Source organism: Haliotis asinina, chromosome 13 (assembly GCF_037392515.1).
Source record: "Haliotis asinina isolate JCU_RB_2024 chromosome 13, JCU_Hal_asi_v2, whole genome shotgun sequence".
Taxonomy (NCBI): Eukaryota; Metazoa; Mollusca; class Gastropoda; order Lepetellida; family Haliotidae; genus Haliotis; species Haliotis asinina.
In genome coordinates this window covers 43,387,870-43,459,958 of record NC_090292.1, presented here as the reverse complement: position 1 = coordinate 43,459,958, position 72,089 = coordinate 43,387,870, and the positions used below count along the sequence as shown (strand labels likewise).

The following is a 72,089-nucleotide window of genomic DNA, read 5'->3' as shown; positions in this document are numbered from 1 at the left end:
TTAAACAACTGAACCTCATGTCCACGAACAGGACCGTCACACGTGCTTATCGTGTTTTAGTGCACAAATGTACATGAATTAAATGGGAACTAAAAAACTAAAACTAACTAAAAAAGTATCACGAGCAAGTGTTGTCATACGACATATACGAAACTCGTGCAAATGTTTGCATTGTGCTCGCCGTCGATCGGGAAATACAAATTTTCGTGCAAGTCGTAAGACACTTTTGATCGTGTCATAATCTATATATTTATTACCCACACAGGGAAGACACTGCATTGTGATATTTTTGTGGCAATATTATACTAGTGCAATGCCTCCCGTAATGACGTCATAATGCTTACAGTTATGACGTCACAGTGCTACTACCTCTGTCACAGTTGTATTCGACCTTGCTTGACTGGCTGAAAGCTGAGAGTAGGTAATTTCTATCAGTTTATGTTGGAGTGTAATGCACAGAATAACAAACTCTCTTGCGTGAAATACTATTTTATCGAACTCGCTTTCGCTCGACTGATACCAGGCCCCAATATCTCGAAACAAACTTAAGTCTGAGTTTTGACTTAAGTTCGAGTTTTTACCTCAAATTTGAGAAAATACATTTCCCTGAATTTACTGAAATTGATATAAACCTCAAAAATAGTAGACAGCTTGTTTGGTGAATATATTGCTTAAGGTGTTTGGGCATTATGTATTTTAAAAAATGCATTTGAGTTACAAATAAAGGAATTTCAAATTGTCAAACCCAATTTGAGTAAAAACTTGAGTTTGTTTCGAGAAATCGGGGCCTGATCACTAGCTCGTTTAATAGAAATGATATTACACGGATTGTTGTTTAGTATCCCCTATGTACAACAATTGTAATCAAGCTCATAATTTTGATAACGGAAACAATGAACTAAGCTTAAGGATTTAATGGTTTTGTCCATAACGCCATTACACATAGTAAACAACGTCTATTACGAACTGAATGGGAGCACTGAGCTTTGTTCGTAATACCTGGAGTTAGGTAAACGCATTTCGACTTAATGAAATTACCCAGGTAGTGTTAGGGACTAAGAATCAATTCGTTATTTCGCTCAGTTCGTTATAAACGGTGTTTATTGAATGTTGTCCCTCCGGTCATTGTCTAGAAAACATTATCACATCAGTCTAGGGACACAAAGCATTATTTGTCTTTTCTCTGAGTGAGTTTATTTTTGCGCTGCATTAGGTGTTCCAGCACTGGAATAAATATCCTTATCAAATTTTGATTAATCAATCAAAATATAGTTTTTTTTCTAAAATGTGTTTACATTACAAAATTCGATTATGATTCAGTATACTTTTGCAAGCATGCCATGAGTAGAAATTATCGAACTCTGGTGAGTATGTGTAACGGTAAAACATAATTTAAAGCTTTTTGAAGTAAAATACATGTACAATGACTTTTATTCATTTGTCTCTTATTGCATGTTTCCATATGCAGAAAACAATCTGCAGAATAAATTCTTCATATTTGCTAAAATTTTTGTTAATAAGTTCAAATTTCAAATCGAAGCCCTCATTATTTCAAATTGTTACAAGTGTGCTTGTACCTGGAAATACTTTATTCTGTCAGACATCACAAACTTCGGAGTGAGTGAGTGAGTGAGTTTAGTTTTACGCCACACTCAGCAATATTCCAGCTATATGGCGGCGGTCTGTAAAATAATCGAGTCTGGACCAGACAATCCAGTGATCAACAACATGAGCATCGATCTACGCCATTGGGAACCGATGACATATGCCAACCAAGTCAGCAAGCCTTACCACCCGATCCCGTTAGTCCCCTCTTACGACAAGCATAGTCGCCTTTTATGGCAAGCATGGGTTGCTGAAGGCCTATTCCACCCCGGGACCTTCACTGGTAACACAGACTTCGGAATCCAATTAATGACCTTTTTCAACATTTAAATAGATCAGAACAACTAAAGATATATTTCAATTCATATATTCACTAAATAACGCCTTTCGGTTGAGTTTCAAAGACAGACTGTTTCGTGGCAAATGGCTAATATATGGGGTTCAGCCCATGCTAACGGGCGTCTCTTTGTTTGTCAGTTGCTTAACGCTACACTGAGCAATATTCACGTCGTGTGTAAATAATCGCGTCTGGGATAGACCATCCAGTGATGAACAGGATGAGCATTGATCTACATAACTGGGTTGTCATGTCATGTGTCATGTATTTTTTTTTTTAATGAATAGTTTATCATATTCGTCAAATAATGAAAATTTCATTTAACGGTATACAAAGTCGCTTGTGGGATTGTGTCCCGTTTCTGTCCCATTTTCTAATTCGAAATTATTTGCTGGCTGAAAACAAACGGCAACCCCTCAATAAATCAGGAATACCATTTCAAATAAAAAACCCTCTCGTTAGCAAGTGAAAACGTTGTCAGTCGAGTAGGTCAAGTGTTCGTTTATTATACCAAAAAACGAGATGGTACCACGTGCAAAGCCTTATTGCTGGAATACTGTTATAAGTGGCATAAAACCAAACTCCCTCAATTGTCTGTAGGTTCGTTTCTGCTCCTGCCAGCCATGAACATATCTTAGGCTCGTCAAGTGGTTTTCTGGGCGTTCGCTCGTCACACCGAAGACGCGATTGGTTTGATTCTCAAATGTGATTCTCACCATGTGTGAAGTCAATTTCCCGCGCAATGATATTGCTGTAATATTGCTAAAAGAGGTGTAAAACTAAACTCATTCGTGTCCATAAAGGTGTAGGCATGCTCTTGAATCTCAATCTCATTAACCAATTCAGATAATGACCTACTTTTCAGCCGACTCGAGTTTTCTCGTGTGAAAGCGAAAAGAGACTACATATGGTTACACTGAAATCCAATTCTTTGTTTCCTAAGAAAATGGTATTTACAAATTAATATTAAATTAAAAGTTTAAATTCATCGTATTGGTATATTTTATTAAATTTAGGCAGCAACTAAGACGTCACAGACTGCCCCTGTTTAAAGAGGTTTTCCAGTGATTCACAATTCTTCTGGCTCACTGGTTACACTGGTTACACCTGTTGTGTATTCCTTGCGCTTATTTAGTGTATTGTAGTAACGAACAGTGTGATTGACATGACAGGTACTCCGTACCAGACCGCCAAATCATTTTAGCGACCGCGCCTCGTTTTGAGATTTTCACGATTTCCTCATTTTCGTTTGTCAACGCAGGATGTGCGATAGAGCCCGCTGTGCGATCGAGCACACTGGACGACAGACCCCGCTGCACGATAGAGCACGCTGTACGATAGAGCCCGCTGCACGATAGAGCCCGCTGCACGATAGAGCACGTTGTACGATAGAGCCCGCCGCACGACGTGTTTGAAGGGAATAGAAGGAGCGTAGTTGCAACATACACGTCATTAGATGTATCAAACAATACTGATTAATATCTATACAACCAGTTGAATGCGTTGGTCTAAAAATTCTGGACTGCTTATTGTAATAAGTCACGCAACAGGAGGGAACCCTGTCAGCAGGAAACGAAACTGCCGTGTAATTAATGTTTTGACTTGCTGGCTACAATTGGAGGATGCATTACACCAAAATCTCACAATCATCAAAGCATAACATACCGTTTCGTGAAAAATATATTCTAACTGAACTCGACAAGTAATTACATTGCGTTTGGAGCATCACTTCATAAAGGAACGGCCGTTACCAAAATCAAATTTTATCAAATTTTGTTGCGAATACGCATTTTCTGGATGTCATCGAAATTTGATTTATTTTTGTAGGAATCTTGTTTGAAGTTATGTATTCCTATTAAATCGGTAATCGGTATCTTACAAAACAGAAAGATATCCCCTGCACTGTAATAAGATATGACGGATAAATTAAGCTACTTCTCACAAGGGACAAATTGGTTTTGTTCAAATCCCCCCAAAAAAATCATTTTTAAGAGGACTAGTAAAATTACATTTTGTATTTTTTGCGGACCGGAGTGTTAGTTCGAGCGCTGTTTCACTATTCGTTATGTGAACTGGAACATTCTTGATAAAACTTTGAGGAATTGAGTTTGAGCTCCTAGGATATACAGTCGTGCTCTCTCTTGTGACGACTGTGTTGTTTTGCCGGTTAGCCCAGAAATAATGAACCCTGTTAGAATCCCCGTTTGTTTTTTAGAACAAAAAAACCCTAACACTTAAACAGCTCGGCTACAAAAAGGAATCACTCTCCCACTCGGGCCCCGAGATGGACACATTAGCGTAGCGTCCTTGAACAAGATCCACAGATCCACTTTGTCTCAGTTCATCCAGCTGTAAAATGGGTACCCGTAAAGATGTACTTGCATTTTGAGTGTTTAATTTTTTTTTTTTTGCGCCAAACAGGCAGCATGGCTGTATGGTGCCCAGGGATTTGAAAACGTATCGGAGAGTACTCTAGTGTCCTATGACCGGGTATAGTAATGCACGTACTGCTAGACACATATTAGATGATCCTGCGCACTAAACGCATTTGTGACAAGAGAGGCGGTACAACGAATTGGGCGAGTACACTTGGCTGCCACAGGTAGCTTGACGATTATGCACGTGCAATACATGCTAACCGTGACATGAAATCAACACCGCATATTCCTTTGATAAGACTGCAATTCCAGGCATAAGATACTGATATTCCACGCTAACCTTTAGTTAAGACGAAGACAAATAGATGATTGGGGCATTGACAAGCATTTTAGATATTCAACAATTTTGTTTTAAAAAAGACAGGAAAATGTCATTTGCTTCGTGAAATGGATCGGTGGTCCTAAACAAATTTGCTCCGTATATTGTGTTGATTCAATTCGTTGGGATTGTACCTGTTCCCAAATCGAGTGTGCTCTAACAATTCATGCGTGAAACACACGGGGAAAATGAACTTCTCGATATTTATCAGACAACCTGTCTCCCTCTTGTTTCAAGTGGATCGTTCTGTGGGGCGTTCCGAAGTATGCAAATTGGGGTCATTTGTCAGGTCGTGGATCATCTTATATGTGTATACCAGTAGCTCCGTGAGCAGGCAAGATGCTGGATATGAGTGCTGTATATGCGAACTTTCACTACTGTTTATTCCGTGCCTGTCTCCATTGTCTATTGCTATTTCTTTTACCTCTATGTCTTCTTCACTGTGCCCCCGTCCTTCATCCATCACACATCCCTCACCCCCTGTGCTTTCCTTCCCTTTTAAATTAAAAAGGAGCACCAGTGAGATTCAAAACCCGGGGAAGAAGGGCTGCAGCGAATGGAACATAGCGCGGTTCAAGAACTGCCATAATGACTCTCTGTCTCTGTCTGTCTGTCTCTCTCTCTCTCACACACATACACACAGACACACACACACACAAACACACACACACACTCCGTTTCTCATTGTCTCTCTCGGTATCTCACTCTCTCTTACTGTCTCGCTCTCTCATTCTCTGACTTTCTCCTTTTTCACTGTCTCCCTCTTATTGTCTTACTCTCTCTCACTTTCCTCCTCTCTCTCACTGTCTCTCTCCTTCTTTGTTAACCTACTCCAACCTCCCGCTGTTTAACTTTGACACATTTGCTTGTTTTCATAATGGCAACAGCGCGTCGCTGCCCCTTGAGAATTCAGTACATGAAATCATTTAAACCAAAAGCACACAACGTTTTCAAAAAACATCCCGAGTGTCAAATACTGTTGGTTTAGACCACTTAATGGGACCACCACTAACACCATGGCGCGAATGTTCAGATCCAAATGTTAACTAGAAATTCACGCAAACATTCAAATAAAATCCACATGGATAGAAAAGCACGGTAGAGGTAGATTCGTTGCATCGATTGGCAGTTAGGAATTAAATGAGATATATAAAAAGCCATGAGGCTTGCACTCTGACACGAGAAGTGAATGCACATGTATCTCGGCTACCCAAAATATCCCAACCTCGTTAGTACAGTCGTACAAACACGACCAACCTATCCTGTTATTTAACCAAGTGGATAAGTACGTCTTAAGGTGACTCAAGTTAGTCAAGAAGTATTGAAAGATTCTTGCTCATGGATCACATTAAATCAATACACGGTTTCCCTTGGACGGCGTTCGGAACGCCTAACAACTTCACAGTGAATGCTGAATTACCAGAGGCGGTGGGGTAACCTGAAGGTTAAACCATTCATACGTCACGCTGAGGACCCGGGTTCGATTCTCCACATTGGTTTTACGTGTGAAACCCATTTGTGGTATCTCGCGACGGGGTATTACAGGGACATAACTATAACGGTAAATCCATACTCACTCACTCACTCACTCACTCACTTACTCTACATTTACTGTTACACATGACATGTGGGGCGATGGTGCTGTCTAGTCGTTACAGCGTTTGCTCATCAAGCCGAAGATCCGGATTTGTCTCCCGTCATAAGTACAATGTGTGAAGTCTGTTACTCTATTCGGTGATATTGCTGGAATATTGCTAATACCGGCATAAAACCATACTCACTCACTCACTCATTCACATGTTTACAGTTACTTATCAAATTTGGGTAGAGGGGTGGCGTAGTGGTTAAGGCGTTCGTTCAATTGCCCTTATGAGTACAATGTATGAAGTCCATTTCTGTTGTCCTAAGCATTGATAATGCTCGAATGTTTCCAAAATCGGCGTAAAAGAACATTCAATCACTCCCATATTTAACGTTACATCAAAGGTCACCCTGAACCACACGTTTGTAGAGTTGCTCGGAATTACGGCAGCAAAAGCTGCTACAATAATTATCTGAAGATTAATAATTTACACATTCGTGATGCAGGGACATTTACGGATTAAGGTACTCGCCATATAACCAGGGGAGGCGTGCGTCTGGATTGTATCAACTCTGAGGTACCTGTTATGTTAATAACCTGCAGTCACGCAGAGCATGGAAGAGCTGCTTGCGCATTGTGGGTTCATTATAAAATACGAGTGTTTCTATATCTGTCCACATTTTCAGAGGACCACGCATCATGCTACAATCTGATCATATATCTAGGGAGAATCTCACCCCAGTATCTCCTGATATCAACTATATGAACAAGAGTTGATAAAGTAAGAAATATCTTTTACCTTTATCAACAAGTGTTGATATATCTGATATCATCAGACACGAGGGTGAGATTCTATTTATCATCCAAAATTATTCTTTATTAGTTTTCAATGAAAAATGTGCATCTATGAACACAGCACTGGCATTAAATTTGCAGTGTAACGATGTCATAGCACTGTGACGTCATCAAGTTCATGACGTCATACCATTGTCAGGGTGTCGTGCAAAAGGTACTGTTAAAGCGGTATATCGTCTGATCTCACACAAGCGATATCTCCCGTGGAACACAGTTTTGGATGGTATTTGTTTTTTATTCCATGGTTATTGTCATTATTAGAAATAATAATCACAATATTAATTTACGTAGCGGCAACAGTAGCGTCCAATACTACAACATATGACTGCAACTTTTCGTAGCCGTTTCGGCCATGGTAAGTCCCTAACAACAGCATGAGGCTACACTGTTAGTAGTGGTACGGCCATCGTAAGTCCCCAACAACAACGTAAGCCTACACCTGGTCGTAGCGGTACGGCCATCGTAAGTCCCCAACAACAACGTAAGCCTACACCTGGTCGTAGCGGTACGGCCATCATAAGTCCCCAACAACAACGTAAGCCTACACCTGGTCGTAGCGGTACGGCCATCGTAAGTCCCCAACAACAACGTAAGCCTACACCTGGTCGTAGCGGTACGGCCATCATAAGTCCCCAACAACAACGTAAGCCTACACCTGGTCGTAGCGGTACGGCCATCGTAAGTCCCCAACAACAACGTAAGCCTACATCTGGTCGTACCGGTACGTGATCCGAGTACAACTGGTCGTAACGGAACAACCATCGCAAGGAGAACATACGCCTACAACTGATCGTAGCGGGGCAACCAGCAGAAGCCCCAACAACGAAATACGCCTTCAACAGATCGTAGAGATACGACCATCGTATGTCCCCCAAAAGAACATATGTCTACAATTGATCGGAGCCCTACGGCCATCTTAAGTCCTCTAAAATAACATCGGCCTCACAACTAGTCGTAGCGATATATCCATCGTAAGTCCAAAAACAACAACATACGCTTTCAACTGATCGTACCGGCGTAACCACCCGAAGTCCCCAACAACAATGTACTCCTTCACCTGGTCGCAACGGTCATCGTAAGTTCCCAAGCAACAACATGCGCTTTGAATTAGTCATAGTGGTACGACCATCGTACGTCCGTTACTGCTACATCCGATTTCAACTGGTCGCAGCACACAACCATCGTAAGTCCCTTACAACAACATACGATTTCAAACTGGACCTAGCGGTGCGGTCACCGTAAGTCCTCTAATACAGCATACGCCTACTATAAAATATCGTTTTCGTAGCAGTTAGGCCATCGTAAGTCCCAAACTACAACATTCGCCTTCAACTGGCCGTAACAGTAACAAAATGCGACTCTACCGCCTTCTACTCTCACTCACACCTCTAACGCAGCCGTCTGTAACGCTAAAATCGCTTCAGCATGTAATGTGAGCCCAGGAGAACAAACACTCTCCCCTGACAGTCTGGACTTACTGATATCAAAATAACAACAGACGAACATGGCACTCACAGATACAGAGTCTGGTCAAAACAAACCCGAGGCTGCCACATGCATTATGCTGGTAAAGTTATCAAAACAGTTTGTGATATGACACTGAAACAACCCAGTTTTTTGCTGGTGAAATAACGAAACCAAACATATCGCTTACTGTTGCCGAGCAACATTAAATATGGATTTAAATTGCAATGGTTCGGAATAATAAAATACCAAAAATCAATTAATCCATTTTATTCCGTCCTATGAGAGAAGAGAGCGTGTTGAGGCAAAGTAACGAGAAGAGTAACGAAAGTCTCACACTGAAAGGTTCTCAGAATATATATTTTAGCTTAAAATACCAAATCGTCGTCGTCAACATCATCATCATCATCATCATCATCATCATCATCATCGCCACAAAACACTCTTGCCCGGTCACTTAATACCTTAATCCAGGTAATTGCCTCTTCTGACATAAAACAAAAATACATTTCGTGTTTGCATCCTATGAAAAAGAATGTGGAACAAGTTAACGAGAATGGCATTTTTAATTTAAAAACATGCATCGCGGGACCAACATGAGTATTCGTCTCGTTCAGCAACGTAATGGATGATCTGACAGATTCCCGAGATGACACATAACTCAAGCCAAATGATGACCCGGTTCGTAAGCGCGTCCTTATTATTTTCCGATCATCTAATCATAATCCCGGTCAAGAAATCTCAGACCCTGGGGCAGAGGAAATAAGGTATCAATCTGCAATGCCACGCGTGTCCAACTGTTGAATCAGTCTGAGAAATATCCTAAAGCATCGTGTACGAGGATGAGAGATGTGGCAGATCACATTGTTGCTCTGCCTCTTCAGCCAGTGAACGCTGACATCGTTGTACATTAATGCCATCACGAATCGTCCATGTCATCCACGAATCCGGCATCCAGAAAAAATCTTTAAACCTGTGTTTACATTGGCCTTCAAGCGGAGTTCATGCACAAATCAACCCGGTAATAGATAGTATTAAATAAACCAATTTAAATTAAAAAGGACCCCCAGGGTGACCAGAGATCCTGCCCCTGAGGGATTCTCCTTTAGCTTCATATAGAGCTTTACCATTGCAGGGAGGGTTAGTCATTAGGGAAAATGATGTTGTTCAGAGACTATGAGACAGACTAGCCTGGTACCTCAAAGCGTGTGTAGCGCTACAATAGCAGTTTTACTCTTCACCGTAGACTTACGATTATCTCACAGACCTGTTCTTTGAAAGTGAATTATTAATACCGTGCTTAACATATTGTCCTATGACAACACAGTGAATTTAGTTTCGGCAGCCGTTTGTCACCACTCGATGCGAAGCGTGAACAATATTACATGAGTACATGATCTCGCTCTCTCTCTATCTCTCTCTCACTCTCTTTTTTCACATTTCTCATTGTCTCTTTCGCTCTGTCTCTCATTTTCTAACTCTTCTCCTTTCTCTCTGTCTCGCTCTCATTGCCTCTCTCGCCGCCGTTTCGCCTCCTCTCTGACTCTCGCGCTCTCTCTCATTATATCTCTTTTCCCAGTGTCCTTCTCGCTGTCTCTTTCTCTCTCACACGGTGTCTCGCTCTCTCTCATTTTCTCACTCTTCCCCTTTTCTCACTGTCTCTCTCTCATTGTGTCCCCCTGTTTCTCTCTGTCTTTCTTCCTCTCTGTCACTCTCTATCTCCGACTTGTTAAGTTAAAAGTATTTAATGAAGTATCTGCAAGGTTATGGCCTGATAAAATAGATCATCATATTAGCAGCTTAAAGGCAAAATGTGGAAACTATTTCGCACATTTCACGTGCACGGCCGCTCACTCCCCCAAGCGCTCACACCCCCACTAGCACCCCCGCACACTCACCGGCTACTCTCAGTTGCACTGACTGTTAAGAGGTCGCCTTCAATATGGGCCACCACCGCTGACTTCATTTATTTCAAATCTGATTTTCTGCCACCAGTTGTGCTAGAACTAATTCGCAGATATCATGTTACTACAAGAGATTACTTTGCGACAATCTACGCCCCAAATGATCCTGGGACTTCATAAATGGGCCGTCCATCGATTTCTACCAAGTTGCATGCATATTTAGGTAAATTCTATACAAATGTCCATTCACCAGACTCGCCCGCTTCAAATAGGATGTCCCAAAATGGAAATAACGAAGTAATTTCGAAGAAAACAAGTTTTCGTTTAAATAAATGCTACACATTGGTTACGGTCGGTGATCAAAATTCACGCTGTTTCCAGTTGAGCCTACAACTCGAATAAGTTCTACTCAACACCTTAAACATTTTGAATTTTTACATCAGCGTTCATTTAGTTCAGATGTGTCTTGCTCTGGCAAGAAGTGCAAACATGACACAATCTATTCTCCATGTTCGTTAAACGAGTACAACTCTAAATGTGTACGTACATATCATATCATTCTTGTTAAACTTTCATTAAACACGCTTCAACCAAGAAGCATCGCTTTGCGCTATCAGCAATCATGGTCTGCGACAAGGATTTCAACACCTCGGCTTCTGTCCGCTCAGAAAAGTTTTCAGATAACACACTATGCAAATAGCAAAATCAAGTTGTTAGTTTATCTTTTGTCGGAATAACATGAAGGTTGGTTAAACATTTGACTGGATGTGGGAGGTCAGCTAAATCTGGCTTGTATCATCGAAATTAATCATGATCAAAGTGATAAAGGGACTTTCCATAAGGAATTTGATCAATATTTATATATTACTAATGAAGCACTTAAAAGCTAGCTAAATATTTATATTACGATGTAAAACACGGCAAGGGAACATTGCTGCAAGATAACAACTGCGCCGATATGAGGGCAGAATGTGTGGTGAAGACATATCGACTTTTCGTTGACAGGCGTTGAAGTATTTGTGTAGGAAGAACAAAATGTGTTTACGGGTGTATGGGTGTTTGTGGTTGTTAGACTGTTTATTATCACTCAATGGGGTAGTCTAGTGATTAAAGCATTCGCTCTTCATGCTGAATATCCGGGTGGAACACCCTATATGGGTACAATGCGAGAGTCCAATTTCTGTTGTCCCCCGCCCACATTGCAAAAGGCGGCATAAAACCACACTCAATCATTTTCATTTAATCAAAGGCATCGAACCAGAATACGAACGTCAGATCGCCCGGGTGGTCAGTGGGTGAGCTACTGCAGAGAATCCATTATCAAAATGCATTAGAGTGAGTGAGTAAGTTAAACTTTTATATCTCATCGGCAATATTAATTGCATCCATATCGCCAAAGAATATATTAATTACGATTCCCAACATGGGTAAAATGTGGGAGGGCCATTTTTTTTATTTCTTCTGTCGTGACAATACCTGTAAATCTTGCTAACTGCGCCCTAAAACAATATTCACTAACTGTTTATTCTGTTAAAACACACAATGTCAGAAAGTGGTCGAATGTAAATTTTATGAAGGATTTTCTCAGGTTCATCCGGGATTCGAACCCACATCAAACCGAAACGCCACCACACGAAGTGAGCCGTCTAACCCACTCAGCCGCTACGGCTTCCATTAGTGTTAATTGTGAGATATCTTATATGAGTATTCATCGGGTATCTGGGGAGAACGTTCAGGAAAACAATCCGTCAGTGTTCCTTGAAGGATAGGCATATAACTTATCTTCTCGGATTTTACAGCAAAATATTTAACATCTTCCGAACAAGTTATTTCATCGCGAGTCAAGTTTGATTTAAAAAAACTCATGATAAAGACATGACGTGGCTTCGTGGAGGCCACAGCTCTGGTTTCTGATATTGTCGACAGTCGCAACGTTCCAGTTTCGCTTTAGAGCCGTTCTCAGCAATATTCCAGCTATATGGCGGCAGTTTGTAAAATTAATAATCGAGTCTGGACCAGACAACATGATACCAACATGATAAGCATTGATTTCCATAATTGGGATACGATGGCATCAACCACGTCAGCGAGCCTGACTACGCGATCCCGTTAGTCGCGTGACCCGTGAAGGTCCCGGGGTAGAACAGGTCTTAAGCAACCCATGCTTGCCATAAAAGGCGACTATGCTTGTCGTAAGATGCGACTAACGGGATCGTGTGGTCAGGCTCGCTGACTTGGTTGACACATGTCATCGGTTCCCAATTGCGCAGATCGATGCTCATGTTGTTGATCACTGGATTGTCTGGTGAAGACTCGATTATTTATAGACCGCAGCCATATAGCTGGAATATTGCTGGGTGTGGCGTAAAACTCAACTCACTCACTCACTCCTCTTAGAACAAGCATGGGTTACCGAAGACCAGTTCTAATGCGGATCTTTGTATCTTTTGCAACTAATTTAGATATATGAACGTCGGTAAATACCTACTGTTCCAAAAAGATACAATGACTTTGGAAGCACGTTGTTGTCAATTGTGTGTCCAAACCATGGGTTCGAATCTCATATTCGCCGTGTCTTTGGTTTGTCTTCACCAGATCGTCAAATGGTAAGCGTGATTTTCTGACTGTTTCAGTGAGCGGTCTGACAGGTTCCGGCAATGTGCCATTTATAGACAAGTCTGAACACTTGTGTAGAGCAAAGCATATTCCTTCGTCCGTATTGTCGCGTTCTAGGAAGAAATAACACCATCTCGGCGATATCTCTGCCATTAAGTGATCGTAATGTAGAAATATGATTATGCTATCACCACCACCACTATTACTACTACTACTACTACTACTACTACTACTACTACTACTGGCATTTATATTGCGGAAAATGTCGAGCATTCCCGAATGTACAGACATAATCGCGTCCCGTTCGTGGAATCGAGCGTGATGTAGTTTAGTTATACCTCGCTTTTGGCAACGTTCCAGCAATACAACTGGGAGGCACACCAGAAATGGGTTTCATGAGAGTTGACATTTTAGTGAGTCAGTGAATGAGTTGGGTTTTACGACGCAATAGTCCAGCAATATAATATTGGGGACACCAGAGATGGGCTTCACACATTGTGCCCATGAGCGCAATCGAACTCGGGTCTCCGGCGTGACGACCGAACGCTTTAACCACCAGCCTGCCTAACAGCCCTTCGACGAAATGAACTCAGGAAATGAATGAGGAATGGAAGACAAAACTAAAATCGCTTTAAAGAACGGGATCCTTTGGTTGCCATTATACGATCCAAAAAGAAAAACCAGGACCAAAACAAAAGAAAAAAAAAGTTACAGGCATTAGCCAGAGTGAAACATGGAATTCACAGCAGTCTTCAAACGTCAGCCAAGTAATTATTCTTCAGTGTCAGCCATGTAATTGTTCCTCAGTGTCAGTCGTGTAATTGTTCTGTGTCAGCCGTGTAATTGCTCCTCAGTGTCAGTCATGTAATTGTTCTTCAGTGTCAGCCATGTAATTGTTCCTCAGTGTCAGTCGTGTAATTGTTCCTCAGTGTCAGTCGTGTAATTGTTCTTCAGTGTCAGCCGTGCAAATGTTCTTCAGTGTCAGCCGTGTAATTGTTCCTCAGTCTCAGCCGTGTAATTGATCTTCAGTATCAGCCGTGTAATTGACCTTCAGTGTCAGTCGTGTAATTATTCTCCAGTGTCAGCCGTGTAATTGTTCCTCAGTCTCAGCCGTGTAATTGATCTTCAGTATCAGCCGTGTAATTGACCTTCAGTGTCAGTCGTGTAATTATTCTCCAGTGTCAGTCGTGTAATTGTTCTCCAGTGTCATTCGTGTAATTGTTCTTCAGTGTCAGCCGTGTAATTGTTCTTCAGTGTCAGCCATGTAAATGATCTTCATTGTTAGCCGTGTAATTGTTCTTCAGTGTCAGTCGTGTAATTGTTCTCCAGTGTCAGTCGTGTAATTGTTCTTCAGTGCCAGTCGTGTAATTGTATATCTTTATCATATCATTGATAACAAGTACGACGTCAAACACCAGTCCCATAAACGTACAATTTTTCTGGTTACCGTGCCAAAACGATCAACACGTGGAAACTGCCGTATTTACTGAATAATCTATGACTTTATATATTTATCATGTGCTTTTGATGATTGTTTCTGCAAACTTATCTTGGCATAATTTATTTACACTAATATATAGCGTGCATAATTTGAGTATGATCATATTCACATGGATGTTTTCCTTCATTTACAAACTGAAATCCGATTAGCTTTAAATATATATTTAAAAGTTTTAAACTTCTAAAATAGGATCAGCTAAATAGGTTTATAATGTACATGTCTGACAAACACATACGAAAATATAAGAAAACATCCAGATTAGCGCTGAACGTATCTAACCTGCCGGAGAAAAAGAATACGTATATATCCAGTGTGAGGGTGATTAAAGGTGAAGCGAGCCTTGACCGTTTCTTTTATGCTGAAATCGCTGTTGAGTTTCGGGTCTTGAGTTACATGTGTCCTGGTGACTGCGTTTAGTTTAGTAAGGTTTTCAGAACATGTGTGATTGTTTGGACAGATTTCAAATGTATATTTGATTTGCTTGGCCGTTTATAACGTGGTGTTTCCCCGGTAACATTAGACCGGGTAGGCAGACGAATTGCCTAATATTTCACATCGGTTGTATATTTGTATAAAGGTAGCTCAACGGGTGGCACTTTTTTCCAAACAGACGGTGCGCCTCCCTAGTGTGTGGATTTGACAGGTGCGTCCGATCGAGGGGTACATGTCTTTGCTGTAAGAAAAATAATCATATCATTTGCATTGAATGGTACTCACTCCGCAAATCACCGTAAACGAGTAACCCCAATACAACACCATTCATTCACATTCCCAACGCCACGAGGATAGTTGATATTCTAGTGAGTTACTAGTTTTACGCCGCTTTTAGCAATATTCCAGCAATATCATGGCAGTGGGCACTAGAAAGGGGCTTCACACGTTGTACTCATGTGGGGAATAGAACCCGGTCCTCGGCGTGATGAGCGAACCCTTTATGCACTAGGCTACCACACTGCCCCGTGACGGTTTAGCGGTTTAGCGGGTGTGCACTCATCTTTAAGAGCGTATCGATCCGTTCATTTCAATCAGGATGGCTGTAATGAACGAACTTGCATACGTGAGTGCCATTGTGAAAGGTTGGTGGGGTAGCCTCCTCCGACGAAGACCGGGTTCGATTGCTAACATGGGTACGATGGTGTCATCTACTGGTGATCTACTGGTGTCATCCGTTGTGATAGTGCTGGTATATTGCTAAAGTCGGCATACAACATGCTCAGTTACACTTTTGTAAAACACAATTTATATATTGGTCCATGTTGACGCGTTTCCTTCTATAGTAAGTGGGTGATTTAATATTACCTCGGCGATATTTTAGTCATAAAGTGATCATAACATAAAATTATGATTATACTTCAACTCATAGTTATAGTAATGGCATTGATACTGCGCTGCCTACACACCATGAAGTTATGATAAATGGCATATCAAATGAAGGTGAGTCAGTGAGTTTAGTTTTATGCCGCACTCGGCAATATTCCAGCTATATGGTGGCGGCCTGTAAATAATCGAGTCTAGACTAGAGAATCCAGTGATCAACAACATGAGCATCGATCTGCGCAACTGGGAACCAATGACTTGTGTCAACCAAGTCAGCGAGCCTGACCACCTGATTCCATTAGTCGCCTCTTACGACAAGCATAGTCGCCTTTTACGGCAAGCATGGGTTGCTGAGGGTCTAGTCAGTCCCGGACCTTCACGGGTCTGAAGCGAAGGTAGCAGAGGCACTTGACTTCTTCCCAATGAGTATCAGTTTTGTTGTAAGCATTGATATAGGCCTAGACAGCTGTGTGGTTATTTAAAAAATATTTTAAAATTCAATGACCTGTCCACTGAACAGTAGAAGCTGTCAGTGATTTGTTACTTACATCATCTTGTAGCGGGTGAGTGAGTTTTCGGTGCTGTGTTACGATTTTCGATATTTCCATTCAATCACAGCGTTACAGCCTGATGGATTGACCAGAAAGACCAATATCAGTGTTCCCAGGATCCTGACGCCACAAAGGGACTCAACTCAGTACAACACACTACAGGGCACTGGACCTTCCAATTCAATTGTAATTGCCACACATTGTATCCGATATTGAGATCGTTCATGCGAAGTATTATTTGATTATTGTACATTCCACTCAAAAGAAGTTAAACAATACCCTCTGTTTTGTAAAACTATAGCTAGACGCTCTTGTCTTTTACGCGGAGTCTCAGAAAGGATATGCTTCACAGAGGAGGTTACAAGTGAGTTCGATATCCCATACAAAGAGTATCACTAATGCATATGGAATGTTAGTTGGAAAAATCATTATGCTTATATTGCTTCAGCAACCATCGATGGGAAACAAAGATGTGAGTCTAAAAATTACCTGCAATAGAAATCAGAAATAGCTGCAATTGTACATATATACTGACAGTCATAAATAATGCAACAGAACGGTATATCAGTAAAGCGTTCACTGCGTCCAGTGTACATTCCTTACTGATTCAAAGATATACAGTATGTATTGGGTACACAACGATCAGTTCTAGTCGCACATGATTCCTTTGTTGGAGTGGGTGTCAAGATAGTTTAACTGGTTCGTCCAGCACAACTGGACACCTTGTTCATAATATCACCCACTATCATACTAGATATGTCTCTTCATATAGTGAATAGTAAGTTAAGTAAAAGGATAAACAAACAAACAAACAACCCGAGGCATGGCTTGAAACTGGAACACCACAAGAACTAAGCACAAACCGATCAGGCAAAAATCCCGTCATAGCAGATAGATCTGATGGACAACAACTTCTTCATTTATTTTTCACAACTTAACTGTACTAGGTCTTGTCCCTTTTTCATTATCCACCCGAAGAAGGGACAAGACTTAGCCCAGAAACGTACTGGCTAAATAAATCGACAAGTTATTATCCATATGATTAGCTTAAAATCCGGTTGTAGTGCCACACACATCAAGAAGTCCGTTTTGTCTCTCACTTCGTGTATAAAAACACGTACATCTCATGTCTGTCATTTATCGTTTGGTCTTAAGCTTTTGTCCAAGTTTAATACATGACATTGCATAGTAACGTTTTGTCTTCACCTAACAACACTGTCCAAGCTCTCTAACCTCTGAGATAGTTGTAAGTGCCATACATTAACATTGACTTACGACTATCTTAACACTACAAGCGCTTCGAAAATCTAGGCCCAGATATTTTAGTGTGGTGTTCTGTCATTAAGGTTCGGGTCAAGTATGCCTGAGGGACAAACTTCTCCCAGCATATAATTGCAATGACTTATACGTCTGGCTTACCCATGCCCCATGAAATGATTGACCACAGCACGAAATGCCTCCATCTTTCAGCAGTTTCACGGAAGAGAAATTAACCAGATTGTAGTAAACCTAATTTCCGGATAATAGGAAGACATGTTACACAGAAGCTTTCGCCGAAGTATGGATTTATCGAAGAACAGTGGAAGATCCTGGAAAGATGATAAAAACTCCTGTGTAATTGGACGTTGGTTCAGATCTCCCCGAATCTTAATAACGGAAAAGAGAGGGAAAGGCACACCATGTGTGACACAAACACCAGTTCCATGTGAAGATGTATTACCTCCTTGAGGAAGTAGAACTTAAGAAAATTGGACATTATCCTTATTTTCTTATTATTAAGCTAACATACGATACAAAGAGAAATTGATTGTGGTGCCATGTTACGATTTCGTTTGTGTGGACAACAATGATGGTGTTGTAATGACGTTGATGTGAGCCATTCATCACAGAGTCTGGCAGATAACTCAGACAAACTTTGCTGAAACACATACTATCATGTCTTCCGTCAATCGGGTAGATAAAACTGAGCAAAATCCATAGAAGACATTCGTGTGGGACATAAATCAGTGAGTTGTTATACGTTAAAGGTCCGTGGTCATTGCGCATGTACAGACGTAAGTGGGCGTGATTGTGGCTAGAAGATGAACAATAGGATCAGTTTCTTGGGTGATGCAGTTTGTTTACGTCTTAGCAATTGGATTTTAACAGCTTTGATAAATCGATTCAGTTGTGATTGTAGTCACTGCCACAGTCACGATGGAAATAATGGCTATAAACAGAAACGATTTTACATGGCTGCATTAGGGAGTTTAATAGTAAGGTGTCTACTGCCTCCCAATCACTATCAGAGAATTCAAGTATGAAGATTCTTCCAAACAGTCCTAAAAAAACAGCTGTTAAAATTACCCCTCCCACAGTCTGTCTCCAGCTCCGTTGAACTAATGCGTTTTGGGAAAAGGTGCTTTATTAATTCATTATCATCACATGCTGTTAATATTTGCACACTTGACCACGCAAAACTGCAAAACATTACCTACCTGAAAACACGTTGCCGATCTCATCTTTCAGAAGTGACTCGATGTTGTGGAGTTTGGGGTGGTATATGTGGAAATCATTATCCAGTCGTTTAGCTTTGCTATAAAACACAAACGCCGAAGCAGCCAAAAAACAGAATTTCGGAGCAGTGTCCGAGTGGCCATTTGTTTCGTAAATCACTTTAATCCGCTTCCATTGGTATCCAGCGATCATGGAAAGAGTGGACAGTGCCAGGGAGTTGAAGGTGACTCCTGTCCGAGTAAGCGTCGGGTACTCCGCACTTTTCTCCACCCCGAAGTCATGTGCGAAGCCCCCTGGAGTGATGACAGGTAAATTCCAGAAGGGTGCATACCGAGCCACGGGGGCCAGGCTGTAATCACACACAGGGCCCAGAAACACATTTACCTGAGACTTCATATAAAAGTTGAAGGCCTCAATTGGAGCATCCTTGGCAGTACATTTTGAATCCCCGTAATACATGGATATGTTGACGTTGGCAAGAGCGTCGTTGTTTTGTAAGGTGATTTTGGCTAGTTCCAGTACCGGGGATACTTTGTGACGCGAAAAGGGGCGGTCGCCTTTCTGGGGGATGATTACAGCGACATTGATGGGCAGAGGATCCGAACTCGCAGCCCCAACCAGAATGAGCAGTACAAACAAGGCCATGACTGTTGCATGTAGAACCATCAGAAACCTCTCAGTATCACAGGTGGGTCATCTTCATGCTCTAGAGAACTCGACTTGGCTGTCTACCTTCGTGACCATTAAGCGTGTATATGAGCACACTGCTACCGAACCACCCTGTACGCCCTGTCACATCAACTCGTTGTACCAACATCCACTGAATTTCGAATCAATGAATTCCATAACAGTATTTTTTCCGCCTTCAACCGTAATAATAATTAAAACAACGAACAAGCAACCTGTTGTCTCAATAATCTATTTTGATATCGATTAACACATACCCCGCAGTATGCACTTCTAACACGGTGTCAGTGGTTACTTATAGCATTATCACAGGTAACACACACGTTGTACTAATTTCCCGGAATGTTGACATACAACAAGTAATTCCCTCGAGGGCCAGTAGAGCGAACTCCAATATCGGGTGATTACCCTTCCATGTGGGCCCTTCATCCAGGAAAACGGGACCTCTTCCATGCATTTTAACGATGCTTCCACATCGCATACAAACAGACCGCCTCTCTGATTTAATCCTCTGTTCGTGTAAAACTCGTTGAAGCTGAATCACAACTAGTCAGCAGTTCACCTGTGTAGGTAAGATGTCTTACAGAATCAGTACTCTCAACACTATTTAGTCACGCACAGACACTGTTGCTTCTCTAGGGAGAGACTGCGCGTTGTTACAACCACTGTCTAGTTTCAGAGAAGGGTCTAGTGTTTCAACAGAGTGACTGGTTCGTGTAGTGCGTTCGCGGTTGTATGACCACACATAAAACAAGATTTCCCGTTGAATACACGTAAAAAATCATATTTTGAACGACTAATAATAAATATACGAAAGTCTAGCTTCACTCTGGAGGGTATGTTTTTGTGTCGTTTCTATTAATTAAACACGCGTTCCAGTGCCGTTTGGTCGTCATTTTAGGTGAGAAATATGAGGCGACTTTTCTTTAATCATTAAAATATATTGAATTACTTACATTAAAATTTACTTTAAGATGTGAATTACTCGAGCTGAAAACTATTGAAATAATATTAATACATTTGCTGAATATCTTCTTCACACTCGCAACTTCATGAAAATGCTAATATATCAATTTTGCTTTTTACTTTTTGACATTTGAAAAGAAATACATCTATTACCAAAATACAATCGTCTTCTAATTTTATCAAAAGTTCTTAAGGAACTAATGAATCCTTTAGGTTTTCATACAGATTTCTTTGATGTATTGAGAGATTTACAATTCAGTCTATATGCCGTTACTCCCGAGTGAAAAATATCCGGAAAACTCTCCAATTCTGAATTCAAGCACAAAACACATCAAAGGTCCAAACAAAAGAAGTCATTCTTCATAATCTGATCCTGTTAACTCCGCAAGCATTATCTTCCAACCGGACACAATCTTTCTAAATTGGACAGTACAGTCAATTAACGAGCAAAAGTACCATGGAAAACAACGTTACCATGCTCAAACTCCGTTAGGCACCAACATTGCCCAGAATCCCATGCAATGCCAATCAATTAGAGGACTGACTGCGAGTCCGAAGTACACTGTGAGGAGTGCTGCTACTCTCGGTTCCCCTAACTGGCTGTGCGACCAGAGAACATTCCCGACTCGGAAGCGCTGTACCGTCAGCGGGGACTGGCCTCATTGTAAGTATGGTCTCACGTTTGCCGACTTGCATGAATGAATAACAGCGCCTGCGCATTGAGAGAATCGCGTGTAAGCGATATTGAGGGACATTTGCCGCCTATTTGTGTAATAGGGTAATAGTTGAGCGAATTACTGAGGCTTTGGACCAATCACTAGCAGCAGAAAGCGCATCCTTGCGGGAATTAACACTGTCGAAATAGCCATTGGTGACCTTTGCTCAAGCCAGATCTCATTTCCGATGACCGGATTAGGTCCGGCATGGGGCATATACTAAATATATATTTGATTTCGTATGTTTTGAAACAGAGATAATTTGATTCTCATAAATTGTCACAAAAGCAGTTAAGATCGTAATGGCAACCCGCGGAAAATTTATATTTGATTGTGTTCATTTTGAAACAGAGATAATGTGATAAATTGTCACAGAGGTGAGGTTTTTCGAGGTAGGATATGTAGTAAATATATTTTTCGTATTGAAACAGAAAATTTGATTGTGTTTAGACTGTTAGAACATGAAGAAAATATATCTTTGATTATGTGCGTTCTGAAGCAGAAATACTGTCATTGTCACAGATTGTCGCAAATGCGAGGGCCATCACTATGGTACACTTGGCATAATTATCTTTGATTACGTTCGTTTGGAAACAGAGATAAAATAATTGTCATAAATTGTCACAGAGGTGAGGTTTTTCAGTATAAATATTTTTCGTTTCGAAACAGAAAATTTGACTGTCGTAAAATTGTTTAGATTGTTAGATTTAGAAAGTATTAGAACATGAGGTAAATATATTATAGGTTGTTCACTGGTCCCTCGTCCTGTGGGCTCTAGGAACATAAACAAACCTCGAGGGTACACGAGCCCACGGACTCCAGTGAACAACATATGCATTTATCTTACCGATCACCTGATTTTAATTTTGAACTACTTGGAGCACTTCAGCTGAATGCGAGGCGAATCGCCAGTTTGCAAACGACACAAGGTAAACAAATTTAGAGTTAGCTCCCTTCCATCGATTTTCAATCGCGAAACATCGGTAATTTCCGTGCTTGATGCGCGATTCAATGTTATTCGAGACAAAGAAGTATGAAGCACCAGAGTTCGGAATTCCCAGCGGTGTACATTGAAAATAGTTCATCGCCTGTACGTGTTGTGCTTGGACGTTGTTTGCCTTGAAATGTCTCGCCTGGAGATATCCACCGAAACGTTGACTGAGCATTCAGAAGTATGAGGTGCTCTTTTCGAAGACCCTTATCAGTGAGTGAGTTGAGTTGCGTTTTACGCCGCACTCAGCAATATTCCAGCCATATGGCGGCGGTCTGTAAATATCGAGGCTGGACCAGACAATCCAGTGACCAACACTATGAGCATCGATCTGTGCAGTTGGGAACCAATGCCTCGTCAACAAAGTCAGCTAGCTTGACCACTCGATCCCGTTAGTCGCCTCTTGCGACAAGCATAGTCGCCTTTTATGGCAAGCATGGGTTGCTGAAGGCCTATTCTACCCGGGACCTGCGCGGGCCCTTTATCAGTTAAAGTGAATGCATTTGACTTGTGTGGGTTGCGTGAAGAACTGAACAGTGAGTGGGTTTAGTTTTACGCCGCACTCAGCATCATTCCAGCTACATGACAGTAGTTCGTTAATAACCGAGTCTGGAGCATGATTGAGGGCACATATCGGGTTTAACCTAAGCTATTTAACAGGCGTCTTACTATGTTTGTCTCCTTGTTGTTTAACGCCAGACTCAGCAACATTCAAGGCGTATGTACATGTAAATAGGCGAGTCTGGAGTTGACAACCCAGTGACTGACATCATGAGTATCAATCTCCACAACTGGGATACACGATAACATGTGTCAGTCAAGTCAGCCAGCCTGACCACTTGATCCCGTTAGTCGCACCTTACGCCAAGCATGGGTTACTAGACTAACAGCTAGTCTCTGAACAGATTTCACTGAAAAAAATGTTCATTGTGGAAAAAAATAATATAATGAAATGGAGCCCTGGGACTGTCTTCATTTTCAGAGGCTATGGAAATATAGACTTGTCACATTTTCTAGACTTGAGTGGGCTTTCTTGGCTATATATACTTCAGGGTCTGTACGAAAGACTAATGGGTTACTGAAGACCAGTTGTAACCCGGATGCACACGGCTCTGTATGATGTCGGATCTAGTCTGGGAGTCTAACCCAGCAAAACCAGACCAAACTCTGACAGACTCAGTATCGGATCCGTTTCGCGTGTTCTAAGTAATCGTAGGTTGTATCGATGCTCATGGTGTCAATCACTGTTTGATCCAGACTATTATGTTGCGGCCACAGGTTATGCTTGCGTGGGATTGCCCTCTGGTTAATACGTCCTCCTCGCTGGAGACAGGGGTTCAATACCCCACATGGATACAACGTGTTGAGCCCATTTTGGTGGCCCCCCGCCGTGATATTGATGGGCTATTGCTAAGGGCGGCGTAAAACTTCACTCACTCTTTGACATTTCACATGATATTTGCTTATGTAGAAGCTGATTTTAATCAAAACATTGAACAATATCTGCACTTTGGAACATGAAAACTAATAGGTTAACAAAAGACACTGGAGGTAGTCAAGCAAGGATATTTGATCGTGCTGAAGACGTATAGACAAAGAGGCAACAGACAGAATTTGGACTGACAAAGATTAGTTTTCTGTTTGTTTTGGACTGCAAATGGTAAAAAATGTATTAATATTCTTTGTTATGTTTCCATCAAGTTTCAGATTTAACATTCTTTCTTTTTGAGCTTTCCTTTCGCTGTTGTATATTTTGGAGTGTTTGTTAACTGACGAACAAAAGAAAGTACACGTGTTGTGTTTCTTCAAATAAGATCAAAATACCAAAAAACCACACAAACTTTTGATGAAATTGAAAATGTTCACTGAAGCACACGGAAAAGTTCCTACGATGCTGGGAGGTCAAGGTCATTCAACGCAGTGGGCATGTCAGTGGGCATGAAGACGTCTTATCACTGTAATTATGCTCACGCAATGACCCAATGATGTAGCTGCTGATGACGTCGCCGTCACCGTCAATATCTGGTTACGCTGGCGAATAACCCGACGATAGCTGTACTCTTGGGGCTTTGTGACACTGGGACGTCCAGTTCTAGGTCGGTCAAATGACTGGCATGTCATATTGAAACGGTTGAACAGTCGAATTATAGTTAGTCCTTGCAATATGGCTGTTGGAAGCACCCATTTGTCAGATTCCTGAGGCCCATTCTCGTTGCGCAGACGTCAACTTGGCATTTTGACATGAGATTTTTGTCAAGTGATTGTTCAGTCTTCAAAAAGGTTTGTTACACTCTGTACGAAAATTGTTCGTGCATACGACAATAATCGCAATTTTGGGAACACGTCCAAATGTTTTTGGTTGCATTCAGGCATGGTTACGTACTGAACAGTCTTCTTCAGTAATTCTGTTAGTTCAAAACGCAAATTTGGGTTTGCGGCTACAATTACACCTGTGTACTTTCTTTTTCCCGTCAATTTATTATCTGTTTTAAAATGAATTTTCGCCTTTGCTCGGGGTCGTTTTCAAACCGGAAAGAGAAATTCTACACCGGGTGAAATCATGCAAGGGAAATGCCTTTGGTGACTAGTAGTAGTAGTAGTAGTAGTAATAGAAGTACGAGTAGTAGTAGTACTACTACTAGTCAGCAAAGACTACTAGTACTACTACTACTAGTCACCACAGACTACTACTACTACTACTACTACTACTAGTAATCACCAAAGACTACTAGTGAGTGAGTGAGTGAGTTTAGTTTAGTTTTACGCCGCACTCAGCAATATTACAGCTATATGGCGGCGGTCTGTAAATAATCGAGTCTCGACCAGACAATCCAGTGATCAACAACATGAGCATCGATCTGCGCAATTGGGAACCGATGACACTCGTCAACAAAGTCAGCGAGCCTGACCACCCGATCCCGTTAGTCGCCTCTTACGACAAGCTGAGTCGCCTTTTATGGCAAGCATGGGTTGCTGAAGGCCTATTCTACCCCGGGACCTTCACGGGTCCAAAGACTACTAGTACTACTACTACTAGTCACCAAAGACTACTGGTACTACTACTACTACTAGTCACCAAAGACTACTGGTACTACTACTACTACTAGTCACCAAAGACTACTGGTACTACTACTACTACTACTAGTCACCAAAGACTACTGGTACTACTACTACTACTACTACTACTAGTCACCAAAGACTACTGGTACTACTACTACTACTAGTCACCAAAGACTACTGGTACTACTACTACTACTAGTCACCAAAGACTACTAGTACTACTACTACTAGTCACCAAAGACTAGTAGTAGTAGTAGTAATAGTAGTAATAGTAGACATAACTTGTAGGAGTGTTGTTAGTAGTAAAGCGTATATCCGTGGGGGTATGATGGCAATGCGAGTGCTTAGTTCATTGCGCCTAACAGGCAGCATGGTTCAATGTTCCCCCGGGAATTTATAAAGTATCGGAATGTACGATAGTATCTTATGATCGGGGATAGTAATGTACGTAGAGATGTGAGCAGGCAATGTGCCTGGATAAGGAGCACTGACACTATTACCATTATCCCATCATCCATATTCTACATTCGCATCCTACATTCGCATTCTACATTCGCATTACCCCCTACTGTTGTTTAAATATCTATCTGTCTGTCTTTTGTGTGTGTGTGTGTGTGTGTGTGTGTGTGTGTGTGTGTGTGTGTGTGTGTGTGTGTGTGTGTGTGTGTGTGTGTGTGTGAAATTTGAAAAAAAATATAATAAAGAGATCCGCTAAGGCGGTAAGGAAGCCTTCACGAAACGGAATAGCAATGCTTAACGCTTTACACGACATACGCCGGTTCATGTCATGTCGTCACTCTGCCTCAGACGCCGTCGACCACTCAGTCGATGTAGCGACGGATGAGACGCTCACTTTTGTAACACGTGTGAAAATTACAGGATTCACCGGCTTTGGACAAGAGCGCACGCTTGGATTGCCCGGCCTTGCCGATATTGCAGAAAGACTTAAAGACCCCTCTGAGAATCTGCGTCTTGACTAGAATGTTTGGAATCAGGAAATCGATGTGGTCAATGCTCACTCCATGTGTAGTCCGGGAGGGTGTTTAGTGTTCGAGTAGTGGTCTTGGAATGGGTCAAGGATGGGACACAACGAACCGACAAGCGTGTTGTTACTTACGAGAGCTCAGGCGCGAGTGTTTTTATGCTAATGGTAAGGACAGATTTGTCTCTTTGCAGCATAGACGTGGGGGAATGTGGCCATGAGGCAGTTCTTGCAATATTGGTGCCAGGAGCTTTTTGGGTTGTTTTTTTTCGTTTGTTTTGTTTTTGTTTTTTGTTGTTGTTTTTGTTTTTTGTTTTTGTTTGGGTTTTTTTCCTTTGTAAAATGGTAGTGCATCGAGTGTTTTTTCGAACAGACTCTATGCTTGTAAGAGCAGACTCGACCCTGGAACAGTTTCACCCACGATGCCATTACCAACTTATTTAAAAAACATATCCGCAACTTCAAGCAGATTCTTGCGAGTCTTTTGTCATTACGTGATTCAGACGCAAGTATCTGACTTCTGTTGAACCTGTGAAGATCCGGTTAGAACTGATCTTCAGCATCCCATGTTTGTGGTAAGGTATCGGGTGGTGGCTCGCTGACAAAAAAAACCAAAAAACCACCCACCCAAAAAAACAAATGTCATATCTCAACACGACCACACACACTGATACTGAAAACGGCCTGAGAGAGGAACCCCCTCCAGCTACTGCCACGAACCTCAAGATCTCATCAAGTGAAGATCCGGGTTACAAACTGGTCTTCAGTAACACATGCTTGTCGCAAGAGGCTACTTAAAGGATCGGGAGGTGACTCGCTGACTTGGTTGACACATGCCATCTTATCCTATTTGCGTCATCTTATCCCATTTGCATCATATCCCATGATGCTCACGATGTTGATCACTGGATTGTCTTGTCCAGACTTGATTATTTACGACCCACTACCATATAGAGTGGAATCTAAGTCACTCACACACGGTCTCCAGAGCCTCCAGAGTAGATTAACATTAACTTACGGCGATATCAGAGATAAAAGAGCTACGAAAGTCTACGCTCAGGTGGTCATGCTCGCGTGGTAAGCACGTATCAGCGTAAACCAGTTGCTTTGACTGATGGTTATATTGATCATTGGACTGTTTAGTTTGGTTCAGAGTCGTTAATTCACAGACCGTCGCCATACAGCTTGAATATTGCTGAGTGCGGAATTAAACAACACCGAGTGTTAAAAATAATCCATCTGGTATTTATTCATTTGTTGATTGCTGTTGATCATACTCATCATACTCATCATACTCAGTAATACTAACTATATGTCGAATACTATAAAACTGAGTTTTAATCTAGTGGTTAATAGTGTGAGCAAAGAGGGACACCATCCGGGAATGATGCCGTCTATCCTATCAATCTTTCAGTTTTAATCTAGTGGTTAAGAGTGTGAGCAAAGAGTGACACCATCTGGGAATGATGTCGCCTGCCCTATCAATCTTTCAGTTTTAATCTAGTGGTTAATAATGTGAGCAAAGGGTGACACCATCTGGGAATGATGTCGTGTACCCTATCAATCTTTCAGTTTTAATCTTGTGGTTAATAGTGCGAGCAAAGAGGGACACCATCCGGGAATGATGCCGTCTACCCTATCAATCTTTCAGTTTTAATCTTGTGGTTAATAGTGCGAGCAAAGAGTGACACCATCTGGGAATGATGTCGCCTGCCCTATCAATCTTTCAGTTTTAATCTAGTGGTTAATAATGTGAGCAAAGGGTGACACCATCTGAGAATGATGAGGTCTACACTATCAATCTGATATCCTGATTCATGTTCGCCATTTAGATGCAAAACGACTTTCGGCGTGTCGTTGAATGACAGTTACGTTGATCGATGCTCATGCTGCTGATCACTGGATTGTCTGGTCCAGACTCGATTATTCAAAGACCTCCGCCATATTGCTGGAATATTGCTTAGTACGGCGCGTTAAACAGGGACTGAGTCTGAAACAATCACTCAAAAAAAATATTCGTTGCACTCTGCTACATTCCTTCCTTTCTCCCTTCATTCATTCCGTCATTCATTCATTCATTCATTCTTGGTCGATGGGGTAGACTAATGACTAAAGTGTTCGCTCGTGATAGCAAAGACCCGGGTTCGAGTCTCCACTTGGGAACAGTGCGTGAAGCCCATTTCTAGTGTCCCCCGCCGTGATGTTGCTGGAATATTGCTAAACGTAAAGTAAAGCTTCATTCATTCACCCATTCTTTTCGTTCCTGCTTTCATTCATTCATTGGGACAGGGATAATTGAAGGCCAGGGAGGCTTGTCAGGTTTAATATCTGATAGCTATAAATGATCCATATTTCAAACACATATATTTTTGCAGCAGATGTTGCTAAATAATTAGTGTCACTGCTGAATAGAATACAAAAGTATATATTTGAGATTTATCTGAACACTGCTGTAGAAGGCAGCTGGTAGATCACAGTTCATGATATCCATGAATATTCATAATTTAGGTCTCCCGTCTCAGACCAGCGAGCAACCATAATACAACAGGTGTTCGGTATTCTAATAATGTTCTTATGAAATATTTATGAAAAATTTTCTTTAGTATTTTTGAGTTTTGTCACGTCCGTTGACGGAGTAAATTATCAACATGGACGCACGATACACCGAATGGCAGTGTTTACACAGATGCTGAAAGAGCCGAACATCCGCAGTTACTTTCTGAAGGAGGTACCGCTATGTCAGCATTATTTGACTATTGACACGTGTTTGGTGTAAATTAAAGACCGAAAACTCTTTTCGTAATACCGATGATGAGTGAGTTTAGTTTTACGTCGCACTCAGCAATATTCCAACTATATGGCGGTGGCCTGTAAGTTATCGATTCTGGACAAGACAATCCAGTGATCAACAACACGAGCATCGATCTGGGCAACTGGGAACCGATGACATGTGTCAACCATGTCGGTGAGCCTGACCACCGGATCCCGTTAGTCGCCTCTTACGACAAACATGGTCGCCTTTTATGGCAAGCATGGGTTTCTGAAGGCCTATTCTACCACGGACCTCCAAGGGGTTTCGAATAACTATAGAACGTATAAATAAGCATATACAAGTATAGATATATGAACTGATGGATGCATAGGTGGATGGATGGATGGATGGATGGATGGATGATAATACTGATGATAATGGCCAGCATTGGTTGGTCGGTCGATTGGTTGGTTGGTTGGTCGGTTCGCCGGTTCGCCGCCTACAACAATATTCCAGCTATATGGAGGCGGTTTGTTAATATTCAAGAATCAAGGGATCAATATCATGAACATCGAGCTACGCAATTCAGAATGGCATTATGTCGAGGTATTTTAGAAACGTTCATTGCCAGATGCATTTACCCATTGCTAAGTTGACATTGCGAAAGTTTAGGTACAGCATGAAAACATGACAGTGACCCGTGAACAATCTTGTTAGTATTCAGCATTTCATGCTTGTAGAACAGCTTGGCAAGTTTCGCTGATGTAAAATCACGCTATACATTTTGTGGGGACTGAGGGAGGTTGTATGCCGAGTAAGGTCGTACCCTGGTCTTCACAGTGACGAGAGAAAAGTTAAACGACTAAGCTACCCCACAGCCTCTACATTTTGAATATAACTTCTTTAAATTAAAACATGGGCACAATGTGTAAAGCCCATTCCTCGTGACCCCCGCCGTGATATTACTTAAATGTTGCTAAAAAAAGGAAAAAAAAACCATTCTCACACACTCTTTAAAACAAAAACGCAAACTGACATGCCGTCGCTCAATATCTAAGATATTGCCCCCGCTAACATTCCTTCACTCGGTACCATATTGTCCTTATCGCCCCCTGAGGACCAATTGTACTCACCCCGCTTCCATGAAAAGGGGATTCCAATCAACTTATCAAACTCCACTCACGGTCAAAAGTGACGCCTATTTGTCTCAAAGTCCGCGTTCAATTTGTTTGCACAGTGGCATGGAGTTGTAATATCTGTGTAGTTGAAGCCGGCATAATAGTGCTAATATAGGCACGAGAAGAGAAATGACGAGTGTAATCTGTGATAATGAGCATTAAATGTTGGTTTTATACAGTAATCTATCACTCAGGGCTAGTCCTGTCCACGGCAATCACTGTTTACTAATCCTGCTGGCATAAACCGATGGAGAAGCATGTCTGGCCTTGAGAATTCTATTTTTAGAACTATTTCCCAGCATGCAACGTCAAGGTCTATGCTGTGCCGCAGGCGCGTCATCTTTCGTGAAACTTTTTTTGCCGAAATGACTGGCGTATGTCAGCTTGATTTAGCTTTTAGTTGCTGATGAGAAACACATTGACCCCAATTGTGCATAGTCGGTTTTACGGTTATAGTGGCAAAAGACATGGAACCAAATTGTTGAAAATAAACAGAATAGAACTAAAATGCTATAGGACGCAACAGGCTCGTCCGTGATCTGGGTAAAGTATTTGAATCACATTTCCGGTGTTCTCCGCCGTGTTTTTGATGGAATATTGCTATATTCCACCTAAAAGCATATTCACTTTTTCTCTGATTCAGGGTGTAGACGAAACATGCAACAGCATTCAGAGACATTTGCTATACACCCCAGTCCACCCACTAAAACTTGAAACTTAAGGAAAATAGAGACAGTTGCAGTGTTTTTGGTTTTGTCAGTTTAAATGCAAAGCAAATTGCTTGATCAGCTAATTAGATGGGTCGGAGTCACTTGCAATTTATTTTCCTTTAAGAGACTACTACACTACAGCCAAAGATCCAACACTTCTTTAAGATTTAAGACTCTGATAAACGAAAATATTCTCCTCGTTAAGTGGAAAGACACAACCCTGTACGGGAGCAGCAAGGTGTCCAGGGGCCACCCGTGACATTATTACTATCTTTGAGTGAGTGAATTCGTGGGTGGGGTGGTAAATGTGTGAATGAGTCAACTTCAATTTTATAACGAAATAGTAATATACCAGCAATATCACGGCAGGGGGGAGACCAGAAATGGGCTTCACACTGTGTACACTTTGAACCCGGGTATTCGGCGTGATAAGATAACGTTTTAACCATCGTGGGAAAGAGCACACAAGCATAATTAAGAATTGCAACAATGAATGCAACAAAACAGATTTGATCAAACAGCGACTGACACTGACTGTACTCATCACGGGATTAGAATCGTGGGTTAGTGAGTAAGTGAGATTTGGATGGATGGGTGAGTGAGTTGGATGGGTTGTAAGTGATTGGGATGAGTTGTGAGTGAGTGAGATGGGTTGTGAGTGAGTGACTGATTATATAAGATTGTGTACGTGTGTGTAGGTAGAGTCGTGAGGCAGGCTGAGGTGAGTGAGAGATCGCAAGGTTAATGAAGGAGTGAGACAGCGAGTGAGTCTGTCTGAGATGTGTGAGATGGCCAGGTTAGTGAGTGAGTGAGTGAGTTAGATGGCTAGGTAACTGAGCGAGTGAGACAGCGAGTGATTCTGTCTGAGATGTGTGAGATGGCCAGGTAAGTGAGGAAGTGAGTGAGATGGCAAGGTAACTGAGCGAGTGAGTCTGTCTGAGATGTGTGAGATGGCCAGGTTAGTGAGTGAGTGAGTGAGATGGCAAGGTAACTGAGCGAGTGAGACAGCGAGTGAGTCTGTCTGAGATGTGTGAGATGGCCAGGTTAGTGAGTGAGTGAGTTAGATGGCAAGGTAACTGAGCGAGTGAGACAGCGAGTGAGTCTGAGATGTGTGAGATGGCCAGGTTAGTGAGTAAGTGAGTGAGATGGCAAGGTAACTGAGCGAGTGAGACAGCGAGTGAGGCTGTCTGAGATGTGTGAGATGGCCAGGTTAGTGAGTGAGTGAGTGAGATGGCCAGGTAACTGAGCGAGTAAGACAGCGAATGAGTCTGTCTGAGATGTGTGAGATGGTCAGGTTAGTGAGTGAGTGAGTGAGATGACAAGGTAACTGAGCGAGTGAGACAGCGAGTGATTCTGTCTGAGATGTGTGAGATGGCCAGGTTAGTGAGTGAGTGAGTGAGATGACAAGGTAACTGAGCGAGTGAGGCAGTGAGTGAGTCTGTCTGAGATGTGTGAGATGGCCAGGTTAGTGAGTGGATGAGTGAGATGGCAAGGTAACTGAGCGAGTAAGGCAGCGAGTGAGTCTGTCTGAGATGTGTGAGATGGCCAGGTTAGTGAGTGAGTGAGTTAGATGCAAGGTAACTGAGCGAGTAAGACAGCGAGTGAGTCTGTCTGAGATGTGTGAGATGGCCAGGTTAGTAAGTGAGTGAGTGAGATGGCAAGTTAACTGAGCGAGAGTGTGAGGAAGGAAGGATATGAGCTTTTCTCACAGATTTCAACAGATTTCGGAAACACGATATCATAATTTTGAACCGGTAACACGAAACGTGACCAGTCTCAGGTGATTGCCACTTCTGTCAAGCCCACATACACAAAGTAACAACTCTAGTTCTGAGTTCGAACCTAAGACTGGAAAATACGAACTATAGGTGATTGTCCGTGCCCTTTCTGTACTGTCTAATTTCACAGTCGCACCTCCACAGTCTGTTTCATCGCATAATGTCACAACGCGTTGTCCCATGAGAAGTATTTGAATATTTATAGCCAATTTGACAAGCTCACTTGCTGTCTTTTTGTCTGTTGTGTTGTTCCATTGCTAATGATTCAGGCTGGCAAGGCTATAGATATACTAATTTGCATATTCATGATCTGGGTCTAATTTTGTATGACCACAAGGCCTCGTAGGTTCTAAAACGGCGTAAAATTAAACTCACTCACACACTCTCTTAAGTAGTCACGTTACAGTACGGTCAACTGTACAGACGGAGTTTGTAGTCACGATGTAGAATATGCCTACAAAAGATAAAAGATAAATGAGTATGACTTTACGCCGCTTTTAACTCATTAAAGAAACAGGACAGGGGACTGGAAACACCAGAGACCAACTTCAAACACTCTACCCATGTTGGGAATCGAACCCGTGCCTTCGTTGTGACAAGCGAGCGCTTAAACCATAGGACTGTTCCATCTTACACAATGAAACGGATCGTTGGGTTATTACACGGGCTATGAAACCTAATGTTTGAAACGAAGGAACGCGCGATCGAATGAATGAATAAACAAATGAAAATATAAACGAAGAAACGAATGAATGAATGATTGAATTAAGGCATGTACAATAAGTTACGTCATTGCGATTTTCTTTGCCAGAGATTACCACGTGACTTAGACATCTGGACGTAAGCAGACATTTTGAAAAAAAAACGAAACCTGCTCATAAATAAAGGAAGTAAGTGCAGATCCTACTTCTAGCTTCACACTTCATGTCGATTGATGATGACAACCTATTTAAACGATGCTATTTTCAGAAGCATTTTCGGGTACCCATTTTTAGAACTGGTTGACTCTAATATGAAACCAAAGATGAAACGATCAATAAACACGACTCCATTGCGTTCGCCATTTCTGTGGCCTTTTTCTGAAAAGAAGTTATCACACAGTTCAAACTATGTTCCAAGCTTTGACCTATTATAGCCCTTTGAAGTACAGATAAAAGCTCCTGGCTAATGACACGTTTTCATTTGATCACATGGAAAACATCATATCGCTACATCACTTCTTCCGAGGCAACACTTCAAGGTATTATGCCATAGGTAAACTCACTGAAAGAGTGACATTACACTGTAAATAACTCGAAAAGTGAAAGTGTAATATTTCATTACCAATACTCCCAAAATTAATTTTTTAAATGTTGTCTAGCGAGAAAACGAAATTATTTTGAAACTGCAGCCAGTTAAAGATTGAATGAATTCAAAACACTCGTTATTTCGAAATTAAAAAGTCGAAATAGTTAAGTTCGAATGTAACGATATATCCGTCAGTTCGTTAGGAACGTGCCCGTTGTAGTTGATTATTTTAATTTAAATGCCGTTTATCTCTAAGATTTACAGTCCAGTAATAGTTCCTTGATGGAATTCTACTGTCATCAACGGGCGCCTCAAATATTACATTAACACCTTCTATAACTTCTTTCAGAAGTCCTTTACAGCCTCTCAATCACATTGTCGATTATATTTTCCTGCCTTGACTATATTTCTTCAAACAAGTCGTGCGGTTTGTTTATACGAATTTACACACTAAGAGAATATTCCAATTATATTCATTATATCTGTTTTTTCATAAAACTAAGTTTCGTTAACAACATTTTAACTAAAGCTTTTCTCGGTGACACCAGCCCACCGAAATAAAAATAAAGTAATGCGCATATTAAAACCTTAATTCTGCAAACTGGATGCACAAATTGGATAAACGGACGTGAGTTTTCTTATGCCAGTGCACGCTGTAATTCGAACATTAAAATGTCTAAGCCATTATATACTGAGTCCAAAAAGAAACTTTACATTCTTTCCTCAGGGCACTATAAAAGAAAAAGAGATGGTAAGGTAAGATGGTTACATTGTTATTATTTCATTGCTGAGATCTGAGTGATACACCGACAGTGCTACAATCAGTTCCATTAGGCTACACCGCCGTTCCAAAACATGGGTATACAGAATGTCAAGTCACAGGAATATGAAATCGAAATTTCTCAGTTTAGTATTGTGTATTTTTAAAATTTTTGATACAGAAAATATATAGCGCTATATCATATGTATAATCGAACACCATTACAAAAATATATATGTAATATATATGTTTTCACACTTGACCTATCCAGATCCAGTCGACCACGGAACTGAACAACTGAAGCGCAGTGCAGTTTAATATTGGTTCGTCATACCGATGCAGTCTCATTAACCTATTCAGACAATGACCTACTTTTCAACCCATACGAAATTTTTTTGTGTGTGTGAAAATGAAAATAGACACGACAAACAATTCTGGGTATACTGAATTCCAGTTCCTTGATTCATACGAAAATGGTATTTACTAATTAATTTTAAATTTAAAATGTAATGCCGCCGCATTTCTATATTTTATGTCGAGTTTAAAACATCACAGACTGCCCCTGTTTCACGAAGTCGTAAAATGATTTACACCTGTTTTATGTGGTTTTTTTTGTGTGGGTTTTTGTTTAATGCAGTTCTGTAGCGCCCAGTGAGATTTACGTAATATCAATTCCGCACCAGACCGCAAAGGTTTCTAGCGGCAGAGCCTCGTTTTGAGATTTCCACGATTTCCAGGTTTCCGTTTGTCAAAGCTCTCTGTACGACACAGCCTGCTGTATGGCATGTTTTCTAGAATAAGAAGGAGTGTAGTGTTGCCATGTACAAGTCCTTAGACCTATCAGATCATACTCGTTCATATTTATGTATCCAGTTGAATGAATTAGTCTAAAAGGTCTAGACTGGTTATCACACTAAACTGCGCAATAGGACGGAAGCCAGAAAACAGGAAATGAGACGGATCAACGTTTTGACTAGACTTGCTCATCACCATTCTCATAACAATGTGTTCTTCAGGAGCGCTAAAATCCATACCACAAGTGTATGGTAGATGCCCATACAACAACAACAACAACAAAACAAAAAAAAACAAACAAACCAAAAAACAGTTCCTTATTACCCCGCTTAACCCAACCTGCCTATGAGGATCAGGAAAGTTATAGTCAAATGACCTATGCCACAGTGTACCCATTTTCTGCTGTGTGAAAAGTTTGAAGACGTTCACTTGCCAATGGTATCTCATGTGTTTGGTTATGGTTCAGCACCGAAGTCATGGAAACTCGTAGCAGTCACACTGCCATTGAAGGACTCGCCGCGCCCGACGCTGTTTACGTTCAACTGACCTGTGACCTTGGCACTATGCACAGAGCCACATGCCACCCTACTGCGTCACATTTCAGTCCAGTCATTGAACCGTCTTGTTTTCACAAATACTCGCCCGATCGACAGGTGGCGCCACTCTGATCGATCAGCATCGTCGGCTGCGAGGTCAGTGGTGTCTTGGACTCGACAGCGCTATAGATGTGTTTTCGTTTTAGTGACATCATGTTTTGGGGCTACTTACCTACTAAATAAATGGAGTAGAGAGGCTAGCTAGCTTTGCTCGAAACGTTCATAGTCTTACGAACGTCGTAATTAAGCCCATTCATAACACATCAGCAATGATCCAAGTTAAGAATTCTTAGAGTAATGATCGTGTCGAGAATAAGGAAGCAGTTTTTCTTGGCGAGTGTAATGATGTGGGTTGCCATCACCCACACCGGTAGACCAAGCGTCATGGGCAGTTAAAGCCATAGCTTTATGCGTATTAAATTCTGCGTCTTCACATCCTTCCCTAAAAAATAAAATAAAAATAAAAAAAAAAAGATAAAAAAAACCACAAACATTGCATCGAACTCCCTCTAGCTACTGCCATGGACCTAAAGATCTCCTCTCGCGAAGATCCGGGTTGCAAATGTAGCCCAGTAAGCCACGCTTGTCGCAAGAGGCTCGAACGGGATCGGGCGATCAGGCTCGCCGACATGGTTGAAACATACCATCGTGTCACAACCACGATGAATGATGGTTATAATGATCACTGGATTTGTCTGGTCCAGACTACATTATTTACAGATCGTCCCCATATAGCTGGAATACTGCTGAATGCGGCGTAAAACTAAACTCACTCACTCTTACAAGGTCCTACGATCTCCTCACCGACAACAGATGAGTAGAAGGGTGGGCGAACAATCCAAAGGCCGCATTTCGTAATGTGCTTTACTCTACATGACAACGATGCCAAGCAGTTCTTCACTCTATATATCATACAACATATTGAGAACACACAATCTCCACTTTGACATTCGATTGACTCATGAGAGTTACTGATATGTAGAACCTCGGTAATTGATACTAACATCAGCCAGACTTGAACAATTTCTAATGATCCTTTGAATATTTATATGATACATAAAAACGAGTCCAAATGACACTTTTTGCGTTTCTTCTTTTGAGAGTATATGTCATCGCACTAAACGCAAAATCAAAAGACAATACTCGGAGTTGTGGAAAGATAATGTACCGTTACTTTAATTACCCAACAGACTGTCTACATGACGAAACCTGGGAAAGCGGTCTATTAAACAAACATGAAATTTAGTGTTGGATAAAATGTTTTGTCAGGAAAGAGATTAACCTTTGCTGTAATTGGTATTTGTCTGAACGACTTTTACTACTAGCTGCTCGAGTCTCAATACGGCTAGTAAAAAGAGAATGTAAAAAACGGTGTTAACAGATGCTTGTGGATTGAAAAATTTTCTGAGAATATTACAGTCCATTTTTGTACTTGAGGGTGCTAAATCTACGCCCTAGTTGTCAGGTATACATTTATGATTTATATATCAGTTGTGAACTGAAACGCTCAATTACATTCAGTAATGGCTATTTTAGCCATGGATTGAAACACACGTGAACATGGTCATTAGAAACTGTTTCATATGAATGCCGACGTTAATGAGCATTTTAATCATTTCAACACTGACAATATGATTCATTAATATACAATGCTTAGGTGTAAATAACACAATAACGAAACATCACGTATGCATCGATTGAATCAGCTCAATTGTTCAAAGACTGAAGGAATGTTTTCCGATTCGCTATTACGTGAAATGAAACAAACAAACAAAAAAAAAAAAACACAACTGAAGAGTCAGTGACGCTTAAGACGATGTTAAAAAAATGTCAACTCAAATAATGACTGGAACACTAACAGGATTTACGCTTTGTATTCATGAAAAGAATCAACGTCAGGAGTTCAGTGCCTATAACAATTCCGCATTCGTTAAGATAGCCCACTGACATAATTAACTGCTAAGACAAAGCGGATAAAATCCTTAAAATTCATGAAAATACCCGTCGTACCGTGAACATCGATATCAGCTTGAAAACATGAGCCCGACAATGAGACTTATGTTATGACCCGTGCAGACCAGGGGTAGAATTGGCATTCAGCAACATAAATGCTTGTCCTAAGAGTCGACTAATATCGCCATACTAATATGTCAACTAGGTTGACATGTGTCATCGTATCCCAATGTGTAGATCGATGCTCATGGCTTTGATCACTAGTCTGTTCTGGACTCGAGTATTTACAGACTGCAGACGTACGGCTGGAATATTGAACCAAACCAACAACCACCAAAGCAAAAACGACAGAAACGAGATTAAAATGTCAAGAAGATTCTCTTGATAGATGTGCTTGAAAAAAATATATTTTTCATAGGATATCGAATGAATTCCCGATAGGACCTACAGCTATCATAAATCATAATAAAGCTATTTAATCCTTGTTACATGACAAGATATATTGATCAAATGCAAATTAATGTTGCTACCTTTAGCCTTAACAAAAACTGTGTCACTTTAAAAAAATATCAACGTATGAAATGGATCATTTTCTGTACCATGAATCATCCTTTAATCATAATCCGAGAACATGTTTTCATCGTATGGACGCTATTCTTTTGTAACAAAAAAATGACATCATATAACATTCATCATATTTCAAACATTCATTTTTTCATTGCCTTGAAAACTACAATGTTTAGTCTGACGTAAGATATTAATTCTGATTTTATAGATGCAAACCGATGGAAGCTCGGACAGAACTTGAATGTCAGTAAACGGGTCCGGAATAAAATAGAATGTACATTAACGCCCAGCGATTATTTCCATTTAATAGTCATGAAAAGCATATATATGACCCATAGACGCCCACGGGTATATATTTTATTCCTGCACTTCATTTCATAAGCGCAAAATCCGACTGAATTGAGTTAAATGTCGTTTTATATTGATCTTGCATGGCGTTTTTGATACGACGCCAGTTACAATGAGAATTTGGGGGTCGATAGTTTTCTGGATTATAGAAAATCAAATATGTTCCCATTTACTTCTGTAACAACGAATTTTTAAACGCAAATATGAGTTAACTATCGTAGGTCAGCTGTGGCATGCACATGTGAGCATATATAGGTCTTAAAGCATCAACAAAGTCTCTGTCCATTTAGCATAAATATCATTTTAAAAATATATATATATATATATCACACTAAACCTTAAAAACATGGTCAATCATAATTGCTGGATGATGAGCATTAAACACACAGTCAAATATTTTACAGAATCATCCACAGCAGAAAATGATTCCCTCTGCTTTGAAGACAGTAAAAGGTCAACATACGCCATTATATCCCGAAACGTAGACCGATGATTATTATGTTGATCACCAGATTGTCTGGTCCAGGGTCGATTACATAGAAACCGCGCCTGTATAGCACTAATATCGCTGAGTGAGGTTTTAAGCAACAAAGCTTCTTTCTGAAAGGCCGATTCTGATTTGGCTTGTTCTGACCCTAGGCACGGCAATTAGCTGTGCAGAGTTGTTTCCCTTTAGTCCACCAACAGACGCCAACTTGTAAGCGCGATTACGTTCCAGCCTAATATATCTCTCTGTTTGTCTGCAAACTGCATGGTAAACTCCGAAAATTTGCATTAAAGGTCTCCCTCTAAATTAATGCTTTCATGTGTAAGAGAGCATTATATATATGTTCTTGACCCAGATAAACATGTTTTGTACTACGTACGTGTCCATATTTTGTTACTGGTTGGTATAAGCTGACGTGAATGGATTAAATCCCGGGCTTTATATGTAAGTGTCTGAAACAGATTGACAGTGTACCCCAAAGAAATGTGGTTAAGCATGTTTTCGTTCGCGCGTACCACATCTGTAAAACCGTAACATGCTTTGCAGCTTAAAGGATTCCTCGTGGATTCCAGTTTGACCTTGGTTTCCAAGGTAACATAAGAATTGAAGATTCAGTAGAAAACAACGAGAGCGGAAGTGTCACGTTTGATGACATACCCCCAAAGCATTCTAGTCAACATTTCAACGCGCTTGAGTGAGTGAGTGAGTCAGTCAGTCAGTGAGTCAGTGAGTGGGTTCTAAGCTGCATATGGTCCCGCAAGATCGTGACGGAGACACCAGAAGCGGGCTTCAAACTTGTCCACTCTTCCGGGATCGAACCCGGGTCTTAAGGGTGTGACGAGCAAACGCTTAAACCACTAGGCTAACCCAAGGTCCTTGTTTTGTTTATTGGAAAGATACATCATTTACGAAAACGTTGCATATCTTTAAATTAGTGTTAGGTGAAAATGCAATTATTATTATATAATTAATGATAACTTAGGCGGACAAGGCACTGATTCATACAATGAACAAGTGCCCAGTGCCAGTCATATGCTCTCTATGTCATATGTAATTCATTTGAGAATTGGAATGGAATAAAAAAATCATAATGAAAAGTAAACAAACAAAAACTACCCATGTCGGGATACGTAGTTAAACACACAAAAAAGCAGGAACAATTTGATGGCGAAATAGAAACAACAACAGTAGTGACCGTGTGTATAGAACGGATGCCTTCAAATGAAACCATACAGTCCTACGAGTCACCATAAGCTCACACAACGAAGTTCTTTTCTGACGTTCCTCCAAATTGTTTCCTTCTTACCTGCTAAGGTGTGATCCTTTTTGTCTAAAAAATAACAATAGCTTCACATTAGCTTGCACTGAACAACTGATTCTCGGGGGATTGCCAGAAAGTGGTTTGGGAACTATGCCTCACTGACCTTGTACTGTTAGAAAGTAGCCGGTTTCATTTTTTATTGTGGGAAATGTTGCTAAGATGACATTGTTCCTTTGGATGATCATTTAAAAAAACACCTTTTATTGTCCGTGAATGCATCTGAATGCTGAAGAGGGTATGGTGACATACTGAGTCAAATGTAAAAATAAATACATATTCGAGAAAATGTCAATAAAACACAATCAGTAAAACTGTTATGTAAAGAAGTATCAAATTCCATAACAAGAGAGGAAAGGGCGACTATGCGACTAAGCTAGACAACGAGAGCTCATCCCATGTGTTCCATAATAAAAAAACTTGTGTTTCGAGATTGAGGTTTTCAGTTGAACATTCAGTACTCAGGATATACAGATGTGTTTGGATATCAGCTTAATTTTGGATTGTAGGAAGCAATTCCCCTAGGTATGATTTAACGCAGTCGATGAAATTCTATATACATCAAACATAATGTCTGCAGAATGAGGCATATGTGATTCCAAGTTTTTAATAGGTGATATATGAAACCCGTATCCCGATACAGATATCTTCTTTTTGCATAGCCCGTGAAGATCAGGGGTAGAATAGGCCTTAAACAAGTCATGCTTACCACAACAGTAGACAATGTTTGTCGAAAGAGGCGACTAACGGGATCGGGTGGTCTGGTTCGCATACTTGGTTGATACATGTCATCAGTTCCCAATTGCGCAGATCGATGCTCGTGCTGTTTATCACTTGATTGTCTGGTGAAGACTCGATTATACTGCTACTGCTACTGCTACTACTGCTGCTGCTGCTGCTACTACTACTGCTACTACTAGTACTACTACTGCTACTACTACAACCACGTATGATGGCGAGGACATTGTTTTAGATGGAACTTAGTCATTTGACTGCTGCACTTGTTAAATGATATACATGATATGGGGCTAATCAGTGTCTGTATTGTAGATGCTCTTGACATACGACACGGGTGTAATACAGCACAGTTTAACATGATGCCACAACTAAAGTGAAATGTTCATTTTTATGTGATTTTTCGTTTCTTCTACGACTGTTTGGACGTATTGAGCATCTGATTAAGCAAGGACACATCTGTGAGCAATTTCCGTCGTGATCAAATATTGAGAAACGGTAAATGAAACCATTCCTCAAACAGAAATATAACATTGATCAAATATGGGTCGTGGCATTCTGCGTTTACTTTAGTTCTCTGCTAATCTGTCGTCGTTCTGTTATTCCCATGGCCAGCAAACACAGCCAGTTTAACACTGCCAAATTAACCGTCCCTGCCTGTGTTGTAGACAGTTATCTTCCATACTATATTCTGCGCGACTGTGTACATGTTTGAAGCTAATTACTCGAGATATTGTATTCCATAACACTTTCTATGTACTTTGGCAGCGCTAGCGCGCTTCCTATTCAGGTGGCACTTCCGGGAATTGTGGGTAATGTCAAGTCAATATTGAGAGTATATTACACCGCTGATGGCGACGACTGAAGCCATAATCCCCCGTGCCCGCAGCCAATATCACAACGTCCATAATATAACAGATTAATTTTTTACACCTCGTTCCATCCTACATGTTCAATTTCATCTAACTCAATAATGACACCCGTCAAATGGTTTTGTGCAATTTTGTCCACAAAATCTGTATCTTTTCACCTCCTACCACTATTACTATGGTTTGTAGTTCATAACATTTCAATGATCAGCTTTCGTGGGATTTAAAATATTCAATTTGCGATATTGTTATTGATTGAATATCCAAATCGGACTAAAAATAACGAGAATGCATCATCATGCAGGATAAAAGTATTATGAGTCGGATGCATTTGGGCATTCAAAGATCCAGTAATGAAGGACACGACAAAGAGGAGTGAATGGTAGAGGGAGTCATCCATCATACGTTGTCCTGAAAAGTTATCATTGTGAAGAGCCCAATGCAAATCATTTGAAAGTATCAATGAATACAATATGAACTCATAGGCATCGGTCCCGATTAGATTGGGAGCTTCAGTGTATCTTGTTAGGACCAACAATGCTCACCGCCAGCTTTGACATTTGGTAATCCGTCACCCTTAATGACCCAAGAGGACATCATTCCAGACATCGAATCACACGGTCAGATTCCTCACCAGCTTTGTGTGGTGGACAGGGTGTCTTGAAAATAAACAAGTGATGCGACAAGGGTTGTGCAGGTTAATTTCTGCAATATGCTCTTCGAAACAGGGAGGTATATAGACACACTTGGGTTTCTACTCTTTTAATCCGCCGAACGAACTTATTTCGTTAGTGGCTTTGGAGCTGATAATTTGACGACAGACGTTATCATCAGCATATGGACCCACTGGGCATTACCGAAATTGTATCTGGACAACTCTAGCCCGTGCTAGATGTTAAAAAGCAATCGATAGGAGATGAGAGACTGGCATTGTGTATTCCGGGATTCGTTTTCAGACTCTTCTCCCAGGTATTTATAAAGGGAGATCCAATTAGCATTCTAAGAATACTTTCAGTTGAGGACATCCAGCAGCATTCACATCTAAATGAATATTGGTGACGATCCTAATTCTTCAGTCGGTAAATTAAGTAATATTGTTTGATCGACATTTTTGAAGTTGGCGAGTCAATAATAACTGGTGTACAATACCCAAGAAGTTGTTATTCATAAAGTTGTGTGCTTTATTACCGTACATTAAGCTTATATCCAGAGTTAAACGTTCATGTACAGCTACTTTAAATGAATAATTTGACCAGATGTATTGCAAAATGGCCATTATTGCCTCTTCAGGATCACCTTTAACAACGTGCGAAATTCACGTCAACGGAAGAACTGGCTTGATGAAGTATCTGTTGTCCAAGGATATCTATAAACAACTGAAGCTAGTATGGAAAGCCAAACCTTACAGCACCATTTAAAAAACTGGCCATAGATCGCCCAACAACTGAAGATAGATTACCATACTAGTGACCATGGGGACTTACAGTACCTTTGCTTCCTGCATGGACCCTAGCTGGATATATATCAACTCTTCAGCCGCTGGCGATTGTGGTCGAATTTAGTCCAGATTAAAATGACAAAAACAACTGGTACATGTTAAAGTTCCTGTGAATGTCTCGCGACTTATGAAATTACAATTTGGTGTCCCTGCCTTTGAGCATGAAAGAGTCAGTACTCCTGTATGATCTTATTGACAATTATTGAAAAAGAAAGGTACGCTACGGTTTTATGCTAGATGTCTTGATTTCTGTCTAAATCACTATTCCCTTCAGAATGAACATTTTTTATTTATATTATTTCCCAACTCACTGTTACAGTCACCACAGAACAGTCAGAGTATATCTGTACATAAGGTAACGGAATACAGGACTTTCATCCAAAAAACGTGACTCATAATCGAAATCATGTAACATTGATCAAATATGTGTCGTAGCATTCTGTATTTACTTTAGTTCTCTGCTAATCTGTCAACGTTCCCATCTGCTATCGTTCCGTTCTCCCCATAGCCAGTAAACATTCCGAGTAACAGTGCCAATTTCCCCATTCTTGTCTTATTTATAGACAGGTATTGCATACTATTTTCTACGCGACTGTGTAGATGTACGGAGATAATGGATTCTATATTCCATAACACTTTCTATGTACTCTGGCTCGCCAGGCAGCTTCTTATTCAGGTGGCACTTCCGGGAATAGTGGGTAATGTCAAGTCAATATTGAGAGTATGTTATAGCGCTGATGGCAACAACTGAAGCCGTAATCTCCGGTGCCCTCACTGCACGCATACTGTAACAAATTGAATTTTCATACCTCATTCCAACCTACATGTTCAGTTTCATCTAATTCTGTAATGACATCCGTCAAATGGTTTCGTGCAATATTGTCAAAAGAAATCTGCATCTTTTTAACTCTAACATCTTTTACCATCGGCTGTGGATTATAGCATTTCAATGCCCAACTTTCACTGTGATTTAAAATATTCAGTTTGCATTATTGTTATTGATATCTGAATCGGACCTAACATAACGAGAATGCATTATCATCCAGGAAAAGGGTATTAATTTGGGTATTCCAAGATCTAGAGAAGAAGGACTCGGGAAAGAGGAGTGAATAGTACGGAGAGTCATCCACCATACATTGTCATGAAAACTTACTGAAATATTATCATTGTGAATAGCGCAATACAAATCATTTGAAGAGGTTCCTATTCTGCAATATGATCTTCGAAACGGGTACACATGTACATACACTTGGGTCGTACGCGATTCATACGTTGGAAGGCCTTATTTCATTAGTGGATTTAGAGCTAATAACCAAGAAGATGACAGATAGCATTATCAGCCTCTGAACCTACCGAACATAGCCAAAGTTGACGCTAGACAACTCTAGCCAGTGCTAGATGTTAGAAAATAAGCAACCGATAAGCAGAAATAAGACACCAGCATTGTGCGTTCCGCAATCTGTCTGAAATGTTTTGAATTACGACACAGGTTCAATGCACCACTGTTCATTTGGATGAAAAAAATATCATTGTGAATAGCGCAATACAAATCATTTGAAAGTATCAATGAATACAATATGTAGCCGCAAGAATCGGTCCCGTTTAGATTGCGAGCTACAGTGGATCTTGTCAGGATCTTGCTGGCCACTTGCCTTGACGTTTGGTAATCCGTCACTCTTAATGACCCAAAAGGACCTGATTGCAGACATCGAATCACACGGTCAGAGAATGTTCATCAGCTTTGTGCGCTGGACAGTTCACACCATGCTGCTCTGTTGGCCGTTACTGTGGGATTTCCTGACAAAGATGCATTTTCACACTTGTATCTTACATTGCATACGCCTGTTGAACTCATTTCATTAAAGGATTATGGGGGTAATATCTAGGCGACAGTTAGGATCAACAGATGGATTCACCAGCATTGCATAAAAATGTAACCAAAAATTGCTGGTCACTGCTTGAAAACAGACAAGTGACGAGAGAGAGGACCGCCTTGTTTATATTCTGCAATATGCTCTTCGTCACGGGAATAGATTTACACACTTGGGCTCTACTATTTTGATTACTGGATTTGGAGGGAGGGGACGCGGGAGATGGGGTAATTTAATACCCATGCGACAGCGAAGCTCATTAACTAATGGAGTCATTGGCCAGTGCCCAAATTGTAGCCAATCTATGTCAGTACCAGATGCTTATCTAGAAAATACACAGTTGATATGCAGAGATAAGTAAATCAGGGCATCATCGATACAAAGTAAATCGATATCAGAGACGATAGTTTTTCTAAACGCTCTAAATAAAGCTTATGTTCAGGTCTAAGCGTCCATTACACCTGGAATTATATGTCCAGTTGCAACAAACACACAATGACCAATGTCAACATGAAGTATTGCATGACGGTCAATAATGCGTTCCTCATTAATTTCATCGACGTAGGACCGCTTGAAATGACGCCGTCTGAAATGCTGACTTTGTCAACAGTGAGTCGTCAATGCATTACATGGATTTCAATGCGACGTCATTATTTTGGAGTTACGTGTTACACTATGCATCTAACGTCAGACAGATAGATTAACGTTTAATAGAAAGAAACAAATTGAAAGTGAGCCCCAGTGTGACGAAAGATTCTGAAACTGGGCCTAGATTCTCGAAGGTCTCTTAGCGCTAAGATAGTCGTAAGTGCCATACATTAACATAGAGTCACGACTATTCGAAAAGAGAGCTTCGAAAAGCTACGCCCTGAACCTTCGAAACTCAATAGTGACTTCCTTTAGAGCTTGAGAAGAGCAGTGAGGGATGGGCAGAAGTGAAAAAATGTTGGGTAATAACGTGTCTAACTATAATATTATGTAGCTCCACAATGTCAGCAGAAGTAGCAGAGTTGGGATGAGTAAAACGTATTGGCATCGTCATGGAGATGACCGAAGGTATATGTTCAGCTGTTGCAGCAGAAGAAGTATCAGTTTAATCCGACAAGCCATGTAAGGAAAACGCTTAGTTCTGTGAAGCGACCACTTGGTATGTCAGTCTTTCGTTTCGAAGGAATTGGTCAAGTAAGAGCGATACTGAATTACAAGGCATTACTTGAGAGTTGTAATTAGTGACTGAGAAGACAATATCTTTCTGCACTGCCAGTTGGATCGAATATGGAGAAAACTCGCGAATAAAATAATTTGTTGTCCTAAAAGTGTGTTATATAGTGTGCATCCACACTTCTAAAATGCCGCTCAAAGAAGCAATTGGATTGAGTTAGAGTGAGTGAGTGAGTGAGTGAGTGAGTTTAGTTTTACGTCGCGCTTAGCAATATTCCAGCTATATGGCGACGGTCTGTAAATAATCGAGTCTGGACCAGACAATCCAGTGACCAACAACATGAGCATCGATCTGCGCAATGGGGAACCGATGACATGTGTCAACCAAGTCAGCGAGCCTGACCACCCGATCCCGTTAGTCGCCTCTTACGACAAGCATAGTCACCTTTTATGGCAAGCATGGGTTGCTGAAGGCCTATTCTACCCCGGGACCTTCACGGGTGGATTGAGTTAGAAAGCCCGAGTTGGGTGTAGCATGTATTTCACTCTGAGTGTTTAGTTATGTCGAGGCAAGGCAGCTGAATCTGGTAGGAAGCCGATAGTAATGTTTGTTTGACGTTTACTGTTATATAACAATCTAAAAGTACGAGCAGGTGGTCAAAGTTACAGACAATTATCCACTCCTCATTGCATGACCTTGAAGAACCGTCACAACTGCAGAGGAAGTTCCTTTGTCCTATTCGTGTTGGTAGAACAAACTGTTAACACTGTGACAGCAACTGGCTGTGACGACAGTTATTGGTCAAATTCACCATCAAACGATTCACTACGATTCAAACTAGTTCAAACGCAAGATGCAGTCTGTTGTTGATTATGTGACCTGACATACATATTATGCATGTGTTGCTGGTCTCAGCAAGAGTGAGTGAAGTTTTATAAGGCAGTCATCAATATTCCAGCTATATAACGGCGATCTGTAAATAATTGAACCTGAACAGACAATCCAGTGATTAACAGCATCTGCATCGGTCAACGCTGTTGGGATACGATGACATGTATTAATAGGGTCAGCGAGCCTGACCACCCGATCCCATTACGGCAAGCACGGGTTACACCAGTTCTGACCCTGATCGTAACGGGTAGGTCTCAGGAAGACTATAGCTACAACTGCAGTTGACCATGAGAAAGAAAATGATCACTTGGAAGGAGCATCTGCAAGCTATTTCTTGACATGATCAGCGAGAAGTGTAATGTTTCTCCAGAAAAGTTTGCTCTTCCAAAACCTACAATGCATCGAGCAGTTCAGAAAACCCGTCACAGATCCTACAGTATTGTAGGTTTTTCTGTTCATTTCATTGGTCCTTATGTGACCAGTGAAAACCAGCAAGTTGGGCATACAGTATTTAAAAGCGGAATTTGAAAAATAATAATAATAATATTTGGATAACTCAAGTGGAACTAAAATTATCCTTTCCTCGAAAAAAATGTGTACTGTGAGAATGTATTATAGATTTTTCTGTGTGCAACAACGATTGTTTTACAATGAAAACAGTTACATCCTTCCAAAAGAAACATTCACAGAGTCGCCAGAGTCACCACACAAAGGTGACACCATCAAATGGAGTGACTAACGGTGCTCCTTGGTCATTGTGTGAAATAGACCTCGCTCTGGTGGATGTCGTTTTAAAACTGCGTTACTAATTAATATTCTGACGAGGAGAGCTGTTACCGTTTACTTCTCCCATGCATTTGGGTGATTTACTTTTGTAAGCCTACATGTTATGAGTTGCAGAAGGGTTGGTAGAGTGGTTGGTGTTCCAAGTATGTATATTATCCCCCTTAGGGATCTTATCGGGGGGAAGGGTATATTATTATGAAAAAAAACCAAGCACGTGTTCTTCTGAAACGGAAGTAAGTTGCCTAAAGAAATAAGTGATCGCGTTTTGGGAATGAGATGCAATATCTTTCAAACAAAAAAGAGACCCGATAATGAAAATATTGCTGCGTATACTTCATTGTTGAAAACTACGAGATAATCTAACATGTAGCATGGGCCCTGTCATACGATTTCAATATTTCTGAATTTCAATATTTCAAAATTACCATGCTCTGAATTATCAAAACGTTACGTACATGAATGTCAAATTCACTGAAAATGTATCAGTGATGTTCTTGTACTGATTGTGTACTGTTTACAATGCAGTGTATTAGTGTATTAATTTCCTTTCTATTTCACACATTTGGTATACACATCGCAGATGTTATACTCCATATGAATGAATTTTGAGAATGTTTTACTGCGCATCAAAAATATACCAAATTCATATTTGTAAACATATGTCAAACATTACGGTTGTGAGATTTTCAGTGTCATAAGGGTCCACATTCATTCATACGTTCCCATGAAAACACTAAAACCGGGGAATACCTCTGTCAAAACATATAACCAGAGACCATATAATGAAGGTCGACTCGAGAAAGTTTAAAAGTTTCTGGAGCCAAAGGTTTTCTTGGCTTTACTCTTTGCCAGCCCGTAACTATGTTAGGTAATCGATGTAAAGGGAGCTGTAGCTTGCACTCAGTAACTCACTTATAGACGTCATGAAGGAAAATATATATGCCAGTCACTGAGGTGCTCCTTGCAGATATAAATCATACGCTGCTTACATGTTTCGTGACTGTCTTCTAGTCACAGAGTAATCACGTTCATGTTAAATGATGCTCGACAGTAAATCAGAGAAGGTATTGGCATTTGCTAAACACAATGTACACATCAATAATGTAATAAGGTCCAAGAAGAAAACAAATGACAATAAAAACCGAGTACAGACAAGGAAAAAAAATACGAAAAAAATGCGAAGCGACCTTAGCTCAGAGCTAATCCCTCAAAAAGAATTATGGCAGTTGCCGGACGAAGGTGTCTCTATACATCTGCACCATGTCTTCTTGTATGATTGAAAGACTCTCATAGATGATATCGTCGCTTTTTCGTAAAAGTGTGCTTACTGAACCTATCGAATGTCAGTCGAAAAATAAAATCCCAGAAACTTCAAGTCAGTATTTCAACGCCCGGCGCTGAGGCGGTATAGCGTTTTGTGTTTTTTTCAAGCGTGCATTACGGTCTATCTGTTAACGACAGCAGAGGGTAGATGTTTGGCTTCCAGGCGCCGGGAAGACAGAACACTTTGCACTATTTAAAGTGTATCTTGTCATGTGTTTGACACCAAGGGTTAAAATGTTGTCAAGCCTGTCTCCTATTCAATTTGTAGTATCCTCGATAACCCGTGTGGGCTGGTAGCATCAAGGAGGGACATATCAGTTTAGGGATCCATACTGATCCAGTGCTGAGAACAGGGCTTAAGTGGGACCATTTTCATAGATGTTTGGACTATTGTGAAATATTGCTAATAAATTAACCTGAATTGAATATTCAACGGGAAAGCTGAAGTTATACATTGGTCAGCTGTTCTTGAAAGTTACGAAATATTTTCCAACTTACAACTCCTCCTACAACTCCTCCTACAACTCTTACAACTCCTCCTACAACTCCTCCTACAACTCTTACAACTCCTCCTACAACTCCTCCTACAACTCTTACAACTCCTCCTACAACTCTTACAACTCCTACAACTCCTCCTACAACTCCTCCTACAACTCTTACAACTCCTCCTACAACTCCTCGTACAACTCTTACAACTCCTCGTACAACTCTTACAACTCCTCCTACAACTCCTCTTACAACTCTTATAACTCCTCCTACAACTCCTCCTACAACTCCTCCTACAACTGCTACAACTCCTCCTACAACTCCTCCTACAACTCTTACAACTCCTCCTACAACTCCTCCTACAACTCTTACAACTCCTCCTACAACTCTTACAACTCATCCTACAACTCTTACAACTCATCCTACAACTCCTCGTACAACTCTTACAACTCCTCGTACAACTCCTCCTACAACTCTTACAACTCCTACAACTCCTCCTACAACTCCTCGTACAACTCTTACAACTCCTCCTACAACTCCTCCTACAACTCTTACAACTCCTCCTACAACTCCTCTTACAACTCTTACAACTCCTCCTACAACTCCTCCTACAACTCCTACAACTCCTCGTACAACTCCTAGAACTCTTACAACTCCTCCTATAACTCCTCCTACAACTCCTCCTACAACTCCTCGTACAACTCTTACAACTCCTCGTACAACTCTTACAACTCCTCCTACAACTCCTCGTACAACTCTTACAACTCCTCCTACAACTCCTCTTACAACTCTTACAACTCCTCGTACAACTCCTCCTACAACTCTTACAACTCCTACAACTCCTCCTACAACTCCTCCTACAACTCTTACAACTCCTGCTACAACTCCTCGTACAACTCTTACAACTCCTCGTACAACTCTTACAACTCCTCCTACAACTCCTCTTACAACTCTTACAACTCCTCCTACAACTCCTCCTACAACTCCTCCTACAACTCCTCCTACAACTCCTACAACTCCTCGTACAACTCCTAGAACTCTTACAACTCCTCCTACAACTCCTCCTACAACTCCTCCTACAACTCCTCGTACAACTCTTACAACTCCTCGTACAACTCTTACAACTCCTCCTACAACTCCTCGTACAACTCTTACAACTCCTCCTACAACTCCTCTTACAACTCTTACAACTCCTCCTACAACTCCTCGTACAACTCTTACAACTCCTACAACTCCTCGTACAATTCTTACAACTCCTCCTACAACTCCTCCTACAACTCCTCCTACAACTCCTCTTGAGCTGAAATACCAGCATCTGTCACATTCCTCAGCGATCCCGGATCTCAAAAACATTTTTTCACACATTACGACAATGCAGTGCAGTCCCTCTTGCTATATTAGGCATGTGTACAAAACATGATGACACAGAACATATTCCCGTGACAACAGACTCAGGTGTGCATCTAAATTATGAAATTCTAGCTTCAAGCATTAACGACAAAAATAACAGATCCCAGGTGCGGTGACCCTAGATAATTGAAAGAGGAAGGACTTTGATATCGATATGGTTTGATGATGAAAGATTATTATCATATATTCGTGATGCCACTGTGCCTTGAATGTATGTTAACAGTAAATATGCAAGCAGACACTTTCCCCCAGTGTGGATCTAAATATATTGTGAATACGAAAGCAGAAAGACACATATCTTTTTTTTTCAGAAATAAAATCAACACGGATGCTACGGTTAATGACAATAGTCATACTCATATCTTCTGTCCATCACAGGACATCACAACATACTAACTCTGATCTGTCTCCCTGAGCAATTAGCTGCAGTAGCTACTAATGAAATCAGTCCATTGGGTGTATGCACAGAGTACAGAGATAGTGAGTAAACATTTCCCCTGACAACTAGCAGAAGTGGCCAGCAGAGCTGCATGGTGAAAACTGGCCAGCACACAACGCTGATAGATATTCCTAAATTCAGGTCAATGCCTGGGATTAGGTCCTCTTGGATCATTAAGAGCGACAGATTATCACACGTCAGGGCTGGCGGTCGACATTGATCGTCCCGACAAGATGCACCGAAGCTCATTAAGACACAAATCTCCCCCTGCAACTAAAGCGTTCCTCCTGGTTCACATGAGATTTGTTTGAGTGGCACTGTAGAAGTTGTTGGTAGAGAGATTACAAAGTTTCATGGATGGCCAACATCGTTATTTCAAATATACACGATTTGAAACTTCTAAAGTTGATCATTTAAATGTTTTGCCATCTCTACTTCACAGCAGATTCAGTGATGGTTTGGAAACATTAGTGTTCTCACTTTCCACAGTGAAAGAGTTTTGAGTAACGTATGATGGACGTCTGTCATCCTTGACATTCATACCTCTTTGCCCCGTCCTGCCTAAATGGGACCCTAATGCATCTATCTCATAATACGTTAATACTGAGTGACAATGCAGGTTGTTTGTGTTCAATACGATTTATACCAAATTCATTTTTGGAACAAAACGAGATCTGAAATCCCATGAAAGCTGGCCATGTAAAAGGAACAATATCTAATGTTTGGTAGAAGGCAACCACTCGTAAATAAACATCTGATGGTGCCATTTTAGAAATGGCATGAAGTAAATGTTTCACGATAGACTAGACTCTTAAAACTAAATCTGTGTTATACTAGACATGGTTAGCAATCTAGTCACTCGCCGTAAAGGCATAGAGCATTCCTCCGATATTGTCTTAGCTACAGTGAGATAGTGAGTTTGGTTTTACACCGATGTTAGCAATATTACAGCAATATCACGGACACCCAAAAAATTGGCTTTATACCTTGTTCCCATTTGGGGAATCAAACCCGGATTTTCAGCGTGACAAGCGAATCATGTACTAATAAAAATGTTATACTGATCCCATTTAGATACAATTATTGCAATTCAATAACAATTATGCCGAAAAAAAAATAAATCTGAAAACTGAAAGAAATTCAGTTGAGTAAAATAAAAGGCAAAAAAGAACAGATCTGTATTGGACATGCTACACAAGACAGATGCCAACATAGAACCAAAAAACCCCAAAAATAATCAATGGACGACGCAGAGGCAACGCAAGTGTATGGAGGCTTTACGTGTCTTGCTGGTGCTTTATAGGACCATTCCACTTTGGGATTGTGAACTATTTTATTATTTTACAACTAGCTTAAATAACACTCGGGGACATATTACCGGTTATATTACTGTCCCGCCATATGACAATCCAAACAACTTGTTCCAGGCACAATATGGCGTATATATCAGCTTTAAATGTAACTCACTCACGAAATGAAATGACACGTGTATAATGGAAGAGATGGTAAATACGAAATCTGTTTCATAAATGTATTGACACTCAGGGCGGATTTAGTCTGTAGCACTCAACGTCAAGCCATAGAATATACTCACAATATTGACTTAACATTACCCCAAATTCCCGGAAATGACATCAGGATTAAGTATCAGTCTGAAGCTGCCAGTATACATAACAAGTGATATGGAAATCAGTATCTGGGGTATTTGTGTCTAAACGTGTACACACTTTCGTGGAATATAGCTGTAGTGGTAGTTATCAGTAAATGGCAGCGTTAAATTTGGGATGTTTGCAGGAAATGGGGACCCGGGAAACGGAAGATGAATTGGAGTATATAAATACAGAATTCTAGTACCTCTGTTTGATCAATGTTTTATTTCTGTTTGAGCAACGGGTTTGTTTAATAGCCACGTTTGCCCCTCGAGTGGGATTGTTTGCCCTCCTATGGGAATGTTGGAAACTCGTATGCGCATGTTTGGTACCAACGTCAACGTTGACTCCACTAAAACATTTTCAATGGATCTCTTTACAGAATACAATGCTTTGCTTGTAAAGAATGCACTCTTTATTTTTGATCAAATGCTTGATCAAATGACCAATGTGAAAATGAAGCACACACGACCGTGTCTCTTGTTGATGTCGTTGATGTGATTCCCAGATGGAGCCAATGTGTGATCAAACCTTGTACTTGACTCAAGGTTGCGCTAAAGAAATTGTAACTACATAAAAATGGAAATAAAAAATGCACTATACAAAATCAGAATTTTTTTGCGGACGGATAAATCTGACAGCACTGATTGGTTGATTTTATGCCACGCTTTTATGTTCTGTGAATGTACTTATAACCAGTTATTAAACGATTAAATTTTTATTTACTTATTATATTTTTGACTTTTTACATGATGGCGTATGCTGAATGTGACTAAGGCTATTTTCAGTGGGTGGACATTTTGTGCGTGACTGGTAATGGTGTGTTTAGCTTCGGTATTGAATTGGCTAAAGAGGCAGATTTTTTATATTTATGCTTCTTTAAAGCTACACATGTATATCTGTTGGCAGATAACTTGTAGGCGTAATATAACGTCATTATAGCTGTCAGTTTGAAAAATTCATGCTGAGTTTTGTGTCAGTTTGAAACGTTAATGCCGGAGTTTGTATAACGTATAGAAACACGTAGTAACTAAGGGGAGATAAATGTGTCCTTTTCCGGTTCCTCTAGATGAACAAATAAAGCGTAACGCTGGTCTCGGGAGTGATATAAAATCTCCCTGTGATCCGCTGACAGTTTTTGCTAAAAGAAAAGTGCTTAATGTTGAATAAAGCGATGCCCTGTAAATCAATACAGCATCCATGATCGTTCAGGCAGGAAACGTTAAATTGTGAAATAAATAGAGCGAAGGAAAATCACGAGAATCTGCTGGCAAATGAGAATAGTTTTCAAGCATTTTGTATGAAAGGAATCACGAGGACCAGGTTTCTCTGACAATGGTGTCGATTTAGATCAGGTTTCAGGGCAGCATTCAAATTCAGTTGAAAGCAAAGTGGACCCTTCTTCCTTTTATTTTCCTTTTTTTATTTATGCAGTGTCTCTTCATTCTGAAACGACTAAGTGGCTCAACTGAATACTGTTGTCAAGAGTGCCCTCAGAAAGGCGAGAAATCTGCGAAATTACTAACATTGCATGATATACGACTTTGTTCAACAGCAAATCTATTGTATCAGATTCACCATCTACAACAGTTTTGTGGGCAGACACAAATTACTCCTCATCACGTGTTCTCTGAGATCTGCTTGTCTGATCTATTGTAGTTATACATACATACAATGTTACGTACATACATACATACATACGTACGTACGTATGTATGTATGTATGTATGTATGTACGTACGTACGTACGTACACGTATGTATGTATGTATGTATGTATGTATGTATGTATGTTGTATGTATTTCCTTGCTGCTTCGTTTGCTGAGAGTTTTATTAGGGCTGTTTCTTAACAAATCACTCATTACCCTAACGGCGGAAAATGCTTGAGACCCACTAAAGGAAACCTTCAAAGAGAATTCATGGGGAACACATATAAAGTGTGTAAGCGTAAATTTTCTTTCTTCAGGGTGTGAGGAGGGCCGCTTACTTGTGGATTTCGCCGTTAAGCTGGTTGAAGAAAGTGGCTTTAATACAGCATTATGTGTTGTAAAGAAAGGAAGTGGTCGATTTTATCGGTCCGATAAATGTCTCAGAGCGAAATTAGAGGATAGGTCTGCTTGACTGCGAACTTGCGATGGTGTGAGTGAGTGAGTTAATATTTCAAATCACATCGGCACGTTGTCGCTTAAACAAGTTCTCAATACATGATAAATAGCATATAATTATTAAATACAAAAATACAAAAACATGTCAACGGATTAGAGTAAATAACACTTGAAGATCACAAATTTAGATATACCACCAGCATGTAAATCTAAAACTTCTGTAAATTTAATACAAATACAAATTAAAAAAAGAACGGGCTATAAAATGTCAACAGTTGATGGCTGACCAACATATTTGGGACCATGGGATATTACAGATGTAATCAACACAAAACGGCTGCAACAAAAAAAGGCCTATTTCCACCGTATCTTTTTTCATTCGTGCAATTTCTACAAACAAACATAAAAATGCGTCAGATGATACCAGTTCCCTGAAAAGATGAAAATATCATCACTTATCAGTTGCGCAGATCGATGTTCATGCTGTTGATCACTGGATTGTCTTGTCCAGACTCGATTATACTACCACTACTGCTGCTGCTGCTACTACAACCACTTATGCTTTCAATTGTTTACCCCCACATAGCTGGAATATTGCTAAGTGCGGCGTAAAACTGAACGTATTCACTAATTGTATTAATGTTTGTGGTGCACGGGGCAGGACATATCCACTAAACTCCTCTCACATCCCTCAGTAAGGCTATCATCTGAATATTCATGGAATGTTAAACAAGTTTATTTTACCACATCCTTTCTGATATACAATGGTAAACAGTCTGGTATTAGACCCAACTTGTTTACCAACGTCATCTCCTCAAGTAAATAAGATAACAAGATATATAACTCCGAGTCATAAACCCTAATTTGTTTTGAAACCCGACATATTGCCTTTCAGACTCAACAGCTATCAGTTTGGATTTGTTATATTTTGTTTTGATTTGTTGCATTTATACTCAGTTACAATATTCTGAATCATGTTAGCTGTCATCTTAAACTATGTTATCGTATTAAGTCATTAAGGCAAATAAGAAGTAAATCATTATTTTTTTTCTTCCATGCCCGGTTGAAATACAGAATGATGGCCTTGGTTGGTTGTTCTGGAAAAGCGAGTGAGTGAATGAGTTTAGTTCTACACCGCACTCAGCAATATTCCAGCCATATGGCGGCGGTCTGTAAATAATCGAGTCTGGACCAGACAATCCAGTGATAACCAACATGAGCATCGATCTGCGCAAATGGGAACCGATGACATGTGTCAATCAAGTCGGCGAGCCTGACCTATTCTACCCCGGGAACTTTACGAGTATTCTGGAAAAAGAGCGAACGTGTTGAATTGTCATATTGTGTTACATTGAGACTTCATGTTTATAAAGTTTAAAGTGCCTGACCATGGATAGTTGTTTCATGGAAGGGTTATCTGATTTTGTCTCTTTTCACGTTTTTCCAGCATTGATAAATATCTGATTTGCTTTGATGTAATTAAGTGAGACACCGTCTATATGAACAACAGCTAATAAATGCAAATTGGTAATGATGGATCCCAATCTTGCTATTTACACTAAAATACTAAAAGTGAGTGAGGTTGGTTTCCTTATCTCACTCATCCTCCTAGATTGAGAGACGGAGTGTAGGTGTGTGGGTTAAATTGGTTAAGGCGCTCACCTGGTGTGAAGGCCATTTGAGGTGTCCCCGCAATTTATTGCTGGAATATTGCTAAAAGTAGCGTGAAGCCATGCTCACTCATCCTCATGGATGGGCCAGGTCATTTACAGTGAGCACGCGGTGTATTTTATTGACGATCTTTTTTGAACAACAGTCGCCATAGCAACACAAAGACAGAATTCCACCATTAAAAGTACACAAATTACAGTGTAGTTCTGTATCAGGTAAAATAACGTTAACTTGTTTTACATTCGTAAACGCATTTTTGTTATAATTCATTTAGCATTGCCCTAATTTACTTTTTCATACAGGAGCAATAGTGCAGTGAGTAGTTTAAGAATGAATTGTTGCTTTGAGTCAGGATCGGGTGACATGCATTCAACCATATCCCTAGACCACTCCGCCTACGCAAAGTTACAGAACTCGGCCTTCACAGCAAAAGTACAAGTAACGGAGAAGCCAGACATATGCTTTTACGGATTACTCAAACATTCCACCACAGGACTGAAAGCCAACAACATGAAAAGGCAGTCGTTGAAGGGCTTCTGGAAGGATCTGAGACATCTCTTTCTTTCCAAGTCTTTCTACCAACTAGGAATTATTAAGAATATTAAGGTCTACTACATGTGTCGCAGTTTGTACAAATCAACGTTGAACACTTGATTTACAAAATTCCCAAGAAAAATACCTTTGGTGTTCTTTGTCCAAAAAAGGGAGTCCGTCACTTATTCTGACATCCATTGTAAAACTGTAAATCGTGGCAATTGCTCGTGGGTAGTAACGTGGTTCTGAGGTTTATTTCCATGTTCAGGGCGATGTGGGCATTTTGGGGAATCAAGCTATTTTAATCCGCTTCTTGCTAGCGTTATGAACAAGTGAGTCAATATTCACGTATTGAGTTAATACAAACATTGGCAAATCTGGCTAAACAACTTTGCATCAGACGAACCGAACAAAGAACAACACAAATATGTTGATGTTCCAGAAGGTGATAGGACGCAAAACGTCCACGCTCCGTACTCCTCTGAACCAGTTATACATTATCCTGTGATGCTGAACGTACAGAGTTCTATGTTCAAATCCAGTATTCCGTTCTGATGTTTTTGGTCACACGCAACTACAAGTCTTCCGTGCTCTATCCGTAAAGGTCCCGGGGTAGAATAGGCTTTGTGCAACCCATGCTTGCCATAAAAGGCGACTATGCTTGTCTTAGGAGGCTACTAACGGGATCGGGTGGTCAGGCTCGCTGACTTGGCTGACACATGTTATCGTTTCCCAATTTGCGCAAATCGATGCTCATGTTGTTGATCACTGGATTGTCTGGTCCGGACTTGAATATTTACAGCCCGCAGCCATATAGCTGGAACATTGCTGAGTGCGACGTAAAACTAATCTCACTCACTCACATCCGTCCTCTGTGTGTCATTCCTTGGATCCCTTTAACACGTAGACGGTCACGATGGCGAGCTGACTACAGGATGAGGGAAAGCGGTAGCGAAACCCTAGTCGTAAACGCATTTTTGTTATAATTCATTTAGCATTGCCCTAATTTACTTTTTCATACAGGAGCAATAGTGCAGTGAGTAGTTTAAGAATGAATTGTTGCTTTGAGTCAGGATCGGGTGACATGCATTCAACCATATCCCTAGACCACTCCGCCTACGCAAAGTTACAGAACTCGGCCTTCACAGCAAAAGTACAAGTAACGGAGAAGCCAGACATATGCTTTTACGGATTACTCAAACATTCCACCACAGGACTGAAAGCCAACAACATGAAAAGGCAGTTGATTGACTATCGAGACAGTGTAGAATTATAGTTTACAGAGAGGAATTGTTTCCCTCACACAGGAACGATAGATGCTTTGAGATCCTCAACAAAGGCGAGACAAAAAAGCCAATAACGTTAAAGATACCTTTCAAGGACTCACATATTACCAGAATAACTCATCAAATGACGATTACTGTAATTTCCCTAAAACAGACATCAATCTGAGTTCCCGAACGTCAACAACGATACCTCTCATCAACATAAGTCATTGTCCATTTGCAGCATCATGTACAGGAACAAACACAAAAGCTATACATATTTGGGAGAAAACAACTCCGGTAATATTATAACTTGTTCAACTTATTATCTTAGCGAACACCTATATGTTAATTTTGAACTGTTTGAAGAATGAGTATCGGATAGTACACTTCACTGTGTGAATCAAACGATTCGAATCTTGCATCTTGCTTTTTGTTTTGTTTTTGCATTTATTCCCCGAAGGTTTGTCTTAGTATAGTCGCCGTGATTTAATTCCCCTTCTTAATATTCAAAGGGGCTCAATTTGAAAGTTTTGTCAAAATTTATTTATTGGAATGCGAGGCATTTTTTTCGTAGCCATTGCTAGATCTGACAAACGACATAAGAACAACAGATTTAGAGTTATCTCCCATCCATCGATTTTGCATTCGAAAAACATCGGTAATTTCCGTGCATCATACCTGATGCAGTGTTATTCGAGATAACTAACACGAAGTACTGAATGAGCTGCGATTGGGAGCGGAGTGTTTTGCAATACACCCCGCTTGTACACGGAGTGCTTTGAAAAGTAATAGGAGAGCATTAAACCAGCCACACAGCGACGTTTATAAATGTGTGAGGGGAGATACTTCTATATGTCATCGGTTAAATGTTCTGTTTCCTGAAGAGAAAGTGTTCTTACGGGGTGTGAACAGGATCCTAACGTCAAACGTCAACAGTGGTAATGAGAACGACAATATTCAAGCTTTCTTATCAAAATTGCTCATTGTTCATTTCCAGCATGATTCAATATTCCTGAAAGCGATACAAGTTCTCGGACTGACTGAGGCAAATTTATCTCCGGTAATCTCACAACTCGTCGTTTGTGACTTCAGACACAAAACCGCTTTGTCCAGAGGTTACTAGTAAGGTATCTTGCAAAATATTAATCGGATCCTCTTTAAGCGAATGTATCTGAAATCATTTCCTGAAAAGACACCCCATGAATATCCGTACTTCTCTTCATCAACTGAAGCTGGATCGGGTGGCCAGACTCACTAACCTGGTTGACACATCACAATCGCCTAGAACGATGCTCATGCTGTTGATCACTAGAATGTCTTGTCCAGTATCAGTTATTTACAGACCGCCGCAATATATATCGCAGAGTGTGGTGTTAAAAAACAAAACAAAACAAAAACAAACAAACAAACAAACAAAAAAAACAGTATGAGTGAGTGTGATACTATTTAACTGCACAAAACAATAAACAAACAAAATACTCTGAAAAGAGCATATATGAGCAAACCCGACCCGCAACTCATTGTAATTTTTTTTTCAAGATAAGATCAGCACCATTTTTGTATTTATTTTTCAAGATAAGATCAGCACAACTGGGCTATGTCCAGTTGTGGCAATGGTCAGTCAATCCATCTGTTGGTGATCCTAGCTGTCGCCTAGATGTTAATCCCATAGGCCTTTAATGAAATGGGTTCATTGGGCTTATGCAAGAGTAGAGCTCAAGTGTGAAAATGCATCTTTGTCTGGAAATCCCACAGTAACGGCCAGCAGAGCAACTCGGTGTAAACTGTCCATCACACAAAGCTGATGGGCAGTCTGAGACCGTGTGATTCGATGTCTGGAATGAGGTCTTCTTGGGTGATGAAGGTTGACAGATTATTACATGTCAAGATTGGCGATTGGTATTGATCGTCAGACAAGAAGTACTGTAGCTCACCATAACTCGCAGGGATTTCCGAGGGATTTACTTTACTCAAATGCACCATGGACATATTTATGATGTGATATTTATCTGACAAGTGCAAGTTGGATGGCGCTCATCTCTAACAGTCATCACCTTGAATGCATAAAGACTTGTATGAACAATGAGTCTTCGACTGCGAACTATTTGTCTGAAAACGTGTGAGTGAGTTTTGTTTTACGCCGCTTTTAGCAGTATATCGAACTTTTGCGTGACGACCACGAGGCTACCCCACCGCGCCCTGAAAACATGAACATGGAACAGGCATATATGTGTCCAACGTCGGAACTGGGAGTGTTTAGCTTAGATTATTAGCAGGACATAGGGAAATGGATGTAATACAAATACTGCATATGTTTGGTATTTAATTTTACTTGAATAACGTTTACCTGTAGTGTGTATGATATTACATCACAACTGACAGCTCTGACAACCTGGCACTGCTAATTTGTACACTTAGGTCGGAAACTCTCAGTAGAAGGAGCAGTAATAACAGTAGCAGTCACCCGTGAAGATCAGGGCTAGAATTGATCTTCAGTGACCTTCTCGTTAATGGCGACTAACGTGATCGGGTTGTCAGCCTCGCTGACTTGGCTGACATATGTCATCGCCTTACGTAGATCGCTCGTAAAGTTGATCCCCTGACTGTCTGTTCTGATTCGATTATGGAGAGATCACTGCAATACAGTTAAAATGTTAAAGAGTATGATTTTCAAATCTAAATCAGCCAACCTGCCAACAATGTTTAAAAGCATTCCTTATAACTTTAAACATAGTTACATGTTTAAATCACTTAAGACCCATAAAGATCCGGGTTAGAATTGATCACCGGTAACCCATGCTTCTAAGAGGCGCCTGACGATGACATGCATACACTGATTCTCATGCTGTTGGTCGCTGGATTGCAGCTCACTGATTCAAACCAATCATCATCTAAGTGGAGGTAATCTGTGCTTTTCGTTTTAGACGGAGCAGCTGTGGTGAAAAACGGGTGTGATACGGACAATGAATCACAGGTCTCGTGGGTGACAGCAAAAATAGCATCTCTTCGTGATCACTCGGATTCTCGCAAAAAGGCAAGTGTTTAATAGCGTTATAACAGATGAAGTGGCTCCATTTCAAATCAATGCAACACCCACTGAGACGGAATGCAAGACTCAAGAGATTATTAAAGAGAGGAAAACGTTGAAACTGAAGATATATGACCTGGCTCCTCGCGAGTTTTGTGTTTAAGAAAAAGACTGCAGATGTATGTTTTCTTTTGACGAAAGTAGGAAGCCACTGTAAACAGTGTTTAATACAGACACGGCACTGGCTGTTGGTGGACAGCAAGCCGTGATGCAGGTTTTGAGAACGTACGGACAGATAATCATCAGTCGAATGAATACAGTTATCTGGTCATTCTGGAATGGAAAGAGGAGATGCAGCTCGATTCAGCTGATTGCGACCGCTTGTGGCAACCAACGTGAAATAGTCAACGAAGTCAACAGGAAATCTCTGCATGGCAATTTTATTGACGATAACGTATGTTCCGATTCATCAGCCATATTCTCTATTAATATTCTAGCGCTCTTCATTATCCAAAGAAGATATCGCTGATCACGTCTTTTCCAGTTATAGTTTATTCTGAGAAACCAAGGAATTATCTAGAACAGCGTGTTCGTACGCGTTTATTGGACACAAACAAATAGAGAAACGTATTTCTAGATATACCGTTGTCCTATGCCCTTTCAGGAACTCACAACACCATCAACAATAGGGAAATAATGCCACAGATAAGTCTTTGCGTTAAGTCACCAGATCCAAACCGACCATGTCGTTCAACTTGCAATAGTGGTCAACGGTTTGAAATATAAAAAAATGACAAAAAAATTATTTAAACTCATCATTCGGAAAGACCATAGCAGACTTGAAAATTCAGACGGGATCGAGTGATCAGGCTAGCTTACTTGGTTGATTCATGTATTTCGATCCCATTAGCGTGGATCGATGCTCATACTGTCCATCTGTGGATTGCCTGGTCCAGGCTGGATTAACTGAAGTGCGGCATAAAACTAGACTCATTAACAGATGTTTCCCTGAATTATGTAACCTAACACACGACACATGTTACAAAGGAGATTCGCGTGGAAAGTTAAAACCGTTTAATTAATAATTTCTATTATGCTTCTCACAGGCAAGCAGACTGGTATTTGACCGAGCTTCATTGTCAGTGTCAACGCTTCCTAAGCAAGAATATCAAAATAACATCGCACAATTTTCTAAAGGTGAATCATAAAATTTAATTTTGGTAGGAAGATCATTCAGATGGCTCGTTACAAGACACTTTTCAGTGGACATGTTGATGCCTATACCAGACCCTTACCAGTGGACATGCTGATGCCTATACCAGACACTCATCAGTGGACATGCTGATGCCTATACCAGACACCTATCAGTGGACATGCCAATGCCTATACCAGACACCTATCAGTGGACATGCTGATGTCTATACCAGACACCTATCAGTGGACATGCCAATGCCTATACCAGACACCTATCAGTGGACATGCCAATGCCTATACCAGACACCTATCAGTGGACATGCTGATGCCTATACCAGACACCTATCAGTGGACATGCCAATGCCTATACCAGACACCTATCAGTGGACATGCCAATGCCTATACCAGACACCTATCAGTGGACATGCCAATGCCTATACCAGACACCTATCAGTGGACATGCTGATGCCTATACCAGACACCTATCAGTGGACATGCTGATGCCTATACCAGACACCTATCAGTGGACATGCTGATGCCTATACCAGACACCTATCAGTGGACATGCTGATGCCTATACCAGACACCTATCAGTGGACATGCTGATGCCTATACCAGACACCTATCAGTGGACATGCTGATGCTTATACCAGACACCTATCAGTGGACATGCCGATGCTTATACCAGACACCTATCAGTGGACATGCCAATGCCTATACCAGACACCTATCAGTGGACATGCTGATGCCTATACCAGACACCCATCAAGGGACATGCTGATGCCTATACCAGACACCTATCAGTGGACATGCTGATGCCTATACCAGACACCTATCAGTGGACACGCTGATGCTTATACCAGACACCTATCAGTGGACATGCCAATGCCTATACCAGACACCTATCAGTGGACATGCTGATGCCTATACCAGACACCTATCAGTGGACATGCTGATGCTTATACCAGACACCTATCAGTGGACATGCTGATGCCTATACCAGACACCTATCAGTGGACATGCTGATGCCTATACCAGACACCTATCAGTGGACATGCTGATGCCTATACCAGACACCTATCAGTGGACATGCTGATGCCTATACCAGACACCTATCAGTGGACATGCTGATGCCTATACCAGACACCTATCAGTGGACATGCTGATGCCTATACCAGACACCTATCAGTGGACATGCTGATGCCTATACCAGACACCTATCAGTGGACATGCTGATGCCTATACCAGACACCTATCAGTGGACATGCTGATGCTTATACCAGACACCTATCAGTGGACATGCTGATGCTTATACCAGACACCTATCAGTGGACATGCTGATGCCTATACCAGACACCTATCAGTGGACATGCTGATGCCTATACCAGACACCTATCAGTGGACACGCTGATGCCTATACCAGACACCTATCAGTGGACATGCTGATGCCTATACCAGACACCTATCAGTGGACATGCTGATGCCTATACCAGACACCTATCAGTGGACATGCTGATGCTTATACCAGACACCTATCAGTGGACACGCTGATGCCTATACCAGACACCTATCAGTGGACATGCTGATGCCTATACCAGACACCTATCAGTGGACATGCTGATGCCTATACCAGACACCTATCAGTGGACATGCTGATGCTTATACCAGACACCTATCAGTGGACATGCTGATGCCTATACCAGACACCTATCAGTGGACATGCTGATGCTTATACCAGACACCTATCAGTGGACATGCTGATGCCTATACCAGACACCTATCAGTGGACATGCTGATGCCTATACCAGACACCTATCAGTGGACATGCTGATGCCTATACCAGACACCTATCAGTGGACATGCTGATGCCTATACCAGACACCTATCAGTGGACATGCCAATGCCTATACCAGACACCTATCAGTGGACATGCTGATGCTTATACCAGACACCTATCAGTGGACATGCTGATGCCTATACCAGACACCTATCAGTGGACATGCCAATGCCTATACCAGACACCTATCAGTGGACACGCTGATGCTTATACCAGACACCTATCAGTGGACATGCTGATGCCTATACCAGACACCTATCAGTGGACATGCTGATGCCTATACCAGACACCTATCAGTGGACATGCTGATGCCTATACCAGACACCTATCAGTGGACATGCCAATGCCTATACCAGACACCTATCAGTGGACATGCTGATGCTTATACCAGACACCTATCAGTGGACATGCTGATGCCTATACCAGACACCTATCAGTGGACATGCTGATGCCTATACCAGACACCTATCAGTGGACATGCTGATGCCTATACCAGACACCTATCAGTGGACATGTTGATGCTTATACCAGACACCTATCAGTGGACATGCTGATGCCTATACCAGACACCTATCAGTGGACATGCTGATGCCTATACCAGACACCTATCAGTGGACATGCTGATGCTTATACCAGACACCTATCAGTGGACATGCTGATGCCTATAACTAGACTATGGCTGTAATGGCTGTCATCGCAGTTACCAACACTATAATCCTTTACAGTAGACAGGATGTGTCGAGTTAGAGATATCTATTATCTTCACACTCTTTGTTGACTGAATTTGAATTTTGTAAGGTTTGTTGTTAAACGATTGCTCTCAGCACTATTTCAGCTCTGTTGTGGCTGTCTGTGAATAAGTGAATCTGAACCTGACTATCCAGTGATCAACATTATGAGCATTGGGATACGATGACGTGTCAACCACGTTCAAGCAAGCGTGTACACACGACCCCCTACCTATCTATCAGACACATGTTCCAACCCCATCGACCCCTGAAGGTCCGGGATAGAATAGGCCTTCAGCAACCCAAGCTTGCCATAAAAGGCGACTATGCCTGTCGTAAGAGGCGAGTAACGGGGTCTGGTGGCCAGGCTCGCTGACTTAGTTGACACACGTCATCTGTTCCCAATGGCGCAGATCGATGTTCATTCTGTTGATCACCGGATTGTCTGGTCCATACTCGACTATATACAGACCTCCAGCATATGGCTGGAACATTGCAAAGAGTGCGACGTAAGGCTAAAGTCACTCACTCACTCACTCACTCTCTCACTGACTCACTCTATCTATCTATTATGTATCTATTAGGCTCTCGAAAGACACCCGACGATAATTGATAATGATGTATCCCATCCAGCGCCTGTCTGTAGTCTGCGCCAACCACAGGATATCTTTTTTTCTATTACAAATGGCACGCGAAAAAGGACATCTTGTATTTTGATACTTGTTAAATATGGTTTTCATATTTATACCACATATCGCGAAACAACCACTCACCAAACTATTCATACGAACACTGCGTCTAGGGATATGATTTGTCAGAAGCAACCAAAAGATATAATTTTGGTAGAACTGGATTCATGTGCACACATGGAATGATAAAATGTATTTACGAGTTATGTTGTGGTGAGAGTTCACATGCAAATAGAACGATGAAAAAACTCGTGTTTGAGATTTAAATTTCACTTCAACAGGAATGTAATAAACTTTTGGGACAAAGGACAAATGTTAGGAGAGTATGGTGGGGTGCGCCTTACCTCCCCTACTCCACCCACCCATCCCACCCCACACCTTTCCCGAGGATTCGCCTATGTAACATGGTGTCCTGACATTAACTGCTAAACGTGAATTAATTATCATTATCACAATTGTGAATCATAATCAGAATACCCACTCATCCAAAATCAGCACGGGAACACGCCTGAACACTGTGGATTGGTTCCACTTGACACAACATTGTCCCTGGTGACACAAAAATGAGGATTCCATACCATACACTATATACACTTTCAAGCAATGCCGTATGAAGTTGAATTTGAAATTGTTTCACATTTTCAAACATTTGACGGCTTTTGAAATTTGTTCAGAAGGTACTTTTACAACAATACAGCCTTGCACATTTTCAGTGACATGTGAAGGAATGGTATTCCCAATGATCCCAACATCAAAAGCAATTTAACGTCCACACGTCACTGAACCACACTCCAAGCCGACAGTAGTTTTATCTCGATAATGCTGAGCACGAAGCGTGACAGGACCAAGATCATTTTTTAACGTGTCCCGGTGAGAGACCGTCGGGGATCAAACCACGGACCGTACCATTCCCTGGCGGACACTCTTCGTATGATGTTCGAACTATCAGAGAGACACATTATCGTGTTTTACGCCCGTGAGATACTACAGCCAAACGTATAAGACCAAGTGCATGAGATGGTCGAAACCAACAGGGACGCATACAATCCACGATAATAAGTCTGCATGTGAATTCTTGCCAGAACAATGAGAATATGAAATGCTAAAACGCTGGAAACCAACCGTGTTTTTGGCAATCGGTCAACTCTTTTTTCTCAAATTAAACGAGAGACACAAGCAGCCTTCTGAAGACAAAATTGATATCATATTCAGATCTAAAGACATTTCTTCCCTTCATACCATTAACTTTATTTTTGCTATTTAAGCAGCTTTACGAAACACCTCGGTTAGGTCGACGCCAATGATAATGTTTCCATGGCAACAGACTAAGAGACTAGGAGGAAATTAAAACATGCACGGAAAAATTAACACAAAGTAGCTACGTTAGCCCAAGTAATTGAAAGTTTAAAATCCCCATTGAAATTTACATGGCCTGTCTGTTTCTCACGGGAGACAAATGATTTAAAGTAAATAATACACATGTAAACAAAGCGAAATTCCTGTCTGGGTGTAAATGGGTGTAAATGGGTTTAAATTAGGTCCACAGAAATATCCGTACGACCCATTGTCTAAGAACATGTATGGAATCGAATAAGGGTACAAGTACAAGTGTTCCTATGATTATTTCCAGAATTTCACTTACCAGAAAAAGAATAAAAGAACGACTTTACTTCCATGTGTTCCTATATGCATCTCCATGAGCATATGTATGTCCTTTGTATGTTCCTTTATGCATCTCCATGAACATATGTATATCCTTTGTATGTTCCTATATGCATCTCCATGAGCATATGTATGTCCTTTGTATGCAGAGTCTTTCGTAAGTTTAACAGAGTCTTAAAGCGCTGACCATTGTTGCCCAAGAAGGGCAACTTCCCCTGAACATTAACTGTCGTCTTGAGAAGCTACTCAATATAATCAATTTCGGTTTAAGTGATTAATGTTATGAACACCTAGTATGAACTTGCAAGACGTGACGTGTCGCAGCTAGGGCGGGGATGACAAGAGGAAATCGAAATCATCAATTAATGTGCATCTCATCCGACTGACGATTAGCATTCGTAAAGAAAACATCCATTGGGCGAACTTTAAGAGTGAGTGAGTGAGTTAAAATTTAACGTCACATCGACAATATCCCAGCCATATCGCGACGAGAACATTTAAATGAAATATATGCATGTGGTAAAATCTGTCAACGAAGGACAGTAAAACAACTAGAATATCACAATTTGAATTAAAACCAGCATGGAAAGTTAAAACTAATATCACTATTTAGACAATATATTTTAAAACAGGCTATAGATCGCCAACAACAGAAGGTAGATCACCACACTAGGGACGCGAACGTATGCTAAGGTAACCCTTCACATGTGGTAGAAACTGAGGGCTGGTTGGATGGATACAGAGCTGAGGAAGACTAGAGCCAAGGTGATTCGATTTCTGAAGTCATTTAGTAAGAGGTCAGATTTAAAATGTTTCTTAGTAGAGTACAAATGCCGGTAGTTTTTTTTTTTTTGGTTTTTTTTTTGAGTTCCCATTCTGGACTCGAACTGGAACCAGGTCAAGATTGACAATTGGCACTGACCATCTAGACAATATGCTCTGTAAGTCATCAACAAACATTGTGTCTTTAAAGTGGCCGATTCATATAGCACTCAGTGATGATTTCAAAACATTTGTTTCCACGATGAGAATTTTTTTTCAGAATGGGCGTCTCTCCCTTTGACGTTCACACCTCTGTGTAGAATACTTCTGTCAGTGAACTGTTCAAATGCATCCCCCTCACATTGCTTTTCTGCAGAATATTAATGTTGCTAAATTTTCGCACCCAGATACTAGTATGCCAGTTCATAAGCGATATTGTTAAAATGATAACAAGGACCAATATCAATAAATCCCACGACAAAATGGTAACAACATCCCAGAGGGTATCATCCATTTGTCACCTGACATTTAATTTTATCAGACGCCATCACAAGAAAAGGCAATAAAACATATGAAACATAGGCCTGCTTTATGACTTTCGGAGGATGTTAAAATGAGGTTTATGTTTCATCATACAGCAAAATGTCATTAAGTATACTAAGTATACTATACAATCAATATTGACTGACTCAACCCCCTGAATTCCAGGAGGTCCTAAATAACGAACTTGCACTGCTAAAATACATAGTTATTGTAATGGAATACAACATACGGTCACATTTTATCCGAAATATATGCTCTCAGTAATATAGCGTGAAATATAACTGTCTAGTACGTTGACACAACAGGATCTTACATGACAGCCCATGTTTCGTCAACGCTTGATTCTTGGTACAGAATCAGCCTTCATTGCTGGTTTTGATAAGCCACTGCCTCTGAAGGCCATTATTGCTTGGGAGTTGTTGTTAAGATAGTTTGACCTATAAGTTTATGGACATTCAGACATACGAAACGGTAATTAAATACGATGCGATATTAAAGGAACATCGTATTAAAGCCGTAGTTTACAATCTACACTGTGGTGTGTCGGAAACCACGACCCATGTTTTACCAACGGTGTTAGAGAATCAGCTTTCATTGATGTTCTCGATAAGCTATTGCCTCTGAAGGCTGGTTTTACTTGAGGCTTGCTGTTAAGATACTTTGACTAATGATTGTGTGGATATCCAGACATGCGAAATGGTAATTAAATACAGTGGCAAAGGACTGTAGTTTTGAAACCATAGTTGACAAACTACACTGTGATGTATATACATACATCACCTTCATCTATATGCAATAAACACCAAAGTGTATCGTGTGTAAATTTATTGTAGGACAAAATTATCAAGTAACAAGGCGAAATTTCTAAAAAAAAATCATTTATAAAAATGGGTTGTTCTGAGTTGGAACAAGTTACACATCGAGGTAGTAGAAGCAGAAATATTTTCAGGAGGAGTGATTGAGTAAGTGAATATTCAACGTCACATCGGCCATATCATTTAACACTGAAATGGAATCTATGTATATTTTAAAATCCTGTCGTCGAAGGACAGTAAAACAACTAGAATATCAGAATTAGAACTGAAACTAGTGTGGAACATAAAACTAATATCGCTATTTGCACAATACACTAACAGAAGGTAGAGCACCAGACAAGGGACCATGGGGACGTACAGTACCTTTGCTACTTACGGGGACCCTAGCTGGATTTACACCATCCCTTCAGCTGTTAGTGATTGTAGGAAATGGTAGCCACAATTAAAGTACAAGAACACTACGTCTGAAAAGTAGGTTTACTTCAAACGTTTTGTGTTTTACGTACCCTCTCAGGAGAACAATAATTTTACAATACGTCAACCCCCTTTGAGGGTACAGCCTCTGGAGGAATAAAGGTTGGAAAGATGAAAGTACGACCAATGTTGGGATGGGTAGTAACGATAATGGTAGCTGTCGCTGTAACATGTCCCACTGGCAAATAAAACACAATTTAAGTAACTCCGAGTTGCAGAAGTTACACTTGTCGCACACGTTTGAAACTTCGATACATATGGTATAGTAATGACTGACTGAAAGTTCAAAGTTCAAATAACAACTGATATTAACGCTTTTTGTACAGACAGTATCGTAATATCAGTGTAAAGCACGTGGTATGAAAAAAACAGAAACGTCTGGAAACCAAATCCCTGCTCATCTTCAAACAGCAAAGCAACCCTACTCAACCAGTTCATTGCAAAAATAGATCAATGGGAGGGTCCGCATAGCATCACGTTTTGCATATCACACTGCCTGAACATGTGTGTATAGATTCTCACTGCTTGCGCAGTTAGCCCAAATATCCACAAATGAAATCAATTCATCTCGAGTATGCAGAGAAGATACCAAACATGACCATTTAACTCCCAGACAAATGAGCAGCTGACAACTGGCCAGTGCTTAATGCTGATGGATATTAGGAAACTGTGTGATTCAATGTCTGTTTGTCATAAATCATCAAGGGTGACAGATTAGTGCATGTCAAGAATGTTGATCAGCAT

General features: G+C 40.8%; 1 protein-coding gene across 1 annotated transcript; it reads left to right on the top strand.

Moving 5' to 3' along the window:
• Nucleotides 1-29,055: 29,055 nt before the first annotated feature.
• On the top strand, nucleotides 29,056-56,156 carry LOC137259563 (uncharacterized). Its single transcript, XM_067797190.1, has 3 exons — nucleotides 29,056-29,115; nucleotides 50,527-51,625; nucleotides 56,002-56,156. The coding sequence occupies exons 1-3, from the start codon at nucleotides 29,056-29,058 to the stop codon at nucleotides 56,154-56,156; spliced, it is 1,314 nt and encodes a 437-aa protein (XP_067653291.1).
• Nucleotides 56,157-72,089: the final 15,933 nt, after the last annotated feature.

What these genes read in the sequence shown, in the direction of transcription:
- LOC137259563 (XM_067797190.1), top strand. Translation starts at nt 29,056, where the DNA reads ATGGCAGTGTTTACACAGATGCTGAAAGAGCCGAACATCCGCAGTTAC. An exon ending in GCAGTTACTTTCTGAAGGAG is followed by an intron (nt 29,116 to 50,526) that starts GTACCGCTATGT and finishes TGTTCTTGAAAG; the next exon opens with TTACGAAATATTTTCCAACT. An exon ending in AACTCCTCCTACAACTCCTC is followed by an intron (nt 51,626 to 56,001) that starts GTACAACTCTTA and finishes TTCTTTCTTCAG; the next exon opens with GGTGTGAGGAGGGCCGCTTA.